Source organism: Triturus cristatus, chromosome 4_2 (assembly GCF_964204655.1).
Source record: "Triturus cristatus chromosome 4_2, aTriCri1.1, whole genome shotgun sequence".
Lineage (NCBI taxonomy): Eukaryota > Metazoa > Chordata > Amphibia > Caudata > Salamandridae > Triturus > Triturus cristatus.
This window is the reverse complement of record NC_140586.1, coordinates 727,143,980-727,216,068: the sequence shown is the minus strand read 5'-3', so window position 1 is coordinate 727,216,068 and position 72,089 is coordinate 727,143,980.

Genomic DNA, 72,089 nt, shown 5'->3' with positions numbered 1-72,089 from the left:
CCCCACTCGCTTGTAAATACTGTGCATGATTATACATGGAAAGGAGCTGGGTGTGTGCTAAGAGTCTGCTTCTGCACCAAAAAATCGCTCCCCCTTTTTCCTACTAATGCAAATATAAAATTACCAGAGTTGTACACAATAAATCTCTGCCTATATTTCCCAACATGTGTAACCTGGGTGACTGCCTACATTCCACCAAGGGCAACCAGCCTTAGTGATGCTGAATGTATTTGCATTACTGAGTCCAACCTCAAACCCTTAAACTATTCATTTTTTATACCAATACACCTTAATTTATCGTGAAAACATAGTCCATATTATTTTACATGTTCCTCACATTTAAATTTCTCCCAAAACAGTAAATAATAAACGCAACTTCAACAAAAAGAATTACATTTCTATTATTCATTTCTTAATTTACCATATACATCCCCTCTCAAACTCTAACCTCACCTTTAAAATTAGTTAGTTGTGAAAGAAATGTGGCACTCAAACAGCAGATTATCAGAGCCAGGATCTCTGTTCTCTACACCTCTCTCCTCTAAGCAGAACCAGATAATGGCAAAGTTTCCCTCTATTTTTCCACACATATACATGTAAGTTTCAAATCTCAGTGCTTCCCCCTTTTTTTCAAATGTAATCACACATTTCTATTGGTTGAAAACCAACCCTTTTCCAAAAGTACCCTGCCCCCAACTTGACTTCTGCCTAGTACCCTTTCCCCAACTTGACTTCTGCCTGCTACCATAGCAACAGCTCATGGAACACTGCTGTGTGGAGTCAGGTCAGAAGTTCGCCACACAATGTTTCAATTCCACAGAGCAAGAGTGCTTGACTTTTCAAACCTAACAGCAAATCCATAGTACTGTTCTTTGGTAACACATTTTTCTGTACCAATACAAAACATGCTTCTATTAATTTACACATACAGCCTAGTTTTTATTCTAGAATGGTATGAAACAGCCAATCAGTTCTTTTTGTTTTGAAAAAAATATGTATGCCTCCATTTCCAAACTGTCTTTCTTTTCATATTGCCATTCTACTGAAAGACACCTCCTGAGTGCATCCAGTTCTCCTTTGAAGATGTTCACAGTGTGGATTGTAGGGCACAGCTATGTCTTCTGGAGTGAAAAGTTTGCAGAGAAAACAGGTATGGTGAGAGACCTTGCTTTGCCAAATGTAGACATTAAATGGATTGGTCAGAGAGGGTTAAAGTGGCACCAATTGATGCCATTGGTGAAATCCTTCATGCAAATCCAACACCCTGACCTCATAATAGTGCACTGTGGTGGCAATGACCTAGGCACTTTGACTGGGGTAGGTCTGGAAATGCTTATGAAGGACACCTTTGCACAACTGTTTTCACTTTTCCCTAAAACTGCCTTTGTGTTTTCTAACATATGCCAAAGGCAAAAATGGAACTGGTCCAATCATTTCTGTCCGCAGATTGGCAAAGCAAGAAAGCACGTCAACAAATCTGTTTCTGCTTTCCTCCGTGACTATGGTATGGGTTCCATTTACCACAACAACTTGCGTTACGACATGCAAGACATTTATAGAGGAGATGGTGTGCACTTCAATGATGAAGGGAACAGAGTCTTCCTCTTGAACCTTAGACTCTGCATCGGTACTTACTTGTAGGTACCACAAAAAAATCACTTAATAAACACAACGGCTCTTTTTAGAGCCCCCTAATATCTAAACACTTAAATCTGAATTTCATTTATTTTCTGTATTTTTTTTTACCGTACGCTTACCGTAAGCTTACCGTACGCGTACCCCGTGATTTTTTTTAAAATCAATAAATGTTTTCTTTGTACTTTTCTGTCCTTCTTTGACCCCCTTACAAATGTTAGGGGGTCTGTAACTCTCTCCCTTGCCCCCTTTTCAAGATATCACTCTTTTTTACCGGAGTGAAATACACAAAATGGCGGCCGCCGCTTCCTGGTTTCGGCCGATTCGAATGTTTACTAAGATCTAACAGCCAATCAGAATCGCGCTCGCGCACGCTACCGTACGCGTACGGTAAGCTTACGGTAAGCGTACCGTAAGCTGGCTCAGATATATATATTGATTTAAAGGCTATTTTCTCAGAATCTACTGAACAGATTTACACCAAACCTACAAAAGGCACTTCCTTGACCTGAGGACTACCTCTCTGCCAAATTTCTAGTAATTCTGTTCAGCCGTTCGGGCTGTAGCCCTGTCTAAAGGTCCTATGGAAAAATGCACGGGAAAAACGCGTTTTGGGACCCCCCTTTTATCTCAGCCCCCGCTTGACGAATCCCCCCGAGACTTTCAGGGTAGGAGCGGAGCGTAGCGCCCCACCTATTTTGAGAAATTCGCGAGGATTCGTCAACCAGCGCCAAAGTTATTCCAAATAGAATGTTGCGGATTTCCTATGGAAACAGGGCGACCGCCAGTAGGTAATATATATACGTCCACTCCACCAATTCCGGTCAAGGAGATTATGAGACTGTCAAACAGGCGGTCTGAGTTCGGGCTACCGGAAGCCCCAAATTTGCGCTCCACAATTCTCCGCTCATAAATAGAAGATACTCGGACACTCTAGTATGCTTCAATGTAATTTAATGGCAGAAAAACAACGTGTTTCGGCTTGCGCCTTGCGCACGCTACTAGTTTGCATTCAGAATCACTCGTGATTATCCACTTCTTCTACAAAAATAGAAGGAGGATTAATACCCATGGATTGTATTTACAGTGGCAGTATCGACAACGGTGGCCATTTTGTAACATACTTTTTGTATGGTAATGCAAAATAGAATATAGAAAAAAGAATATACATTTACTAATTGAGGAATATCTTTGCATTCCATTTCATGACAAATTATTCAACAATCGGGTATATTTAAAAAATAATCTAGATGCTCGATTTCATTTGTGAGTTGGAGAGCAGGCAATACCTTCTGTACAAATATATACAAACTTATTTACACATATTCCGGTTATCTTTACCAAAATTGTCAATTGTTATTTAATAGCTTTGCAATATCGCCCCTGTGGGCACATGTGCAATGAAAATCTCAATTTTGCAATTAATTTCATTAAGCAAAGTGCACAATTCCCGGAAAATCTCTGTAAATCCTAGGTTTTGCCCCAGTGGGCTAAATTGCCTGATTCATCCCCATGTCCAATAATCTATGATCAACAGCTAAATCATGTCCGATTTGGGCCCGATAGATAAATGAACATTAATATCACCATGAGCATCAAACAAACTACCCCTTCAAGAAGATTTCATTGAATTGGTGCCATTGTCGAAAGAAGAAGTGCCCATATCTAAAAAAAATAGAAACATTATTTGCATATTTAAATCACTAAAAATAGGAAACTGCAATAATATTTACATCTTGAATACAGTATGTTTCTTACATTGTTTATTCATGTAAATGAATCGCGAGTTCTTCACTGGAATTTAAACCATTTGGTACTAAACTCTCAAGGTCAATTATATACCTGGATTCGAGTTTTCGTAATGAGAGTTCACGGATCACACCTGTGACCTCCATATATACAGCATCAATAACAACCATTCTCAACAAATTTTCATTTTGACAATGACAGTCATAGAAATGGCGTACTACAGGATACTGCCTGTTGTTATGCCGTATTGCACGAATGTGCTTTAGTCCCCTCTTTTTAGCACGATGTATCGTACTACCTACTTAAAATTTGTAGCACAGACAGATCAAAATGTGCACACAGTACATAGTGTTACAGGTCAGAGCTTTTTTAATCAGGAATTCTCTTTTTGAATTAGGTATTGCAAACGCAGTCAGTACTTTTACTACAGGCTTTACAGTTTTTACAACACCTGAACCCAGGCTGTCCCTTATCACTCCACGTTTCTTTTGTGACGTGATTGTGACTAAGATCATCTCGTAAAGATCGACTTTTTCTAAAAGTGATCTGCGGATGTATATATATATATATATATATATATATATATATATATATATATATATATATATATATATTCAGTTCCACAGTTTGTCCAAAACTAACAGCTCACTCCTCACCGGGACAAAGTTCAAAGGCACATCATAGCAGAGGTAAGCTCGTCCCCTCTTTATCCATAAATTTGCCCAACGCGTTTCAGAAAACAATTTCCTTGGTCACGGGCAGCAGCAAGATACAAATTCTCATCAGACTGCGCTAGGTTTGCTTTATATCCTCTTTAATATCCCTCAAGTGAGTGTCACATGGTAAATCAAAGCATGATGGTCAATGCAGTCCAAGTAATACAATCAACTTTATCAATGCCGCTCAATTAGCATAAGTATATTCAAAACCCATAGTAAGGTAGATGAAAACGAAGCATCCCCATACATGTCAATATTGCCTCCCGGCGTTCCGCATGGCTCTACAATCCTTGAACCGCAGACCCGCCCTAAGTAACGGGCGGTGGTGCGCTGTATACGGCTGGACCGCCGTCATTTATTCAGTTCCACAGTTTGTCCAAAACTAACAGCTCACTCCTCACCGGGACAAAGTTCAAAGGCACATCATAGCAGAGGAAAGCTCGTCCCCTCTTTATCCATAAATTTGCCCAACGCGTTTCAGAAAACAATTTCCTTGGTCACGGGCAGCAGCAAGATACAAATTCTCATCAGACTGCGCTAGGTTTGCTTTATATCCTCTTTAATATCCCTCAAGTGAGTGTCACATGGTAAAGCAAAGCATGATGGTCAATGCAGTCCAAGTAATACAATCAACTTTATCAATGCCGCTCAATTAGCATAAGTATATTCAAAACCCATAGTAAGGTAGATGAAAACGAAGCATCCCCATACATGTCAATATTGCCTCCCGGCGTTCCGCATGGCTCTACAATCCTTGAACCGCAGACCCGCCCTAAGTAACGGGCAGTGGTGCGCTGTATACGGCTGGACCGCCGTCATTTATTCAGTTCCACAGTTTGTCCAAAACTAACAGCTCACTCCTCACCGGGACAAAGTTCAAAGGCACATCATAGCAGAGGTAAGCTCGTCCCCTCTTTATCCATAAATTTGCCCAACGCGTTTCAGAAAACAATTTCCTTGGTCACGGGCAGCAGCAAGATACAAATTCTCATCAGACTGCGCTAGGTTTGCTTTATATCCTCTTTAATATCCCTCAAGTGAGTGTCACATGGTAAAGCAAAGCATGATGGTCAATGCAGTCCAAGTAATACAATCAACTTTATCAATGCCGCTCAATTAGCATAAGTATATTACGTACTGGCAGTCCCCAGTAGGTATTTATAGTTACAACCTTGTTTCTATTCAAAAAGCATATTTTCTTTTGCCAATATCTTTGGCACCGGTTGCTGAATCTTCGCGAAATTTTCAAAACGAATGGGGCGCTCCGGTCAGCTCCTGTCTTTAAAGTTTTAGGGTGATTCATCAAGCGGGGTCCAAGAAAAAAGGGGGACCCGAAATGTGTTTTTCTCCATGTTAATTTCCATAGGAAACTTTAGACACGGCTACAGCCCGAACTGTTGAACGGAATTACACCAATTTGGCTAAAAGGTTGCTTTTGGTCCAGAAATCACTCTTTTGTTTAAATGCTGTAAATCCGCTCAATAGTTTTGGAGAAATTTAAAGATTTACGGATATCGATATTTGAGAATTGTAAGATCTGATTGGCTGAATTCTCCCAATCTCGAGCTTGTTTCTGATTGGCTGCCAACACTTCAAACCAGGAAGTGTTGGCAGCCAGTTGAACCGAGTCACAAGCAAAAAGGTGGAAAGAAACATTAGAAAAACAAGAAAAGGAAGCAGGGTAAAACACCCTGACTCCCAAGACCTGGCCAGGGGGTCTCACAAGCATCCCCAGGGCCCAAAAAAGCATTTAAAAAAAAATATTTCCGGCGGGATTCGAGTAGGGTGCGTGATTCTCCGCGGGAAAAAGAAACAAGTGAGGGTTCCCTTGCTTCGTTTATTTTAATCCCCTGGGTGGGCCAGGTCCTGGGGCAATATTAAATTATTAATGGGGGGCCTGCGGAGGACCCCACAGACCCAGGGACCGCCACCTCCATGGGGCTTTATAAATAATGTGCGGGGGCTATATTAAAAAATGGGTGGGGGGCTCCTGCCCCCTCACATTGCCCCAGGGGCCACCTCCTCCCCAGGCCATTGGTTTAATATGTGCCACCTCCCTGCGGCTGCAATATATTAAAAGAAGTGTGGGGGGCTCCTGCCACCCCATAATCAATCAATCAATCAATCAAAGCATTTGTAAAGCGCACTACATAACCGTGAGGGTCTCAAGGCTCTAAGGGGGGGACCGCTGCTACTGTTCAAAGAGCCAGGTCTTGAGGAGTCTCCTGAAGGTTAGGAGGTCTTCGGTCTGCTGTAGGCGGATGGGGAGGGTGTTCCACATCTTGGCGGCGAGGTAGGAGAATGATCTGCCGCCGGCGGTCACTCTTCGGATGTGGGGGACGGTGCCGAGGGTGCGGTCTGCAGAGCAGAGCTGGCGGGTGGGGGTGTAGAGGCTGAGTCGGCTGTTGAGGTACGCTGGTCCGGTGTCGTGGAGTGCCTTGTGTGCATGGGTGAGGAGCTTGAAGGTCATCCTCTTGTTGATGGGGAGCCAGTGCAGGTCTCTGAGGTGGGGTGTGATGTGGCTGTGGCGGGGGATGTCGAGGATCAGGAGTGCAGAGGCGTTCTGGATGCGTTGGAGTCATTTCAGGAGTTTGGCCAGGGCACCTGCGTAGAGTGTGTTTCCGTAGTCTACAGATGATGAGGGCCTGGGTGACCGTCCTTCTAGTTTTGGTGGGGATCCACTTGAAGATCCTGCGAAGCATGCGGAGGGTGTTGAAGCAGGAGGAGTAGATGGCGTTGACCTGCTTCGTCATGGAGAGGGTGGAGTTGAGGATGACCCCTAGGTTTTGTGAGTTATCAGTGGGTGTAGGGGGTGCTTCTAGTGCCGTCGGCCACCAGGAGTCATCCCAGGCCGAGGGGGTGGAACAGAGGATGAGGATCTCCGTCTTGTCCGAGTTCAGCTTCAGTCGGCTGTTTCTCATCCATTCAGCGACGGCCTTCATTCCTTCGTGGAGGTTGCTTTTGGCGGTGTGGGGGTCATTGGTGAGGGAGAGGATCAGCTGGGTGTCATCGGCGTAGGAGATGATGTTGAGGTCGTGCTGTCGGGCGACGTGGGCGAGCGGTGCCATGTAGACGTTGAACAGCATTGGGCTGAGGGATGAGCCTTGGGGTACGCTGCAGATGATCTCGGTGGCTCCGGAGTGGAAGGGGGGGAGGCGGACGCTCTGAGTTCTACTGGAGAGGAAGGAGTTGGTCCAGTTCAGGGCCTTCTCTTGGATTCCAGTGTCGTGGAGGCATGCTCTTAGTGTGCAGTGGCAGACTGTGTCAAAAGTGGCTGACAGGTCCAGGAGGATGAGGGCCGCGGTTTCTCTGTTGTCGAGAAGGGTCCTGATGTCGTCGGTGGCGGCGATGAGGGTAGTTTCGGTGCTGTGGTTGCAGTGGAACCCGGGCTGGGACGGGTCCAGGATGGTGTTCTCTTCGAGGAAGCTGGTCAGTTGTTTGCTGGCAGCCTTTTCGATGACCTTCGCCAGGAACAGGAGCTGGGAGATGGGTCGGAAGTTCTTGAGGTCCTTGGGGTCCACCTTAGGTTTCTTGAGTAAGGCGTTGATCTCTGCGTGCTTCCAGCTCTCCGGGATGATTGCTATCTCGAAGGAGATGTTGAAGGTTTTCCGGAGGTTGGGTGCGATGGTGCTGCTGGCTTTGTTGAAGATGTGGTGTGGGCAGGGGTCTTCCAGGGATCCAGAATGGACGGTGTTCATGATCTTGATGGTGTCGTCGTCGTTGATGTTGGTCAAGGCGAGCAGGCGGTTGGTGCGGGTGGTGGTCATGGTCGTGGGGGTATCGGCGGTTGCCAGGGTGGTGACGGCGTCGAAGCTGTCGTGGATGTCTGCAATCTTGCGATAGAAGAAGGTGGCCAGCCAGTCGCACAGGTCTTGTGATGGTGGGATGTCGTTGGTGTTGGAGCTGGGGTTGGAGAGTTCCTTCACGATGCTGAAGAGCTCTTTGCTGTTGTGTGCGTTGTTGTCTAGGCAGTCTCTTAAGGTGGTCCTTTTGACGGATCTGATGAGGTGGTGGTGGCGGCGGGTGGTGTTCCCGTGGGCTGTGTAGCTTTCCGGTGTTTTTTCACGGGTCCAGTTTTTTTCTAGTTTTCGGCAGGTACGCTTGGAGGCCTGGAGGTCTTCGGTGAACCAGCTGGCTCTCTTGTTGGTGTGGGCATTGGGGTGCTTCTTGAGCGGGGCGAGGGTGTTGGCGCAGTCGTCGATCCATTGTCTGAGGCTGTGGGCTGCGGCATTGGGGTTGGTCGGATCTGCGGGTGAGCTCTGGGTGAGGGCGGTCGTTAGCTGGTCCTCAGTGATCTTGCTCCAGCTGTGGCGAGGCATCTGCTGGGTGATGTGGTGTGTGGTGGGTTTCCGGAAGGTGAAGTGGATGCAGTGGTGGTCGGTCCAGTGGAGTTCGGTGGTGCAGTAGAAGAAGACGTGGGTGCTTGCTGAGAAGATGGGTTCAAGCGTGTGGCCAGCAGAGTGGGTGGGTGTTGTGACGAGTTGTCTGAGTCCGAGGTTGCCGAGGTTGTCGATCAGGGTGGAGGAGTTGGATTCGTTGTTGTTCTCGAGGTGGAAGTTCAGGTCCCCGAGGAGGATGTAGTCCGTGGAGGTGAGGGCGTGTGTGCTGATGAAGTCGGCGATGGAGTCGCTGAACTGCAGTTGGGATCTGGGGGGTCTGTAGATGAGGGTGTCTCTGAGGGTGATGTTGGGGTCGGTGTGGATCTGGAAGTGCAGGTGTTCGTTGGCGTCTGTCGAGATTTTGAGAGTGTTTCTGTGGATGATGGCAATTCCTCCTCCTACTCCGTTGGTGCAGTCCTTGCGGGTGATTATGTAGCCCCCCGTGATGGCTATGGCGGTGTCGGGTGCCGAGGAGGGGGTCAGCCAGGTCTCTGTCATGAAGGCGACGTCTGGGGCGTTGGTGTCGAGTAGGTCACAGAGTTTGACGGAGTGTTTGCGGGCGGAGCGGGTGTCTGAGGAGGTTGAGTCCTTTGGCGGGTGGGTTTGTGGGCCGGATGCTGGTGAAGCTGCAGTTCCGGCAGGAGAAGGGTCCTTGGGTGCGCTTCGGGTGGCCAGGCAGCAGGTGCGTGATCGTCCGGCATTCAGTGCGTGGAGGGTGCTGGAGTCGTAGCGGAGGCGGGCATCGTGGTGTGTGTGGGGGCCAGGGGTCCTGGGGCTGGGCGTGATCCAGGCACGGACGGGCGCAGACGGGCTTGCCTTAGGCGTGACTTCGCCGCGCCAGCTGTGCGGCCTCCTTATGAGGGGATGTGGGAGGGAGGAGCGGCTGGGAGGAGGGAGCGGGGTGGCAAATGGGAATGCAGGGGGCGGGGCCGCAGGGGAAGCAGCGGCAGGAAACACGAAGGGGGGAGCGGGCGGGGGTCACAGAAGGCAAATGGGGACACAAGCAAAACAGGGCACAAGGGAGACACAAGGCAAAATGGGGGCAAGACAGCAGAAAAGCAGAAAAATACACAGTAATAGCAGTGGATCAAAAAAGCAGGCCCAAACCAATTACGGGGCACAACCAATTATGAGCAGCAGCGGGCACAGGGCACACAGAGGGGCTTTGTGGCGGTGAGGTGAGTGACCTGCTTGGTGACAGGGTCAAGGGTCGCTCTCTCAACTGCTGAGCGCCCTCCATATGAGGGGATGTGGGAGGGAGGAGCAGCTGGGAGGCGGGGTGGCAAATGTGAATGCAGGGGGGCGGGGCCGCAGGGGATGCAGCGGCGGGAAACACGAAGGGGGTAGCGGGCGGGGGTCACAGAAGGCAAATGGGGACACAGGCAAAACGGGGCACAAGTGAGACACAAGGCAAAATGGGGCAAGATAGCAGAAAAGCAGAAAAATACACAGTAATAGCAGTGGATCAAAAAAGCAGGCACAAACCACTTACAGGGCACTACCAATTATGAGCGGCAGCGGGCACAGGGCACACAGGGGGGCAGTGTGGCGGTGAGGGGAGCGACCTGCCTGGTGACAGGGTCAAGGGCCGCTCCCCTGGGGACCACCACCTCCCCGGGGTATTGAGTAAATTAAATACAGGGGTCCGTAGCGGCCCCACAGCCCCGGGGACCACCACCTCCCCGGGGCTTTAAATCTGTTGGAGGGGGGCTGTGCGGCCTTCCTCGTGGAGCCCACAAAGGCCCTGGGGACCGCTAACCCCCAGGGCCGCCTCCAGCAATTTCTGGGCTGCACACCCCCTGAACATTGCAATTTGCCATGGCAGGGTGGGAGCACGACTCCCGCCCTGTCATAGCAAACTCCTGCTTCGCTTCATAGAAGCGAGAGCAGGAAAACTGCTCTCGCTTCCATGAAGCAAAGCAGATTGGCTTTTGGGCAAAGAGGAGCTGCATGTTCGCAGGTCCCCTTGTCCATAAGCAATGCCAGCTCATGCAGGAGGCGGGGAACTGGCCCTCCCCCCACGGCCCCCAACTTGAGGACATGGGGTCTTCCTGTAAAGTTTATAAAGTTTATAAAAAAAATAAAGATGCAAAGCCCGGGGGGATGGAGTATGTATATATCTAAATCTCTATGTATCTATCTATCTATCTATCTATCTATCTATCTATCTATCTATCTATCTATCTATCTATCTATCTATCTATCTATCTATCTATCTATCTATCTATCTATCTATCTATCTATCTATCTATCTATCTATCTATCTATCTATCTATCTATCTATCTATCTATCTATCTATCTATCTATCTGTCTGTCTGTCTGTCTGTCTGTCTGTCTGTCTGTCTGTCTGTCTGTCTGTCTGTCTGTCTGTCTGTCTGTCTGTCTGTCTATCTATCTATCTATCTATCTATCTATCTATCTATCTATATATATATTATATATATTCACAGAAAAAGTCAAAGGTTACAGGGATGTTATAGTTAGTCTCACATTTCCCTCATACAAAACCAGAGAAATTCAGCAGTCATAGTTACCTGAGCTAACTATAACTTACGCCCCGCAATGTACTGTTTATGACCTCACATATTACATCACTCATGACATGGTCAGTGGCGTCATGGGTAGGTGAGTGATGTGAGAGGTTGCGTACTGAGTGGGTGTATGAGAGGTTGTTTGGGGATGTGAATGTGTGTGTGAGTGGTTCTGTGAATGATGTCATCAGTGATGTCATTTGAGATGTCATCATGGATGTCATCAGTGATGTCACTTGTCATGTCCTGAGTGACATAATATGTGAGCTAATAAGCAGTGCATTGGGGGGGGCGTAAGATATAGCTAGCTCAGGTAACTATAGCTACTGAGTTTCTCTGGTTTGGTACGAGTGAAATGTGAGCCTAACTATAACATCCCTGTAACCTTTGTTTTGTTCTGTGAATATATAAGAGGAGGCGACAGGGAAGGCCAACTTAGAAAACTGGAGACAAGATGCATTTTTAACATGGATAGTATGGCTCTGGGAGGGTTAAACAATACAGAAGATCTGTATACATGTTTATGATGAGAAAATGTGTTTCCCACCCACTCTGATTCACACTGCATTGCTTTTATAATGTCTTTTATCCACATAATTATTCAATTCATTGTCCCAGAATATATGGATTATATTACTTAACTGAAGAAAAAGGAACATAGCAATTTTTACCACGGTCAATACCGGATAATGAGGCTGCCACCTCACCCTAACCATAAATCATCATGGTTTTTTAACAACACATGCACTACATTCTAAGCACTGAGGTTTTAGTAATTTCAGACACATCATGTGATGGGGTGATTAGATAGATTATAATTCTTTTATTCAGTAGCACAAGCACTTTTATTATATAAAATAAACTTGGCAGAATCTGGGGAGAACCAACAGATCAAAGGGAAAGAACCGTATGGAGGTTTTTAAGCTTTAATACAACTAAAGGAATATACACAAGGGACCTACTTTTTAGGGATATAATTATGTGATTATTAATGCCTTTTATACTGGATATATTTATATATTTATTGAATTAAATTTTTGATATGTATTTATTGGCTTTACCCCCCTTTTTTTAACAATATAAGAATTTTTATTGTTAATGTATTTATTCCAAAACAAAGTAAGATGTTTACAGTCATTTTGTTCTTTTCACGATCTGAAACACATGTTTTAAAATGTTCGTATAGCATCATACCAAATGTTTTTTCTATGTCTATTATTCACTACGAATCACCGTCAGTATGTAGCACTTTAAATAGGTTGTTACTAAGTAGCAGCGTTGTCATGTGCTCAAGGTCCGGCTGGACCGAAACGTGTTATGGCCGACAATAAAGCATTACCTTAAAGCACGCATTTGATGGTCCATGTCTGTTTTGCTGAAGATTCTTGGAGCGAGGAGCAGTTCTTTGGGATATATATATATAAATATAAATATATATATATATTTTTTGGTTGTTTGTTTTGATTTTTACCCGAGCGCGGTTCTGTACTCTTTCAGCCTCTCATGACGGCAGTCTGAGATGGACTTGGGGGGCCCTTAAAATTCCAACATGCAGTCCTTTGTAAGCAAAAGAAAGTACTCAAGCACGCATTGAATCTGCCAAGGTGATTTATTCTAAACAACAGCTCCTACCCAACATGTTTCTGCAATAGCCTTTTTCACGGGTCAAACAATGGAGCACTTAAGACTCCATGTTCATAGTACTTGTTTAATGATCCAATGTACAGTTTGTCAATATAAAAACATATTACATCTGAAAACAGTAAGCTACATGTGTTGAAAATACAAAAATATAATGTATATCATATTACATTCACTTAATTAGCTATAAGAAGCCCCATAACGAATCAATTCATAACATTATCCATCTTGTGTAGAGCAAGCTGCTACACTAGGATATAGCACACAGTGATGCTTACCCATAATACCCTTTATATCAAAATATATAGCTTAAAATTATGTAGATGAAGAAACGTGCAAATCAAAAACAATCATCTGTAGGCAAATTATTTAACAATACAGCCTGCAAGTGATGAAATGAAATAAAATAACCTGGTGATGATATTTACAAGGCTACAATTGAACACGCACTCACTTGGGATCAAGATACATTTTCTTTATCCGTGCAATGGGCCATTGCCATGCCCAACGCTTTTCGGTCTGTTATTCGGACCTTGATCACGGGATGAATGTTAGCATTCGCGGACATCATTTATTTCTAACATCACAGCAATCCTATAAAAGAAATTGAGAATACATTAAGAAATCATCTTCAAGCTTGGTTGAACCAAGGGCTTATTGATGAAGAGGAACGAAAATATTTGTCAACAGATCAATCAACACTAGTCACCATCCATTTCTTACTGAAGATACACAAGAACCAGGACAACCCTCCTGGGTGGCCAATGGTATCAGCCAAGGGATCAATACTGGAACCAATATCTGACTATTTCGATTTCTTCTTCCTCACCCCATTGGTAAAAGATTTGAGTTCGTATTTACGGGATACCACAGATCTCTTACAAAGATTAGAGGGCATTTCATGGCAATAAAGTTACAAACTGATAACGATGGATGTCGTCTCATTATATACCAGTATAGGTCATCAAATTGGAGTACAGCCTGCAGGTTTTGTTTGGGCAAAAGAAACATTCAATTTCATCAACACAATGAAATGCTAATACAAATGATCACACTTTGCCTAACTAACAATATATTTCTAGTCAACAAAGAAATCTTTCAACAAATCAAAGGTACTGCCAGGGGTTTTTCCTTTTCCCCAAATTATGCAAATATGACAATGGGGTGGTTCGAATTGCATGGTTACCAGAAAATGACAAATTTGTGGACAAAACAATTTTATGGTTGTGTTTTATAGACGATCTCTTCATCATTTGGGATTGCACAAATGAAGATTTTGCAGAGTATTTTAAAATACTGAATAATAACAGGGCTAATTTAAAATTCACATAAGAAATCAGCTCAAATGAAATAACCTTTCTGGATACTGGAATTTATGTGGATGGAAATACCTTGCAAACAACTTTACATCGTAAACAAACTGTTACAAACGCAATCCTCCATATAGAAAGTTTCCATCAAAGCACATTAAAATAGAGCATTCCCTATGGCGAGTTTTTAAGATTAGAAAGAACTGCTCTTTAGATGTAGAGTTAAAAAAAAACATAGCCAAGAGGCACAGTTACAATTCAGAAATATAAATTATCAAACAAAAGTAATTGAAAAAAGTCACAAAAAAGTGAAAGCACAAAAACGTACGGATATTCTACAGGGTTCGAAAAGTGTGAATCAAAATGAAAACCATCAGAAAATAAGACTGATAACATCATACACTGCGAAAGCAAGTGGTTTAACCAAAAATAATTTTAAAAATCACTGAGGAATATTACAATTGGATACCACACTGTCAGCAATAATTGGGGACCATCCTTATATAACATACAGACAAGCTACAAACTTAGAAGACAAACTAATGCACAGTCACTTTAAAACAAAACAATCAATATCATGGACAAAGGTGGAAGGTTTCTGGCCATGCAAACAATGCAAAGCATGAAAAATAGCGATGCACAAGAAAGAAGTGGAACTCAATAATGGCACAAAATGGAAAAACAAACAACACATAACAAGTAAAAGTAAATTTGTGATCTACATTGTGGAATGCCCATTCAAATTAAAATATATTGGCAGTACAACCTGTGAAATAAAGAAGAGAATCTTAGAGCACATCAGAGCGACGAAAAATCTTGAACGCACAAATGCCATTGCAAAACATATGGAGAAAGTCCATAACAGCAAATGGAAAGACCAAAGATTCTATGACATTGAACAAGTACCCACATCAGAAAGAGGAGGAAACCGGGAAAAACTGTTAAGACAAAAGGAATCAAAACACATTGTGTCATCAAGAACACTGATTTCGAGGGGCCTGAATCAGGATTAAGAATGTTACGTACATCTTTAGAGAACCATCATGAATCAAGCAAATCAGATATCCGAGCTATCAATCAGATCACTTTTGGGCTCACTGGAGAGCTGGAAAGTAAAACACCAATAAATCAGAAAAAGATAGAAATGCAACACCAAACACCAAATACTAGAACACGTCATGATCAAGTATAAAAATGTAAGCGGTGGTGTACAGTGATGTTTGATAACAAACATAATAGCTCACCGGAGACCCATAAAAAAGTTGAAAAATCTTGGAAAAGAGTATAAAATAACACAATAAACTGTGTAAACCAATCTGCGATTAAATGCAAAACATGAGAAAATTATGAAAATGATAAATTGAAATCATGTAAAAAATATTTAAAAAATAATCATGCCTTATTTATGAGACACTATTAGCACTTTGAGCACTATCGAACTTTAACCATCTATTTGACTTTACACATTAACACTTTTTAAAGTTGCCAAACTACATGTACCAGCATGCTTTGCTCACAGGAACCAGGAGATAAGCTGTGATGTTAGAAATAAATGATGTCTGTGAATGCTAACATTCATCCCGTGATCAAGGTCCGAGTAACGGACTGAAATGCGTTGGGCATGGCAATGGCCCCTTTGCACAGATGTGACTTGATACCAAGTAAGTGCCTGTTCAATTGTCGCCTTTGGCGAAACCTGCTAAATAATTACCGCCTTGGCTCTGCCGGAGAAACATGTACCGCCACCCAAAGAAGAAGCGCCAAAGACCGATCAGAGCTTGAAACGGAGGATAAATATATATATATATATATCCTCCGTTTCCCGCCCTGATTGGACGTTATATATATATATATATTCACTGAAAAAAAACATAGGTTTCAGAGACGTTATAGTTAGAAATTAGCATTTAAAAAACCTTAGAAATTCACAGAAAAAACCATAGGTTTCAGGGGTGTTACAGTTAGCTGCCCATTTCACTCGTACAAAACCATAGAAATTCCTCCGTTATAGTTAGTTCTGCTAACTATAACTCACGCGCCCGCAATGCACTGCTGATGATGTCACATATTGCATCATTCATGACATGGTCAGTGACATCACTGATGACATCACTGATGACATCTCATATGACATCACTGATGACATCATCCACTGAATGTGGTTTAGTTTGAAATTTAAATATGTATTATATATATACCAATCTGTATTGAAGATTGAGTGGATATATAACTGTCTGGATGGAGGATTTAGTAGCTGTCTGACTGTCTTTTTAAGTGAGTTAATACATGGATTAGTAACTAAACTATGTGAATGTGTGCAGCACTGTCTCTGTTGTTGTATAACATGCTGCCTCAGTTGGTCACTAACTACATGAGTGTGTATATTAGTTATTGATTAGTTGGGTGAGTATTTGTATGGGACACTGAGTTTGTGTGTGGTTGGATGGGGTGTGTGTAACTCTATGCATAGATGTGTGAATGGTTGATTGACTAGGTGTATGGGTTTGAGAGTGCATGTGGAAACAGTTGTTTGGGTGACTGAGTGTATTTATTTGTGTGTTGGTGAGCGAATATATGTTTTAGTTGTACATCTTCAACAAAGTAAAAAAACTAAAAGGCATTGTATGTGAGAGTTGGTGTATATAAATAAGTTTGTGTAAGAGTCAGTGATTGTGAGAGTAAATATATGAATGAGTGTATAATTGTAATGGTGCTTTTTTAACATATTAACGATGAGTTACTATGTGTTTGAATAAATGAGGTGTCGTTGGATAATTGTGTAAGTGAGTAAATTTAAGTGCGATACATTTTTTTCATGAGTGAGTAGGATGACTGCATAACCGACTAAGATGACTGCTGATGTGTCAATGTCTATATATGTGTATAAGTGCATTTGATAGTGTTCTATTAATTAATGACTGCATGTATAGATGATTCCGTTGTTGAATGGGTAGTTGTGTGTGTAGACTTAGGAATCAGTGAGTGGGTATGTAGTAACTGGTATTGGTGTGTCAATGGTTTCAAATATGGTACTCTGTATTTTACAGTAAGTGATGAAAGGTTATACTAGTGTATGATGTGGTGTATCGGATTGTCAAGTGGATGATGTCATCAGTGATGTCATTTGAGATATCATCAGTGATGTCATCAGTGATGTCACTGACCATGTCATGAATGATGCAATATGTGACATCATCAGCAGTGCATTGCGGGCGCGTGAGTTATAGTTAGCAGAACTAACTATAACGGAGGAATTTCTATGGTTTTGTACGAGTGAAATGTCCAGCTAACTATAACATGTGTGAAACCTATGGTTTTTTCAGTGAATTTCAAAGGTTTTTTAAATGCTAATTTTTAAGTGTGATAGTAGTTATATCTATTTTTGTACTGATTTTCTACAGTTCTTTAACTGTTTATTTATAAATATTTTATTCATTAAAAAACATTATATATTTTTCTGAAAATTGCAAAAAAACTGAAATATTCTTTTCTTGTTTTCATTTTTTATTTTAATATATTTATATCATTTTCTTAAAAAAAAAATCCAATTTTTTTCGCAGTCGCGCACTCAAAGTGTACACATCACGGTGGGTGCGCGCATTCTAGCCGCCATTTTAGAAAAGTCATGAAGGATCCGTGTATGGTGTGTGACGGCTGCATGTTTTTCAGTTACATCATATACATTTAATATGACGTGATATGCGCGATTGGTATGCGACCAGTCTGCGACTCCTGCTCCTGCGCATTCACGACACATGCGCATTACGGTACGAGATGTTTGCACGCTTGCGGGTCCCGCGTGACATCATATACGTGCTGGGGCGCGCTGGGTGCGTGACTCCCGCAAAAAAAATTATGTTCCAAAATGATATGTGTCTTTAATATACATATTAAGGCAAGAGATTATGTAAGATATTCATCAAAATAATATATTTGTACTTATAAGAAACTTATATTATTTTTAAATATATTTTCGCGAAGTCGGGTGCGTGCGTCGTGAGTGCAGAAAACCAGGTCAGCAGAGCTGCTGTAGAGCCAGAGAACCAGGTCAGCAGAGCTGCTCTAGAGCCTAAGAACTAGGTCAGAAGAGCTGCTCTAGAGTCAGAGAACCAGGTCAGCAGAGCTGCTGTAGAGCGAGAGAAACCAGGTCAGCAGAGCTGCTTTAGAGGGAGAGAACCAGGTCAGCAGAGCTGCTTTAGAGCCAGAGAACCAGGTCAGCAGAGCTGCTTTAGAGCCAGAGAACCAGGTTAGCAGAGCTGCTTTAGAGCCAGAGAACCAGGGCAGCAGAGCTACTCTAGAGCCAGAGAACCAAATCAGCAGAGCTGCTTTAGAGCCATAGAACCAGGTCAGCAGAGCTGCTTTAGAGCCAGAGAACCAGGTCAGTAGAGCTGGTCTAGAGCCTAAGAACCAGGTCAGCAGAGCTGCTCTAGAGCCAGAGAACCAGGTCAGCAGAGCTGCTGCAGAGCCAGAGAAACCAGGTCAGTAGAGCTGCTTTAGAGGGAGAAAACCAGGTCAGCAGAGCTTCTATAGAGCCAGTGAACACTGTCAGCAGAACTGCTTCAGAGCCATAGAACTGGGTCAACGGAGCTGCTTTAGAGCCAGAGAACCAGGTCTGCAGAGCTGTTGTAGAGCCAGAGAACTAGATCAGCAGAGCTGCTCTGTAGCATAAGAACTAGGTCAGCAGAGCTGCTCTAGAGCCAGAGAACCAGGTCAGCAGACCTGCTGTAGAGCCAGAGAAACCAGGTCAGCAGAGCTGCTTTAGAGAGAGAGAACCAGGTCAGCAGAGCCGCTTTAGAGCCAGAGAACCAGGTCAGCAGAGCTGCTCTAGCTGACACTGACTGACTGACACTGACTGACTGACACTGACTGACACTGACTGACTGACACTGACTGACTGGCACTGACTGACTGACACTGATTGACTGACACTGACTGACTGACACTGATTGACTGACACTGATTGACTGACACTGACAGACTCACTGACACTGACTGACTGACATTGACTGACACTGACTGACTACTCTCTACTACTCTACTACTGACTCTCTACTACTCTACTACTCTCTCTCTACTACTCACTCTCTACTACTCACTCTCTACTACTCTACTACTCTCTACTACTCACTCGCTACTACTCACTCGCTACTACTCTCTACTACTCACTCTCTACTACTCACTCTCTACTACTCACGCTCTACTACTCTCTTCTACTCACTCTCTACTACTCTCTACTATTCACTCTCTACTACTCACTCTCTACTACTCACTCTACTACTTTCTACTACTCTCTACCACTCACTCTCTACTACTCTACTACTCACTCTCTACTACTCTCTACTACTCACTCGCTACTACTCTCTACTACTCACTCTCTACTACACTCTCTACTACTCTCTCTCTACTACTCACTCTCTACTATTCACTCTCTACTACTCACTCTCTACTACTCTCTACTACTCACTACTCTCTGCTGCTCTCTAGCACTCACTCTCTACTACTCTACTACTCTCTCTCTTCTACTCACTCTCTACTACTCTCTCTCTACTACTCTCTACTACTCTCTACTACTCACTCTCTACTACTCACTCTACTACTCTCTACTACTCACTCTCTACTACTCTCTCTCTACTACTCACTCTCTACTACTCACTCTCTACTACTCGCTCTCTACTACTCACTCTCTACTACTCACTCTCCACTACTCACTCTCTACTACTCACTCTCTACTACTCTCTCTGCTACTCACTCTCTACTACTCACTCTACTACTCACTCTCTACTATTCTCTACTACTCACTCTCTACTACTCACTCTCTACTACTCTTTCTCTACTACTCACTCTACTACTCACTCTACTACTCACTCTACTACTCTATACTACTCACTCTGTACTACTCTCTACTACTCACTCTGTACTACACACTCTCTACTACTCACTCTCTACTACTCTCTACTGCTCACTCTCCACTACTGATTCTCTACTACTCGCTCTCAACTACTCTCTACTACTCACTCTACTACTCACTCTCTACTACTCTACTACTCTCTCTCTACTACTCTCTCTACTACTCACTCTCTACTACTCACTCTCTACTACACACTCTCTACTACACACTCTCTACTACTTGCTCTCTGCTACTCGCTCTCTGCTACTCTCTAGTACTCACTCTAATACTCACTCTCTACTACTCTCTACTACTCACTCTCTACTACTCCACTACTCTCTACTACTCACTCTCTACTACTCACGCTCTACTACTCTACTACTCTCTACTACTCTCTCTCTACTACTCACTCTCTACTACTCACTCTCTACTACTCTCTCTACCACTCTCTACTACTCACTCTCTATTACTCTCTACTACTCACTCTCTACTACTCTCTCTCTACTACTCTCTACTACTCACTCTGCTACTCACTCTCTACTACTCTCTACTACTCACTCTCTACTACTCACTCTCTACTACTCTCTACTACTCACTCTCTACTACTCTCTACTACTTTCTACTACTCACTCTACTACTCACTCTCTACTACTCTCAACTACTCACTCTCTAATACTCACTCTCTACTACTCACTCTCTACTACTCACTCTACTACTCTCTACTACTCACTCTCTGATACTTTCTCTACTACTCTCTACTACTCACTCTCTACTCTCTATTACTCGCTCTCTACTCTCTACTTCTCTACCTCACTCTCTACTTCTCTCTACCTCTCTACCTCTACCTCTCTACCTCTACACCTCTACCTATACACCTCTACCTCTCTACCTCTCTGTACATGCACACATATGCACATATATATATGCATATATATGCATATGCATTTATATATATGTATGTGTATATATATATATATACATATATAAACATATAAATATAATCTGCATATCTCTATAAATATCAATTCATGCAAACATATACATATACATATATGCATCCTTAGGGCCAAGAAATTGAAGCCATAACCTGTGTTCTCTGCTGCCGCACAATAGTATCTACTTTGGTCCATGGCATAAACGGCACGTCTCTCTCTTTGCACTTTATTGTATTTTTTAACATGATGTGATCATTTTTACCTACTATTTTATTTACTATTTTAAAGGTTTTACAGTCTATTTTTGTATTGTACATGAATTGTCTTATAGTCGAATTGTCTAATATGTGTAGTATGTCTTTTATGATGCAAATCGAATAAAGACTTTTTTTTGACTGACTGCATACATATGCATGGTATGTATATGAAAGTTTGAAAAACTCTAATACAAGCAAAGCTAAAAAGCCACCTAATTACAAACAGAATTGCTTTAACTTAAACGAGGGCGAGACCTATTGCATTTTCAATGCTTGTTTACTTTGATTCCATCAAGAAGGCATTCAGATGTGTCACACATTTTCCATGAATTCTGAATGGTAGCACTCTAGTTGCTCATTAGATCACTGTAGTAAAGCTACTGCTCACCAGGGAAGTCTGCTGCTGGTATTGAAAGTGCATGTTTCAGTCTGCATGGCAGAATTTTTCAATGAAATAGAAGAGGATTTGAGAAGTCACTCAAAATGTGCCCTAATTTGTCTTTTTTCCTCACTAATCATAATTTCTATGGCAAAATGAACCTCCTCATTGTGTTCCTTTTAAATTAAACTACTCACTCTCTACTACTCACTTGCTACTACTTTCTACTACTCACTCTCTACTACTCACTTTCTACTACTCTCTAGTACTCCACTACTCTCTACTAATACTCTCTACTACTCACTCTCTACTACTCACCCTCTACTACTCTCTACCACACACTCTCTACTACTCTACTACTCACTGTCTACTACTCTCTACTACTCTCTCTCTACCAATCCCTCTCTACTACTCACTCTGCTACTCGCTACTACTCACTCTCTACTACTCACTCTCTACTACTCACTCTCTACTACTCACTCTCTACTACTCTACTACTCTCTACTACTCACTCTGTACTACTCTCAACTACTCACTCTACTACTCTCTCTACTACTAACTCTCTACTACTCTCCACTACTCACTCTACTACTCTCTACCACTCACTCTCTACTACTCTCTCTCTCTACTACTCTCTCTCTCTACTACTCACTCTCTACTACTCACTCTACTACTCTCTCTTCTACTCACTCTCTACTACTCTCTACTACTCACTCTCTACTACTCACTCTCTACTACTCTACTACTCTCTACTGCTTGTTCTACTACTCACTCTCTACTACTCTCGCTCTACTACACACTCTCTACTACTTGCTCTCTACTACTCACTCTACTACTCACTCTACTACTCACTCTCTACTACTCCCTACTACTGATTCTAATACTCACTCTCTACTACTCTCTACTACTCACTCTCTACTACTCCACTACTCTCTACTAATCACTCTCTACTACTCACTCTGTACTACTCTCTACTACTCACTCTCTACTACTCACTCTCTACTACTCTCTCTCTACTACTCACTCTCTACTACTCACTCTCTACTACTCTCTACTACTCTATACTACTCACTCTCTACTACTCTCTATTACTCACTCTCTACTACTCTGCCTACTACTCTCTACTACTCACTCTACTACTCATTCTCTACTACACATTCTCTACTACTCTCTCTCTGCTACTCAGTCTCCACTACTCACTCTCTACTACTCTCTACTACTCACTCTCTACTAGTCACTCTCTACTACTCTCTACTACTCACTCTCTACTACTCCCTCTACTACTCACTCTCTACTACTCTCTACTTCTCACTCTCTACACCTCTCTCTACACGCACACATATGCACATATATGCATATGCATTTATATATATGTATGTGTATATTATCTACTGGCGGTCGCCAGTAGATAGTTATAGTTACAATGTAGTTTCCATAAGAAATCTCAAAATTCTATTTTGAATAACTTTGGCGCCGGTTGACGAATCTTTGCGAAAGTTTCAAAACTAATGGGGTGCTCCGTTCAGCTCCTACCCTGAAAATCTCGGGGTGATTCGTCAAGCAGGGGACGAGAAAAAAGGGGGTCCCAAAACACGTTTTCCCCATGCATTTTTCCATAGGACCTTTAGACACAGCTACAGCCCGAACGGCTGAACAGAATTACTTGAAATTTGGCAGAGAGGTAGCCATAAGGTCAAGGAAGTGCCTTTTGCAGGTCTGGTGTAAATCTGTTCAGTATTTCCTGAGAAAATAGCATTTAAAAGCATATATATATGTGGGCGGAGCCTAACCACACATCTCATCCTGAGATCTGATTGGCTGTCAGACTTCACCAAGAAGTGTTGGCAGCCATCTTGGGACCAATATACATGATAGCACCTCATTAAAAAGCATTGCAGTTAATAGAAGGTTTTAAGACTTTAGTTACATTATAAATCATTTGTTGATGGTACCATACTCATTTTAGGAATTGTGGTATGTTCTAAGGTGATTTCACCATGTGAGAAAGCCTTCTGCTGGGATATCATGATTGAGAGAAAAATATTTTCTCATGCTTTTACCACAGAGGTTTGGAAGGTGATCTATAAGCTAAACTGAGAGCTTATTTTCTGTAAATTCACATTATCTTTCTCAGTCATGTGAGAATGAAGTCTGACATTCTCAGTAAAACATGTACATCCAACAAGGGCAGAGACTGTCAGTTGATTCCTTTGTGTTCTACTGCAGCTTCCCAGAGTGTTCCAAAGAACTACTAGAGCGCTAACAGTCCTTCTTATGATAAACGTATGGCACACCTGAAGCCATCTTGCTTGGATTAAAGTGGTAACTCTTAAAACATTTAATTTAAAAAGGAACAAAATGAGGGGGTTCATTTTTCCATAAAAAGTATGATTAGTGCTGCAGAAAGAAAAATTAGGGCACATTTTGAGTGACTTCTCAAATCCTCTTCTATTTCATTAAAAAATTCTGACATGCAGACTGAAACATGCACTTTCAATACCAGCAGCAGTTTTCCCTGGTGAGCAGTAGCTTTACTACAGTGATCTAATGAACAAAAAGAGTGCTAACATTCTGAATTTATGGCAAATGTGTGACACATCTGAATGATTTCTTGATGGAATCAAAGTAAAAAACTGAAAGTATTTCCTACTGAGGAGACTGCAGTAAATGAGGAAATTAGGAACTTCATAACAAATAAGTCTCCCAAGATGGCCACCAGAGACAAAAGAGCCCAAATGTAGCCCATATATCACCCAGATGTAGCCCAAGTATAGCCCAATGACAGAATGTCCCAGAATGTTCTTAAAAACAACTAGAGCGCTTACTGTCTTCATTATGACAAAAGTATGGCACACCTGAAGCCATCTTGATTGGAATAAACTGGTAACACTTAAAACATTTAATTTAAAAAGGAACACAATGAGGGGGTTCATTTTGCCATAGAAATTATGATTAATGCTGAAGAAAAAAAATGAGGGCACATTTTGAGTGACTTCTCAAACACTCTTCTATTTCATTAAAAAATTCTGACATGCAGATTGAAATATGCACTTTTAATACCAGGAGCAGACTTCCATGGTGAACAGTAGTTTTACTACAGTGATCTAATGAGCAACTAGAGTGCTAACATTCAGAATTTATGGCAAATGTGTGACATATCTGAATACCTTCATGATGGAATCAAAGTAAAAAACTGAAAGCATTTCCTACTGAGGAGACTGCAGTACATGAGGAAATTAGGAAACTTCATAACAAATAAATCTCCCAAGATGGCCACCGGAGACAAAAGAGCCCAAATGTAGCCCAAAATCACCCAGATGTAGCCCAAATATAGCCCAATGACAGAAATGTGCAAAACACTTATTATTTTGTGTTTTTGCAGTGTTATATAGTGCAGACTTGTCAGGTATTGGAGTGCTTTACATGAGCATTGGTTACATCACACAAGAACAAATTCATTTTGGTTGTAGACATGGGGAGACTAAGTGATTTGACCAGAATCACAGAATGTCGAGCTGAAGCAGAAACTTCAACCTGGTTCCCCAGTTGCAAAGTCTGAAGTTCTGGAAGTAACACCACATCCTCTCCCCTAAGTGCAACATTTCATCAAGTGGTCAACTGGATAAAAAAACATAAAGATAACAAATAATTTAAAAGTGCTTTGTCGCTATTTGAAAACTCAGAAAATATGTCCTTATTTTAGTCTTTTAGAGCACGAACCATAATTTTGATGCCAATAAGACCCTCTCATATATGTAATTTCTAAAGGATATGCTCTAGGTATTACAGTTTTGATTACATCAAGATGATGTCAGGCGTTCCACACTTTTGTAATAAATATAGAATGTTAGCAATCTAGTTGTTCATTAGGATACTGTTGAGAGGCAGAGGCCAGGGGCACGGACTCTGAAAATTGAAGGCAGGTAGGAGGGTGCAAAGGCAACAATTTAACCACACTGAGCAGGCAGGAAGGGCAGTGGAAGCACAACAGACTATGGAGGGCAGTGGAAAGGGGGGCAGGGGCAACAAACCAACAATACAGGACTTGCAAGAGAGGCTGTAGCACTGTAATAGACCATTGTGGGCAGAAGGAAGAGGCAATGGTAGTACAACCATACATGCCAACAGACCCGATTCAGCCAGGAAACGTCCAATGTTTTTAAGCTCAAATGGGCTTTATTTGATCTGTCTCCTGTCTACAATCTCCTCTTTTTCAATGTAACTCAAAGGGGAAAATCAGTACCCCAGTTTGTTTTCAAAATCTCCCTCTTACCAAGTTCAAAATGTTCGCAAGTATGGTACATTGGATCATGGAAGGAAATGGGATAGGGACATGGACTTGGATAACAGAGGACAGGAGGGACATGGAGAGGTGCACCAAACTGACCCTGCAGGGCAGGCATCAGGGTTTGCAGCAGCACAATACACCACACAGGGCATGCAGGATGGGAGTGCAGCACAACAATCCATAGAAAGCAAGAGGGAGGGGACAGGACCATGCACATGGACAACAGAGAACAGAGGGGCAAGAGGCAATGGTAGCTAGCTGACCATAATGGACAGACAGGAGAGAAAGCTGCAGCATAACAGACCATAAAGGGCAGGAGGGACGGATCAGGGGCATTACAATGGAACAGACAAGCCAGGAGGGAGGGAGTAGGGGTCTGCACATGTAAACAAAGGGCTGGGGGCAAGGGGGCAGGGCAGGAGCAACAAGATAGCCACGGAGGTCAGGCAGAATGGGCACTAGAAGCAAGACACACCATGAAGAGCAACAGTGAGACTGTGATGGCATCCACACAGACCATGGAGGGAAGGTGGGAGGGGGTCAGGGGCAGCTAACTGACCACACAGGGAAGGTGGGAGGGGCCATGGCAGCACAGAAGACCATGCATGGCAAGTGGGAGGGTTAGTGGCAGCACAATGGCTATGATGGGCAAGAAGGAGGGTGCAGGGGCATGCACAAAGGACGATGGAGGATAGAAGGGAGGGTCAGGACCTGTGCACAGACAAGAAAGTTCAGGGGAAGGGGCCTCACAACAGACCACACAGGGCAGGCAGGAGGAGCAGTTGCAGCACAACAGACCAGGGAGGGCAGAAGGGTGTGGCAGTACAATGGACCATGTAGGACAGGAGGAAGAGGATAGGGGCATGGCATGTGGACAGGCAGGGTGGAGGTGGCAGGGACAGGTTACAGTCATCTGACAATGCTAGGCAGGTGGGAGGGGAGTGGCAGCTCAACAGAACACTCAGAGTAGATAGGAGTGGCAGGTCCATGGGACATGGTGGGCAAAAAGGATGGAGCAGGGGCATGCACAAATACATCGGAGGGCAGGGGGAAGGAAAATAGGGGCAGTAAGCTAAGCACAGAGTTTAAGCAGGAGGTCAATGATGGGGCATAGAATTGGGCAATGGAGGGCAGGATGAGTGGACTGGTACATCATACTAAATTGAGGGCAGTGGCAGCACATCAGACCATGCATGGCAGGAGGGAGGAGGCTAGTCCATGGATTCACACAACAGAGGATAGGGAGGAGGGGGATGGGGCAGCAAGCTAACTGTTCAGAGAAGGCGGGTATTAGGAACTTTATTGTTTTTAAAACATTGTGTCTGTGCGAACTACTTAAAATATGAACAAGTATGCAGCATAATCTCACTTTTATTCAGGAAGAAGAGGACGTTTGTGACTGTGACTCCGGGCTCACTTGGCAGAAACTCCCCCTGACCCTCCACCCCCTATCGCAAAATGTAATGCCCGTGAAAAGGGTAGGTGAACACAGTGTTATATAGAACATAGTCCTGGGAGCACGATTGAAAATGAAAACTAGATATAGTGTATGGTATAAACTATGCACCAAAAAGTGTGATATAAGATGAACCGGGCGTGAAATATAATATGCAATACATTGTGCGCAATGACAGATTCATTGGAGAGCGCGAGATAGCACAGGCACTAGCGCGTGCTATGCGATATGCGCCTTGGAGTGTAATATGCACAGGGCAGTGTTGTGTAACCTAACTAGTCTCTAAAGTTGTAATATAAAATATGTGCTGGGGAGTGTAACGTTGCATATGCACTGTGACAAAGATATGGATCCCAGATTGTAATATGTATGGCATAGCACTGTGCGTTATAACATAGGCATCGAGGAAGGCAGGTTAGATGGGGCAATAAAACCCGTGCGAAGACAAGTGTGGCTTGACATATTCACGGGTTGGTGTTACAGTGCACATGGGCTAGAGAGTGTCATAGCATATGCACTAGCTAGTGGAATACAACACAGAGGTGTGTGGCACTCGGCAGGCAATGGTGGGTGTAACACAGTATTGGGCTCTGTCAGGAGCACGCTGTGACTCTCAAGTGATGTTCGTCCCCTTTCCAGAGAGTAAAATAAAAAGTATTACACATCCGGCAGTGGATGTGTGTTTTATTAACCGTGAGGGGGGTTTCTTGCATAGTTTTGGTCGAATTTTTGTCGAATCCCCTTTGAATGGCTTGGTGTGCATGTGTATTAAATGTGCCCGTCAATAGCTACCCATGTTTGTATAATTAAACGACAAGGGTGTCTACCGGGATTAGGCACGGTAGGGCATCAGACATGTCAGAGCTTCACTAGTGGTGTAAATACATTCCACGTGGATTCATTGCATGCATAGTCGCCTTTTAATGAATATCACGCAAATCGTCATGGTGATAGGTACGTATAGTTTGTCCAGCATGTCCTAGGTGTGTCTATAAATATATATTTTTTTAAAATAATAAAAAACAGTGGCCGGCCCTGGGGATTGGGGTCAAAAAAATATAATTAGGAGACAGGCCCTGGGGGATGGGGTCATCAGGGCCAATAAATTAGAATAAGAAGGGGAACCACACAGCCCCCCTTCTTAAAAAATTAAAATAAATAAAAGACTGGCATCGTGCCGGAGGCCATGCCCCCTCCGTGCAGCACTCTGCAAACGCGCCCCCAACAGGCATCTCCAGTATGCGCCAGGGAGCTGCGCTGCAGACAGGTGTTCTCAGGGCAAGCCCCTTTTTACACCTCTCTGCAACGCAGCTCTGTGGCGCTTACTGGAGGTATCTAGTGGTCTAGTTTGACCCTAGGGACCCTTAGGATTCAAGGGGACTTAATCTCTCAACTTAGAACAGCCACAGGGCACGTTTACACAGTGGTGAAGGGAGGGGACGGGGCCTGAGGTGACGTGTGCAAACACGCACTATGGCACGTTTTAAATTGGGGATATAATTTCCCTTCAATACTGAGGGCCCCTGGGGGCTAACTAGCCCACCAAGTGCTTCCAGTAAGCGCCACCGAGCTGCATTGCAGAGAGGTGGTCCAGGCCGTGCCACTTTTTACACCTCTCTGCAACGCAGGTCTGTGGCACTTACTGGAGGTACCTAGTGGGTTAGTTGGACCCTAGGGACCCTCAGGATTCAAATGAACTTAATCTCCCAACTAAAAACGGACACAGGGCGTGTTTACACAGTGGTGAAGGGAGGGGACGGTGCCTGAGTTAACGTGTGCAAAAACGCCCGGTGGCCTGTTTTAAGAGGTAGTTTTAATCCCCATGCCCTATTATATACTAGGGGCTTACAGAGGAGGTCATGCTAATCACAGGGGGACCCCAATGCATAATGTTCCCTAGTGTATGTAGGTGTTTTCACTGTATTCTAAGTGTCTTTTAACATAGCACTGGCTCTAGGACTGGTTAGTCAGACTCAGTTACCACAGGTATCTGTCTGAAAAAGTTGAGGGTACAGGATGATTTTGCAACGAGGCTTCTTTCTGCTCTTCTTTTTGTTCTTTCTGCACGTTATCCTTCTTCCTGCACTTATCTTCGTATTTGAGGACTTCTGTTGCTTCTTTCTGCACTTCTTTTGTTTATTTCTGTGCATTTTTTCTTCTTTCTTCACATGTCCTATCTCTGTAGGCATAGTTAGAAATTAGCGTTTAAAAAACCTTTGAAATTCACAGAAAAAACCATAGGTTTCAGGCACGTTATAGTTAGGAATTAGCATTTAAAAAACCTCAGAAATTCACTGAAAAAACCATAGGTTTCAGGGGTGTTATAGTTAGCTGGACTTTTCACTTGTACAAAACCGTTGAAATTCCCCCGTTATAGTTAGTTCAGCTAACTATAACTCGCGCGCCCGCAATGCACTACTGATGACGTCACATATTACATCACTCATGACATGGTCAGTGACATCACTCATGACATCACTGATGACATCTCAAATGACATCACTGATGACATCATCCTTGTGATAGAGTGGCAGACCTCCTCTCACCCTAATACAGAGGTCTTCAAACTTTTGGATACCGAGACCCCCCTGTCAACATTTTGAGGCGTAAGGACCCCCTCCTGACAAAAATGTCTAAACCGGTTGACTAAATTGCGTGGGATGAAAATGTAAATGAGGTTATGTGATGCCGCGTATTTTGGGATAGCATTGCTTCATTATTTTGATATTTGTTACACAAAGTAACGCTGAGGAAAGATTTCACCCAATCAGTACCCATTTATAACCAAAATACAGCAATTATCATCAGAAAGATTTCAAGTCAACCTTTGTGAAGGGCCTTCCACTCTGCAGCAATACGTGCTGCCACATTAGAAGCTCACCTGGCCCTGACCGGAAGAAGCAGGGGTCCCTTAAAACCCTGGCGGTTTTGTGTAGAGTTAAGCCGTTTACCCATGCAGCTTTCCTCTCACCCCCTCCCTTCCATCCCTCTCTCCTCTCCTAACCCCTGATCTCTCTCTCACTTTGCAGGTCATTTTCTTTCACCCCTTTTTACAACTTCTGAACTCTCCCCATTCAACCTCTCACTTCACCTTTAATCACCTCTTGCCATTCTGTCCTTTCACTGCCCTCATCTCTAACAGTCTCTCACATTTATCTCATGGCCTCTCTGGCCCTGTCACCTCCCGTGCCCCTCAGCACTTCTCATTCACCTAGTCTCTTCATTCAAATTTTTGTCTATTTGTATCTTACACCTCTCCAGTCCCCCCATTCCTCTTTCACATCTCCCCTTTGTTCTAACAGAAGCCCTCACCTTTGGATCACACTCACTTCTTGCGTGTCCACACTTCTCTTCGGCAATTCACATTTCTCCTCATCCCTGACCTCTTCAATCAAATTCTCTCACTCCCTTGCTGTCCTCTCTCATTTTGGGTGCGGATGCAAGTTCAGAATGGTATGAATGAATGTATGATTACTGATGGGCTTGTTTGAGTGAGTTGCATATTGAGTAGTGACGGGGACAGGTGAGTGAAGTGTCACATGAGTGCAGGATGAGTAGTGTACTCGTGTGACTGCAGGTTGAGGTATAGTGTGAGCAGGACAAGTGCATTTTGAGTGCAGAGTGATCACTGTGAGTGCAAGGTGAGCGGGTGAATGGTGCAAGTGCATGGTGATCAGTGTGAGTGCATTGTGATCACTGTGTGCAAGGTGAGCGTGACAATAAAGGGCGAGAATGAGGAATGAGTTGTCTGAATGCAGGGTGCATTCCCAGACCCATGAAGTAACTCAGCATGTTATTGACGGGGCGTAGACTTTAAGATCTAAGTTAAACTATTGCGGCATTAATCGGGGATCGAGGGTGAAGGAAATAAATAATGTGCTGATCCTGCAACAAACTTCCAGTCCTATGGTTAGGGTTACCAGCAGATTATTTTGATGGCCCTGTCGGTACAAAAAAAAGCAGTCACCTAAAGCGGTATTTTCAGCGCTTATCTGTGCATACTTCCCAGGGCCGGCTTTAGTGCTGGTGGTGCCCTGTGCGACAATGTTTGTTGGTGCCCCCCCAATGACCACCCCCACCACGGATTCTCTCACTAGCACCCTTTAACAGTGACCAAGTCTCCATAACCCCACACTCTCAGATGCATTGAATTAGTTATATAGTGCCACTCATACCAGTGTAGGGTGTCCGAGCACTTTGCATCACACACACATTACACAGAGACAATCATAAGTGTGTAAATCAGTGTATAGGAAATGTTACATAAGCCAAAGGACTAAAAGTATAGGAGTCACATGTCATCCATACTGGTAGGCAGTATAGTTCAAGAGTGCTTGGTGTGGAGAAGCACAAACGCAGAGTCGAAAAAGAAACAGCATAGTTGGGAGTTTCCTTTAATAATAAGAATTGATTTCTAGCCAAATTAACCCTTTTTGCAACATTAATCAATGGTCTAATAAGGTATTCTTTGTAGTGTGCATGCTGTTCTAGGATGAAAGTTAATAGCTCACTATTCTATATCAGGACTTTAAGTTATAAATTGCAAGTAACAAAAGGATGTCTCTTTTGAAAGCAGTAACTTGCTGATCTCTTCACATCATACGCACTCTGTAATCACTTGGTACACGTTCTTTGCAGCAGGCATATTAACCCTCTGCACTAACTTCACCGAAGTCAAAACCTCAACTATACAAAACACTGATCTCTCTCCAGGAAGATAATTAATCACACAGTTGTCTTGACATTTATGTGAGGCTTGGTAATTGCCGGGGAAAGAAACGCTGCAGCAGGTGCTTCAAAAGCACAATAAACTTTCACACACGCGCCCCCAGGAAGCCAACTTTGTATTCCTTTCCATGAAATGCATTCTCACACTACAGCAGCGAATGTAGAATCCAAATGTAAGGAATAGGCACAGTGGGGACCCAGGGGGTACTGGAACCAGCAAAAAAACCAAAGCCTCTGTAACCAGTTTACAAAGGCATGTTAAAATGCAAATGGTCTTTAAAGACCTGTGAAAAAACACGGGGGTGCCGGAGATAGGAATCCAGACACTGCCCAGTTGAGCCCTCAGCAGCTCAAGTTTCACTGCAGCAGCGGGCTGAGACACAGGACGGGGGAAGTGTGGGGGGGGGGCTGAAGCCTTTGGGCCGGGCAGAAGTGTGACTGGGAAGGCGCGACCCCCTTTGCATCACTCCACGGCCCCCCTGGGGGTACCGCCCCACAGTTTGAAGACCCCTGCTCTAATATAACCTTTGATACACACATTCAAAAATAGAGACTAAAATTTTCAAAACAATGGACATACCAATACCAGTTACAACAACCTCTTCAGTAATTCTAAGATCCACATACACATCCACTCATTCACCAACAGTCCTATACAGTCACTCATACATGTACTCACTCATCATATGTACTCATACAACTATACATCCTGTTACACAATGCCACTCATAATATAGAGTTACTCACACACATAGTCACTCATGCTAATAAAGAATCAAACATACATTTACTTGCATATACCGTTATACACACACCACCACACTTAATTCTACGGAAACTTACACATACTTAGTCTTTTAAACAATCACTTATAGAAACACATACTTATTCATACAGGAACTCTTTCAATCTCTCACTCTCACATATACTCACATATATACACCAATAGTCACATATACTAGTTTAAAACATATGTAGTTACTCATAAAGACACTATTGAGACAGTCATTCACTCACTAACACACCCATACACACACTCATCCACCCATACAGTCCTGCACACATGCTGTGTTCAACACATACAAACAGTGAGTCCCTCATTCATGCACCTACGCACTACGTAATACCCCCCACTGAACCATGCAGACACTCAGACTGATACTCAAAAAAACAACTAATAACCTATATAGACACCCATGTAGCTACTCACCAACCCATGCAGCCACTTATACACAAAGTGAGAGACTGATACAGATATTTACATATTTAAACATTACTCACTAAGCCATGTATTCACTATGATACACTTAATCAGTCAGTTACACAATCAATTTTTCAAAAACAAATCATCCATTTAGACACTTATATACCCATTTATTCTTCCATCGACCTTGAGATATACATATATAAAACATATTTAATTTTCAGAAAAACACACATTCACTGGATGATGTCATCAGTGATGTCATTTGAGATGTCATCAGTGATGTCATGAGTGATGTCACTGACCATGTCATGAGTGATGTAATATGTGACGTCATCAGCAGTGCATTGCGGGCGCGCGAGTTATAGTTAGCTGAACTAACTATAACGGGGGAATTTCAACGGTTTTGTACAAGTGAAAAGTCCAGCTAACTATAACACCCCTGAAACCTATGGTTTTTTCAGTGAATATATATATATACATACATATATAAACATATATATAATCTGCATATCTATATAAATACAAATATAAATGCATGCATACATATACATATATGCATGTTATGTACATGAAATTTTGAAAAACACTAATAAAAGCAAAGCTAAAAAGCCACCTAATTACAAACAGAATTGCTTTAACCTAAACGAGGGCGAGACCTATTGCATTTTCAATGCTTGATTACTTTGGTTCCATCAAGAAGGCATTCAGATGTGACACATTTGCCATAAATTCTGAATGGTAGCATTCTAGTTCCTCATTAGATCACTGTAGCAAAGCTACTGCTCACCAGGGAAGTCTGCTGCTGGTATTCAAAGTGCATGTTTCAGTCTGCATGTCAGAACTTTTTAATGAAATAGAAGAGGATTTGAGAAGTCAAAATGTGCCCTAAGTTTTCTTTCTGCAGCACTAATCCTAATTTCAATGGCAAAATGAACCTCCTCATTTTGTTCCTTTGCAAATTAAATGTTTTAAATGTACCACTTTATTCCAATGAAGATGGCTTCAGGTGTGCCATACCTTTGTCATAAGTAAGACTGTTAGCGCTCTAGTTGTTCTTTAAAACACTCTGGGATTTCTGTCATTGGGCTATACTTGGGCTACATCTCGGTGATACTTGTGCTACATTTGGGCACTTTTGTCTCTGGTGGCCATCTTGGGAGACTTGTTATGAAGTTTCCTAATTTCCTCATTTACTGCAGTCTCCTCAGTAGGCATACTGTCTGTTTTTTACTTTCATTCAATGAAGAAGGCATTCATATGTGTCACACATTTGCCATAAATTCAGAATGTTAGCACTCTAGTTTCTCATTAGATCACTGTAGTAAAGCTACTGCTCACCAGGGAAGTCTGCTACTGGTATTGAAAGTGCATGTTTCAGTCTGCATGTCAGAATTCTTTAATGAAATAGAAGAGGATTTGAGAAGTCACTCAAAATGTGCCCTAATTTTTCTTTCTGCAGCACTAATCATACATTCTATGGCAAAATGAACCCTCTCATTTCGTTCCTTTTTAAATTAAATGTTTTAAATGTTGCCACTTTATTCCAATCAAGATGGCTTCAGGTGTGCCATACCTTTGTCATAAGTAAGACTGTTAGCGCTCTAGCTGTTCTTTGGAACACTCTGGGAAGCTGCAGTAGAACACAAAGGAATCAACTGACAGTCTCTGAGAATGTCAGACTTCATTCTCACATGACTGAGAAAGATAATGTGAATTTACAAAAATATGCTCTCAGTTTAGCTTATAGATCACCTTCCAAACCTCTGTGGGAAAAGCATGTGAAAATAGTTTTCTCTCAAAGATGATTCATGATATCCCAGCAGAAGGCTTTTTCACATGGTAAAATCACCTTAGAACATACCACAATTCCTAAAATGAGTATGGTACCATCAACAAATGATTTATAATGTAACTAAAGTCTTAAAACCTTCTATTAACTGCAATGCTTTTTAATGAGGTGCTATCATGTATATTGGTCCCAAGTTGGCTGCCAACACTTCTTGGATGAAGTGCTGACAGCCAATCAGATCTCACAATGAGATGTGTGGTTAGGCTCCGCCCAGATATGTATATGATTTTCTCAGGAACTACTGAACGGATTTACACCATATATGCAAAAGGCACATGCCTGACCTGAGGACTACCTCTTTGCCAAATTTCAAGTAATTCTGTTCAGCAGTTCGGGCTGTACCTTCGACTAAAGGTCCTATGGGAAAATGCATGGGGAAAACGCGTTTTGGGACCCCCCTATTTTCTCAGCCCCCACTTGACGAATCACCCCGAGACTTTCAGGGTAGGAGCTGAGCGGAGCGCCCCATTAGTTTTGAAAATTTCACGAACATACGTCAACCGGTGCCAAAGTTATTCAAAATAGAATTTTCAGATTTCCTATGGGAACTCGGTCCTAACTATAACTATCTACTGGCAACCGCCAGTAGATGATATATATATATATATATATATACTTTGCTCCATAGTCCACCTTAGGCGCAGCTGCACTCTTCACGACGGGTTGCAAGCATGCACGGAGCTGTATGCCAATGTTCTTTTTCATATTGCGCCCCCAGATGGGCACCTCCGAAGCATACGAATCTCCATGTGAATAAACACACTCTTTTTCCTTTACTGGCCATTAACGCTGTGGTGACGGATATCTTGCGGGATCCCTCGTCCGACCGCCAGGGTTCTCAGCACGTCACGCAGGAGTCGGTAGATAGCCGTAACTCCAACAGTCTGTATGACTGTCGACTATGTCGACGTTTCCTGCCAGGATTCCCTTCAGGTGGTGCAAGGCGCCATGTATAATAACGCCCATCTGGGGGCGCAATATGAAAAAGAACATTGGCATACAGCTTAAGAACCAAATAATTAATAACGCCGAAGTACGCGGATGATATGTAAAATCTGAAATGGGGCACTGCCATTGGCCCATGATCATCCAATCCCCTCTCCTGTCACTGTGCAGGGACCAATGAAGATCCAGGTATGAACTTAAAAGCACAATCATGCCAGTGACGTTTTATTTATGAAGCAAGCAGAAGAAGGCATACAGCCGAAACGCGTCCTTGCAAATAAAGTTATTTAAAGGGACCCCTTGAGTGCAGCAAGTTTCTTTGAAACTGGAGCGTTGATATTTGGCATGGACCCACCTCCGTGCATGCTTGCAACCCGTCGTGAAGAGTGCAGCTGCGCCTAAGGTGGACTATGGAGCAAAGTATTATATACATGGCGTCTTGCACCACCTGAAGGGAATCCTGGCAGGAAACGTCGACATAGTCGACAATCATACACACTGTTGGAGTTACAGCTATCTACCGACTCTTGCGTGACGTGCTGAGAACCCTGGCGGTCGGACGAGGGATCCCGCAAGATAACCGTCACCACAGCGTTAATGGCCAGTACAGGAAAAAGAGTGTGTTTATTCACATGGAGATTCACATGCTTCGGAGGTGCCCATCTGAGGGCGCAATATGAAAAAGAACATTGGCTTACAGCTTAAGAACCAAATAATTAATAACGCCAAAGTACGCGGATGATATGTAAAATCTGAAATGGGGCACTGCCATTGGCCCATGATCATCCAATCCCCTCTCCTGTCACTGTGCAGGGACCAATGAAGATCCAGGTATGAACTTAAAAGCACAATCATGCCAGTGACGTTTTATTTATGAAGCAAGCAGAAGAAGGCATACAGCCGAAACGCGTCCTTGCAAATAAAGTTATTTTAAAGGGACCCCGTGAGTGCAGCAAGTTTCTTTGAAACTGGAGCGTTGATATTTGGCATGGACCCACCTCCGTGCATGCTTGCAACCCGTCGTGAAGAGTGCAGCTGCGCCTAAGGTGGACTATGGAGCAAAGTATTATATACATGGCGTCTTGCACCACCTGAAGGGAATCCTGGCAGGAAACGTCGACATAGTCGAAAGTCATACAGACTGTTGGAGTTACGGCTATCTACCGACTCCTGTGTGACGTGCTGAGAACCCTGGCGGTCGGACGAGGGATCCTGCAAGATAACCGTCACCACAGCGTTAATGGCCAGTACAGGAAAAAGAGTGTGTTTATTCACATGGAGATTCGTATGCTTCGGAGGTGCTCATCTGGGGGCGCAATATGAAAAAGAACATTGGCATACAGCTTAAGAACCAAATAATTAATAACGCCGAAGTACGCGGATGATATGTAAAATCTGAAATGGGGCACTGCCATTGGCCCATGATCATCCAATCCCCTCTCCTGTCACTGTGCAGGGACCAATGAAGATCCAGGTATGAACATAAAAGCACAATCATGCCAGTGACGTTTTATTTATGAAGCAAGCAGAAGAAGGCATACAGCCGAAACGCGTCCTTGCAAATAAAGTTATTTTAAAGGGACCCCGTGAGTGCAGCAAGTTTCTTTGAAACTGGAGCGTTGATATTTGGCATGGACCCACCTCCGTGCATGCTTGCAACCCGTCGTGAAGAGTGCAGCTGCGCCTAAGGTGGACTATGGAGCAAAGTATTATATACATGGCGTCTTGCACCACCTGAAGGGAATCCTGGCAGGAAACGTCGACATAGTCGACAATCATACAGACTGGTGGAGTTACGGCTATCTACCGACTCCTGCGTGACGTGCTGAGAACCCTGGCGGTCGGACGAGGGATCCCGCAAGATAACCGTCACCACAGGGTTAATGGTCAGTACAGGAAAAAGAGTGTGTTTATTCACATGGAGATTCATATGCTTCGGAGGTGCCCATCTGGGGGCGCAATATGAAAAAGAACATTGGCATACAGCTTAAGAACCAAATAATTAATAACGCCAAAGTACGCGGATGATATGTAAAATCTGAAATGGGGCACTGCCATTGGCCCATGATCATCCAATCCCCTCTCCTGTCACTGTGCAGGGACCAATGAAGATCCAGGTATGAACTTAAAAGCACAATCATGCCAGTGACGTTTTATTTATGAAGCAAGCAGAAGAAGGCATACAGCCGAAACGCGTCCTTGCAAATAAAGTTATTTTAAAGGGACCCCGTGAGTGCAGCAAGTTTCTTTGAAACTGGAGAGTTGATATTTGGCATGGACCCACCTCCGTGCATGCTTGCAACCCGTCGTGAAGAGTGCAGCTGCGCCTAAGGTGGACTATGGAGCAAAGTATTATATACATGGTGTCTTGCACCACCTGAAGGGAATCCTGGCAGGAAACGTCGATATAGTCGACAGTCATACAGACTGTTGGAGTTACGGCTATCTACCGACTCCTGTGTGACGTGCTGAGAACCCTGGCGGTCGGACGAGGGATCCTGAAAGATAACCGTCACCACAGCGTTAATGGCCAGTACAGGAAAAAGAGTGTGTTTATTCACATGGAGATTCGTATGCTTCGGAGGTGCTCATCTGGGGGCGCAATATGAAAAAGAACATTGGCATACAGCTTAAGAACCAAATAATTAATAACGCCGAAGTACGCGGATGATATGTAAAATCTGAAATGGGGCACTGCCATTGGCCCATGATCATCCAATCCCCTCTCCTGTCACTGTGCAGGGACCAATGAAGATCCAGGTATGAACTTAAAAGCACAATCATGCCAGTGACGTTTTATTTATGAAGCAAGCAGAAGAAGGCATACAGCCGAAACGCGTCCTTGCAAATAAAGTTATTTTAAAGGGACCCCGTGAGTGCAGCAAGTTTCTTTGAAACTGGAGCGTTGATATATATATATATATATATATATATATATATATATATATATATATATATCAAAGCTCCAATTTCCCTTGTTTGTCAAGAAATAACGCACTCCAGGGGGGGATCGTCACAGTTATTATTTAATTAACGGTAACTGCAAGCAAAACAAACAAACACGTTTCGGCGTCAGCCACAGAAGAAGGCTGACGCCGAAACGCGTTTGTTTGTTTTGCTTGCAGTTACCGTTAATTAAATAATAACTGTGACGATCCCCCCCTGGAGTGCGTTATTTCTTGACAAACAAGGGAAATTGGAGCTTTGACATTAGCGGTGTCCACTACCGCAAACTGCACCCGCCCACGAGTGCTCCGCTCAGAGGTGAAAGTGGAGACAAGGAGCGTGATATATATATATATATATATATCTATATATATATATATATAGATATATATATATATATATACGTAGGTGTGGAGTTAAGAATAGTGAAGCTGTACTTACCTATTTGCACTTATCTTCTCAATATTTTGGTCCTCAATATTTTTGACACGATATTCTATTCACACCATATTTTTGGGTCAGATATTCTGTCAGTGATTTGATCTAAACATCTCCATGATATACAAATAAGTTGAAAATATGCTTAGGTGTAAAAGACAATTTCCATGATCAAATGAAGTGAAGCCACCCTTGTGCTCCTAAATAAAAACAAATACAACTCATCAAGGGTTTAGAACTTCAAAACTAAAGCGGCTAAAAAAGAAGACCAGCAGTTACTAGTACCATTTACCTCTACAGGAGGCTATGTATATTGAGCCCAGAAGGACTACTATTTCTTCATCTGACTTTACCCTTTAGGAGTCAGGTATCAAAATCTAAAATGAATTTAGCCTCTGGTCTATGTTATTCTCTTACTCTGTTAGCTCCTCTGATATTGGGCTTAATTATGTCCAATACGCAAACCTATAAGAAATCACTTTTCTGATCATGCAATTCAACAAAAGGTCTTGCCACTGGGTATATTCTAGTGCTTCTCTCAGTAAATTAACCAGCACACCTGACAAACTCACCTTTGAAGTGCCTACCATGATACGAGCATCTGACAATGAATCCAACCCAGTGTGTGAAAATAAGCATTGTAAATATAGAACCCTGTCATCAAAAGGCCACACTGCCCCAGATTGCCCTTTATGTTCTTTCTTTATAAATGTATAACCTGTGCTAGTCACAGTGGTGTCTGGCACCTCGCAGGTTTGTTTAGAAAATCTTCACACACCAGCCTACTCCTGAGGACACCGCAATAGGTCATACAGCGAGAGAGACCTTCTCACCAATATGTGACTTAAAAGGCTCCCCCCTCCCAGGACCAGATGTGTGAGCCAGTCATTAAACTAGTATACTAGCCCATTAGAGGACCCAAAATACGGTTAGTCCTCCTAGCATATACAGTACTCCTTAGCGCGAGTACTAACAATGCTTGAACATGTGGTTTTATTTTTACCACTCAGTTTTTTCACTGCACTCCCTAAGCACTTTATTTGAGAGGTCCTGAAGAAAGCCCCAACAATCTTTCAAGTGGGCTGAAACATGTCGACCATCAAAGGGTAATATTAAGATACAAGTACTGTGCTTAACACATTATCCACTCTCTTGTTTTAACATACCCTGGATCACCAGGAATAAAAGTAATAAATAGGTAGAACCTAGAAGTATTTTTAAATTTACACTCACTTCATCACACTCACTGACAGCTCGAACCCGCTCCACTGTAATCAGGTGTTACAGCACAGCTGAGTAGCACTCTGCTACTCAGCTGGGACCCGATGATGAAGCATGACACCAACCAGGTTGGTGTGTGAGAGTTTTCTAAACAAACCTGCGAGGTTCCAGACACCACTCTGATAGATAACCATATAACGAGGCCGTCTTAGTTGTTTAGATATCTTAATAAGGGACAAGGACGGGCGTCCACCAGTCCTAGCTCTCTCTTATGTTTTTTGCATAACCTGTGCTAGTGCCATTGCTCTCCTAATGAAAATCACATTTTAGAATAGTGGCTTTAATTTCCATACAATGCACTTTGCATTTAACATTTTAGTTATAATAAAACACATTGCTGTATAAACACATTTTAAACATTAAAAGATTATCCCAAACAAAAACACACAGAAGAATCTTTGACACCCAAATGCCACAAGACTTTCTAATGAGTACTAAAACCGTTAATAAATCATGTAATACAAAAGTACGTATTCAGTAACATGTATTGTGGGCCTATGTTGCCATCAAGGGGTTAAGGTGACATTTATAAATGTCACCAAAACTCCTCGATGGGCACAATGGTGCATATTATACAGTTACCTGCTTTGCATTTGATATATATTCATATATATATCAAAATATATTTCACGAACAGTCCATGGCCTTTGCTCATAATACCGCTTCATGAAAATATTGCCATTAATGTGATTAATGTTCCTTGGAGTAACATATGTCAGTACAATCCCAATCAGTCAGGCTCCTTATCAACTTAATCTTCTTAATGCCATTTTCGGCCCATACCGAAGCCTTGGAATTGAAATCCATCATTCAGTATAAATTGCCATTTTACATAGATTGCAGCCTCTTACATATTTATACCTTTGTTCCTAGTTATGCCGCTAATTAAGAGAGAATATAGAATCCCTTGAGTGACAAATAATATACATAATTCCTCATATCTGTAGAATAGCAAATTCTAATTGATAGTTTGAAGTCAGCAATAGATGCTGTGAACTGACATGCATGATTGATGAAGAACATGGAACAATTTATGAGAGACTAAGCAGGTATCTTCATGTAATAATAGCGACAATTTAGACATTTTGCAAAATCACTCAAGTAATTCTCTGTAGGGCAAATACGATGTATGCTTCCTTTGTAGAGATGTTGTAGAGATATTGCAATTCATCTCGTTAATGTTAATTAGCAGGTGATCTGAGACTCAATGTTTTTTTTAATAATATGTATTTATTTATAGCACATTACTTTTTCCAGGAATACATATACCACTGATCCCTGGCAACAAGCAAATGTTGACTGGTAGATCAATTATTATAATGTTTTGCTAATATATATTTTTAATTCCTTTTGCTACAAATAACAGTTCTCTATGAAATCTTATGCATGTTACCCACCTAAATAAAATTTGTATGATTTTCATATTGATTTAATCATTATTTTTATTTTGTTAGGCTAATATACCTCACGCATACCTCTGTTTTATCTAGGTGACCCAGCTGATGACATATTACAACGTATTTGCCATCATAATTCTGTACATTATTTGTGTTCACAGTCAGGTTATTTAGACTTCAGAATGTTGTTTCAAACTCTTAAAGGAGGAACCAAGTATTCTCTCTATTTCAATTGAAACAGGGAAAGACAAATTGAAAAGTGTGTGTTTTCAGAGATTTTCACAACTGTAGCATATACTTGACTGCATGCAGGCTAAAAGGAAAATCATTCAAAGCGTAAGTGCAAAGTAGGGATGTGCAAAATCGGTCGCCTCTAAAGAGGCAGTAGAAGCAGGACATTTAAATAAGGTGGAATCATTGGGCCTGATTCACCCAGGTGAACTTACACTTCTGAGTAAGTTTATGATTGCTTGGTATTCACAAAGGTATTTACGAGTAGTATCTTTACGAGTGCGGAGTCTCCACACAGAAAAAGATTTTGGGCCTGATTCACAAAGGTAAACTTACACTTTTGAGTAAGTTTATGATTGTTTGCTATTCAGAAAGGGATTTACAAGTCGAATTTTTACATCATTTTTGGAGACCTATCTTTTTATGTGCGGAGACTCTGCACTTGTAAAGATACTAATCATAAATCCCTTTGTGGATACAAAACGATTGGAGTGAATCAGGCCCAATGTGTCGAAGGTGCCTGACTGAGAAGTGCATTCAGATTTTATCACATGAATATGATGAAAAGAGACATTGCTCACATTTATAATACTAAAGTGCCTCATTGTAGGTCTGTGTATGAACACATTTGCAGTCTCAGACCCTGTAGTTTGCATAACTGCAAGGTTTGGGTTGAACATGGCCCTTCTTATAGGATTTCCCTTAAACGTTTTGTTTTTTTTCCTCCTGGTTTTTGTTGATTCTCTTTTTATGGTCTTACGACTCAGGCCACTTTCCCACTGTGAAGCAGTGTAAAAGCGTGTACTCCCTTCCTACACATGGAGGAAGTGGTGCTTACTTGATTGGTTTAGGTGTTGTACCTGTGAGTGCCCTTTATAAAGGTACACCACAAATCCAGGGCAGGTACTGCACTGGCTACTAGTGGTATGCAGCATTGATTGTGACACCCACCAGAATAGCCTTTCCAACATGTATCAAGCCTGCAATTGCAGGACTGTGGGGGTGCAGTTGCGCATATGCTTGGGTTGGCATTTCAGAAGCATTAGGCAAAGCTGAGTGGGCTGTTCACTAGCACTAGGACATCCCTATGGTATGCTCTGAGGAGTGGGGCAAGTGGTAGGGGAAAGGCAGGGCAGGTATACATGTGTGTTCCCTTCCCAGTTAGTGAATAATCCCTATGCAGGTTGTCCCTACCCAGCCGGGCTGCTTTGCCATGGGTCAACATGGGGGAATTGCTAAATGACTTTTAAACTACAGTTTTAGCTTACAGCAGGGAGTAGCCTTATGGTGCTCCATGCCCAGATAGTGAAGAACCCCCATGTGGGTTTTTCCTACCTAGGAGGTCAGCTCTTCCCATGGGACAACACCGGGGTTTTGCTGATTTATTGTTATTGACCTTAGGGCTCTGGGCACTTCCCACTGTAAATGCAGTGTGAAAGTGTGCATTCCCTTCCTATAATTGTTAGGAAGGGATGCTTACCTGAAATCTTTAAACATGTATCAAGCCTGCAATTGCAGGCCTGTGTGTGCGCACTTGCACTGATGCTGAGGTTGGCCTTACAAAACCTCTGGCTGCCACTGAGCGGACTTCCACTTCCACTAGAGCACACCTAAGGTAAGTCTTGAAGGGTGAAGCAAGTGGTAGGTGAAAGGCAGGGCAGGCACACATATGTGTTCCCTGCCAAGGTAGTGAAGAATACCCATGTGCTTTTTCACTACCTGTGAGGGTTGCTCTTCCAATAGGTCAGCGGTTCCCAAACTGTGCGCCGCGGCACCCCGGTGCGCCGTCATGAGGAGCCAGGGGCGCCGCGACCACAATGTTGAAAAATTAAGCGAAAAGCGAGCTGAAGGCAAAAGATGTCCCACCTGCAAAAACTGGGGACATGGTCTGTTCCTAGAGGCGTACTGTCGCGATACGTGCGTACGTACGTATACGCGTCGTACGCGCATTCTCAGGCGTCGGAGGTAGTCTCCATTACTGGCATACGCATGCCATACGTACGCAGCTCTGGCGTTAGAGGGGAGTTACTGCTGCGTCTTCTGCCGCCTGCCGCTTTCTACCGCCGGCCGTCTTCTGCCGTTCCCAAGGTAAGACAGTGAAGTAAAGTTGAGACGTTCTTTGAGGTAGTAGTGGTAGTCACTTGTATTGCCTCACACATTTATTGCTGTGTAGACATGGACCGTAGTACGTTTGTAATACTTTGCCATTTTATTTTTTTACGTTGACTACATGGAACGTACTCGAAAAAGCAGTAAGGCCACATTTAGAAAGACTCACCAGAAACAAAAAGCGGCTCGAAGGACATTTTTTTTCCAGAATGTATTTTGGTTCTCAGTCAAAGGATAAACTGCACATTAAATGTATTGAAAAACTACCATGTTGTTCCCGTTCTACTGGTACCTTGAATTTGTGAGTCGCCCAATGTGAGTAGGAGGCTAGGAGAGTCAGTATCAGTTACTAGTGAGACGAGAGTATTTTACGGCTGATATATAAATCGGGCGATATTGAATGAAACAGCTTAATAAGCGCGCTCCAACCATGAACCGATTTATAGTGTTGAAACTGCCAAAACCGCATACTGTGCTTATAGAGGAGAAATATGCTGCTTCTTGGCGGTTTCTTCTTGTTAACAGAAATACTAACTTGATTTAATATTTTTCGCTCCAGCGAATACTTTAATTACAACGAAAATACCCGTTCTGTAACCGACTCTAGTTACTAGTAGTTGTATTTCTGAATTGTCACGCTAAGGTAGATCAGGCAGGAAGTGGCATTTCATATTTCGTTGTTGCGCCCCACCAAACAGCATTGTAGGCACAAGCCTAGTGCAGATGCAGAGATGAATCTGAATTCTTCTGTTTTTAAAATGACATCTAAGAGCTTTACTTTTACTCCTGTTCAGAGGCAATGTGGCCAGCAGTTTAAGCGTGGCTGTTCCTACTGAAGTAGGAAGAAGTCTAATCTTTATACAGGACTGTCCTCGTCTATAGTGAAAGAGTGAGAAAAAAACAATGCCAGAGGTTGAAATTAATTCAAGCATTCTGCCTATTACGACGTGTAGGACCAGTCAAGCTGACTGCATCAAATGCTGACTCTTCGAGGGGGCGCCGTGTTTGGAAGGATTTTATAAATTTTATAATTTAAAAATCACCCGGTGCTGTATTGCTGGCCTCCGGCAATTTTCATACAACAAAAAAAATATCGAGAAGACTCCGGTGATTAATGTTCTTCGTAGAGAGAGGAGTTTTTTCTGGAGGAAGTTTTAACTCATTTATGGTACCCCAGAGTGTTAATGTGCCTGCTGCAAAGCATGTGTACCATGCACATCACACAGTGAAGCTAGTTTAAATAGGTCAGTGCCTTTGTCAGATCTTTTGGTTAAAAGTAGTGTAGAATGTTAAAATCCTAACATGAGCTAATAACTGTCATTCAAGAGCTGCATGCAAACAGTATGGATTATTAGAGCACTACAATGTTTTCCTCCATCTTTCATTATAATCTGTTTCAAAAAGGGTTCATTTCAGTAACAAACACTCCTAATTATTAAATGGAACCCCCACAACCCTTTAAATTCTGAGTCTGTGCCTCTCCAGACTAAGCACACTTAGGTGCCGATTACGATCCGGTAAAAACCGGGTACAAACCGTCGGTCGGAGCGTTTTCTCCGTCCGACTCGTACCCGGTCGTAAAACTTTACAAACATGGAATTATGATTCGCACAGAAACACCATTTCCGTACGAATCGTAAAAAACACCGACCGATGAAAATATACATACGAATGTGATCCAGGAATGCTGCGACATGACGTCGGGATGCTTTCAGGCAGCGTTTCACGACCCAGGAATTATGAATCGAACCGACAGCAGTCCGGACGGCAATATTTTCACGGCACCCAAAAAGTGCCGGAAAAGCGAAGTACGGCGCGAAAGGACCAGAGTAGGTGGCCCGGTACGCACCGTACCCCCCCCCAGCCCCCGTATGTACGCGCCGACCCCCCCAGCCCCCGTATGTATGCGCCGACCCCCCCCAGCCCCCGTATGTACACGCTGACCCCCCCAGCCCCCGTACGTTCGAGTCGTACCCCCCGTGTATGTACACCCCTGTGCGTGTCGAACCCCCGTGTATGTACACCCCTGTACGTGTCGAACCCCCCGTGTATGTACACCCCTGTACGTTCGAGTCGTACCCCCACCCGTGTATGTACACCCCTGTACGTGTCGAACCCCCCGTGTATGTACACCCCTGTACGTGTCGAACCCCCGTGTATGTACACCCCTGTACGTGCCGAACCCCCCCGTGTATGTACACCCCTGTACGTTCGAGTCGTACCCCCACCCGTGTATGTACACCCCTGTACGTGTCGAACCCCCGTGTATGTACACCCCTGTACGTGTCGAACCCCCCGTGTATGTACACCCCTGTATGTGTCGAACCCCCCGACCCCCCCCAGCCCCCAGTACGGGGGCTGGGGGGGGGGTCGGCGCGTACATACGCGGGCTGGGGGGGGGGTCGGCGCGTACATACGGGGGCTGGGGGGGTCGGCGCGTATGCGGGCACATGTCTCCATGGTTGCTATGGGAGTTCGGTGCGGACGGTGTTTTTTCCATACGGTTGTAACATCGGACGCACGGGATGGATCGTGATTCCGCGGTCGGACTTCGCTTTTCACATTTGTACGGTAAATCGTCCGAGGACGTGTCGGACACATTTTCCGACCCGAGGACGTGTGGGGAATAATTCCCAATGCGATTCGTATGGACTTTTTACCATGCGAATCGTAATTGGCAGTTTGTACGGCACTTGTACGATTCGTACGGTAAAAAGACCGGATACGAGTCGTACGGGGAATTTTTTTGCCGGATCGTAATCGGCACCTTACTGTCTGCCACCAGTATGGATGACATGTGACTTACCTTGTAGTCCTCTGGCTTATGAAACATTTCCTATACACTAATTTACACACATATGATTGATTGTCTCTGTGTAATGTGTGTGTGATAAGTGCCCTGACACCTTACACTGGTATAGGTGGCACTATATAACTGTACAGATGGGGGCCGTACAATGGCAGGATGCTACCAAGGACTTCAAGCTCGCATACGATCTAAAGCTCCTAATGCTGTTTGGACACACTGCATAATTCACAGAGAAGCACTGGCAGCAGGAAACCTCAGTGAAGAACTGCATGGTATTCTGAAAATTGTCATCAAAGTGGTAAATTATATTAAAACAAGACCATTGAAAGCAAGATTTTTTGCTAAACTGTGTGAGGACATGGGTGCGGAACACTCATGTCTCTTGTTCTATAGCAGTTCTCGGTGGCTGTCTCTAGGTAACTCCCTGCTTAGGGTGTATGAACTGAGGAATGAAATATACTCATATCTACATGGTGATGAACATTGTTTTGCTGACAAGTTTATTGATGCAGACTTTCTAATACACATGGCTTTTCTTTCTGATCTATTTGAAAAACTGAATGCACTGAACAAGTCCTTGCAAGGCAATAATACTAACATCTTGCAATTGTCAGACAAAGTTTCAGGCTTTAAGAAGAAAGTGATCCTTTGGAAAAGCAGTCTAAGCAAAGGTGACTATAAATGTTTTCCTTCATTGGACCAGTTCCTGCAGGAGAATGAGATGGCGTTAAAGGAGGAACTGAGGACAGTTTTTGTTCTGTATTTGTCTCAACTGCGTTTTTACCTTGATAAATATTTTCCAGAGGATGAAGTGGAGCCAATAAAATGGGTGAGAGACCCCTTCAACGCTGAGATACCTCAGCATTTCAACAATGAGGAAGCAGAACAGCTTATTGATGTTTCAAGTGACTCAACATTGAAAGTAAGGTTCCAGTCTCAGTCACTGCTTGAGTTCTGGTGCCAAGCTGGAGATGAATACCAAATGATTAGCAAGAGAGCCCTGCATGTTTTGATCCCTTTTGCTACTTCGTACCTTTGTGAAGCAGGCTTTTCAGCAGTTGCAGTGATAAAGTCTAAATATAGGGCAAAAATTCACCTTGAAAAAGAAATGCGTGTTGCAATCTCAAAAATAACTCCAAGATTTCAGGAATTATGTAAGGAAAAACAAGCACATCCATCTCACTAGGATTTGTAAGGTAAATTTCGGACTCTGTTTTACCTGTCCATTGAAAAGATATTTTATTATATAGAAATTTGTGAACTATTGTTGTGTGGTTAATAAAAGTTGCATGGAAACATATGGCTATTAATCTTGTATCGTTTCACACTTAACAAAGTTTTATTAAACAGCTGTTATCTTCGTATTTTGTATCCCAATTAATTTAAGGAAGACAACAGGAAGTACTCCCGAGGTCGGGCTTACATCCCCCCCACCCGCCCACCCGTAAAAAAATGTTGGGGAGCCACGGCCAACTGCCAATTAGGACAAGGGAGCCACGGGTCAAAAAAGTTTGGGAACCACTGCAATAGGTTAACATGGGAGAATGGTTGAAGTTACTTCAAGCTGCAGTAGAGGGACACAGTGGAGCTGCCTTATCATGTTTCCTATCACAGTGACACCCCTCTCCTGTGGCAAAGGTGGCAAAGGTGGATTTGTCATTAATAGCTTAGAAATGCCATCATGAGTATTATTGTATACCTTGTTTATTTTGTATCGAAGTGCTACTTTGCCATAAATCAGAAACTAATATGTATGTAGAATATACCATCCGGCGCGATCTTTGAGACATAGTCTATTTAGACATCTTTTAGTGACTGTTAATATACCATTTTAGCTATGTCGAATAGGATATGAGACACCAGTCCAATATGGCGCTAGGGATGATACGAGTAAGGAGTCCATATTCGTATAGAGAGCATCAGTAGTGACGTTCCTTCCGGTCCCAGACTAACTGCTATCTAGTGTTTGGGCACGCTTTTGGTCGGCAGCGCTACATAACATGGGATATAAAAGACGCCAGTTAGTACTAGATGCATATTTTTCCCATCGATGAAAAGCAGGAATGGTCGGATAAGGCGGAGCTCCGCAGCGGGTGAGTACCCTAGAAACATTAGGACCGCGTTAAGATACGGGCATTCCCAGTGAAAGTCTCTGTTTGAGGAATGTGGAGCTTGTGGGATAAAGGGGGGAGCGGCATGATTATGTCCGTCAATGTAACTGGGCACGTTAGGATTAATGTCACAAGCAGATCGTTAATAAATAAGAGAATACTGCGATGGAAGTTGCACTACGGATAGTACTCCGTTGTTAGTTAAAGGAGGTATTCAAACTACAGCCTGTTTTTTTCTTCTTTCTTTCCGTAGAACACGGATTGCATAGATCCCCAATGGACAATAAATGAATGTACAAGTAAACGACTATTATCCACATACAGAGAGCCTTTTGTTGCAGGGTCAGGTGCGCGGGCCTAGCAGCGGCAGTGCAGCAAATGAATGGGACCACACACAGGTACTGTGTCTCGGCGCGAATGCCCAACGGGGCACGCCCCCCTTTATTTATACAGACGCGTACGCCACCGTCGCGGCGTACGCATAACGCTCTCAACCTGCGCGCTCTAGCGTCGGACGCTAGCTGCAACATCCCTCTCCAACTTGGATGATGAAACTCGGACTCGAACTCCCCACTCAGTCACTTACTTGGCAGGCAAAGTCTTTGAGGCGGCTGCTCGGTGGAGGATTCCCTCTCAGCCCATATCTGGCCGTCGCTCGGGTGTTGGTGTTTGACGGGCAGTCGCGTTCCGCCCTGTCCGCTTCAGAGTTGGGCTCGTCCGGGCCTGCTGTCAACTCTGGCCGGTTCGGAGGTGACGAAGGTTCTCTTTCGGGGACCCCGGTGTCCTCGTCATCCTCCCCTACGGTCTCTTGTCGGTGTTCTGTGGCCGCGGGGATCCGTTTGAACCACGAGATGTTGCATGTGGCTGACTCGTTCCCCCTTCGGGCTGTAACCATGGTCCCAAGGCGGCGTTCCACCGTCCAGCTCCCGGGCTCGTACCGTGGCTTGAACTTCCCCCCGGGTCTTCAGTTCTTTATGAGGACATTGTCCCCCGGCCCGAGGGCGCGCTCCCGACTCCCTCTGGCTCGGCTCACTTGCTGGTTCCGGCGCGCTCGTCATTGCAGTGCTTGCTCTTCCTCAAACGGTGGAGGGGCCCACCCTGGGACTGTGGGTAGACCATCACGGCGTGTCCCTTTCAGCATAAGAGCCCAGGGGGCTTGTTTGGTGGAGCAATGTGGTGTGCTTCGATACTCCCCTAGGAAGCGTTGAATCTCCCGCTCCGGGTCTAGATGTTCGGCGCCTGCTATTCGTAAGAATTTATTTAGTGTCCGCATAAAGCGTTCGACCTCGCCGTTGGCTTGGGGCCACTGCGGGGTGATCCGCCTGTGTCGTATGCCTTGAAGTGCTAGGAATTCTCAAAATTTGTGGCCTTGGAACGGTGGCCCATTGTCGCTTTTCAGTTCCGAGGGGCGCCCGAACATGTGGAATATTTTATCTAATGCTGGCCCTACAAACGTGAAGGCTGTGGATGGCAGCGCCTCCACCAGGGGGTATTTGGCGAAATTGTCCACAACTACCAGCGTTACTCTCCCGTCGGGGAGGGTCCCAAAGTCTACACTGATTCTGTCCCAGGGGTGTCTCCCTGGCTCTTCAGTCATGATGGGGGCTGGAGGTTCAGGTCTGCTAGTCATCTGACACGCCGGGCAACTTCTTACGATGTCTTCTACCAAGGTGTCCATTCCCGGGAACCACACCTTTTCTCTCATTCTGGCCTTCATCCTCTCCTTCCCTGATGTCCCTTGTGGGCGAGGAGGGTGGCTTGGCGGCGTAGCGTTGTTGGCACGACGATCCTGGCTCCTCCCAGGACTATTCCTTCCCTGGTGGCGCTGAGCTCATTCCGTACGCGCCAGATCTGTTGCAGGTCTGCCCTCTCTTCCTCTGTCCACGTGTTGGCAGACTGTAGGAAGTTGGTCCACGACCCCTTTTGGAGGGCCTCTCTGGTCTTGGTCATTACGGTGTCACGCTCTGCTGCCTGTAGAATTTCTTGGAGTGTCAGTACCTGGGGGCAGGTTAGGGCAGCGATGAGGTCTAGGTGTGCTTCAACGTCGTCTTCCTGGTCTTTCCCTACCGGGGTGGGCTCGCGTTTGTCTGGGTGTCTAGACAGGAAGTCGGCCGGATTCTTGGCGCCTGGCCGGTAGGTTATGTCCATGTGGTACTGTTGTAGTCCAATTGCCCACCGTTCTATTCGCGGCGGGGGGTGTGGTGCTGTCCCTTTAAAAAGGGGCATGAGTGGTTGGTGGTCTGTCACGACCGTGAACGGATGTCCACAGACATACAGGTGGAAGTGTCGACAGCCCCATCTTATGGCCAGTGCCTCCCGCTCGATCTGGGAATACCTTTGTTCGGTCGCTGTGAGCGCCTTGCTCGCGTAGGCCAGTGTGGCCCACCGCCCCGGCTCTTGTTCCTGTGTGAGGACTGCCCCAAGTCCCACCGGGCTGGCGTCGACTAGCAGCTCAGTCTTTTGTGATGGGTCGAAATAGACCAGGGTGGCCTGGTCGAGGAGTGCAGTTTTGATGGCTTGGAATGCGTTGTCTTCCCGGGCCCCCCACTGCCATGGTGTGTCTTTCTTTGTAAGATGTCGGAGTGGCTCGGCGATCGTTGCCAGGTTTGGGATGAACCGCCCACAGTACGTGGCCATCCCCAGGAAGCTGCGCACCTCCGAGGCGGATGCGGGTGCTGGGGCGTCTTTGATGGCCTGGGAGATTTTCAGGGGTCCACCTGAATACCGTGGTTGGTGAACGTGTAGCCAAAGAATTCGATCCGCTGCTGGAACAGCTGACACTTTTCCTTGTGGAGTGTGACTCCGTATTCCCTGAGGCGTGTCAGTGTGGCTCGGACTCGCCGATAGTGCTCATCTATGGTTGTGGAGTGGATCAGTATGTCGTCACTCACATTCATGACTCCGGGCAGGCCTTGTAAGATGTCCCTGATCGTATTCTGGAAGATCTCCGCTGCAGATGATATCCAAAAGTTGAGCCGTCGGTATCTTCGCAGCCCAAGGTGTGTACTGAAAGTGGTGATGTACCTACTCTCCTTGGCCAGTGTCAGCTGGTCGTAGCCAGCGTTTAAGTCCAGTTTGGAGAACCACCGAGCCCCGTTGAGGTCCGCAATGATGTCGTCCATGGTGGGCGTGATGTGTCTCTCCCTCTTGATGGCTTTGTTGGGGAACCTCATGTCAATACACACCCGGATCTTGCCTGGTTGACGGGGCTTTTCTGCGATCACCATCGGGGACACCCATGGGGTGGGTCCAGTGACTGTTTCTATGACACCTTGTTCTTCCAGTTTCTTGAGTTCTTCTTCCACCAGAGGGTGTAGATGAAAGGGAATCCGTCTGTGCTTCAGTGCCATGGGTGTGATGGAGTGGTCGATGTGAAGTTTTGACTGGCGGGCGTTTGATGTTCCCTAAACCGGTGAATAGTTCCGGGAACTGGTCCAGCAGGTTGGCTGTTTGATTGTCTTGAACTTTCCGGAGGAACACTAGTAGCCCTAGTCCTCGGCGGCGTGTCCACTCAGGAGCGTGTCTACCTCTTGATTGATAATGTGTACATCAATGGTGACTTCGGCGTCCTCCGTTCCCACCGGTACTGTCATTTTACCTAGGAGGGGTAGGGGGACATCACTACCATAGGCATATATTCGGGCCTTCGATGCCTTGAGTTCTGGCTTCGGTCGGAGTCGGTTATATTGCTGCACCCCCATAACGGTGACTGATGCCCCAGTATCGATCACAGCATTCACTTTTGATCCTGCGACCATGATGTCGCACCGAGGTTGTGATCTTCTTGTGCTTTTGAGGGCTCTGGTGAACGAGACAACGTATGTCTCCTCTCCATCGTCAGACTCTGAGTCGTCCTCCTGCAGGGCCAGCGTGTGTCTGGGCCCAGCGTCGGCGTGGGAGGATAGGGACAGCTGGGACAGTTGTCTCACCATGCTTCTTGCGGGCTTCTTCCCCCGGTGATCCTTCCGTGTGGCGCGCTTCCGGCAGACGGAGGCAAAATGGTTCAGGGTGCCACAGTTGGTGCACGTTTTCCCTTTTGCCGGGCAGGTCTTGCCTGGGTGCTCTTCGTACCCGCAGTAGTCGCACTGTGTTTGAGGCGATCTCCTGGCTGCCGGTCGGTGAGTCTTCTCGTGCGTCCGCACTGCGTCCGCGCGTTCTGTCTTAATTGTCACTCCTGGCCCCGCGCTCCGTGTGAGTGCTTGTTCTATCTCTTCTGCACGTGCGTCGGACAAATCATGGGACCGTGCAAGTACCAGGATATCAGCCATTGGAATGTTTGGTTGGCGAAGGATGAGGCTCCACAGCTTCTTGCTCCGGATGCCATAGATGAGCTGCGCTCTGATCTCCTCTTTTGCCCGGTCGCCTACCAGATGAGTGTCTGCTAGCACCCTCAGCCGTGCATGAAAGGCATCTACCGACTCTCCCTCCTTCTGCTTCGCCTGTCGCAATTTGAAGTGTTCGAAATCCGGGTTCATCTGGGGGTCAAAGTGCGTGTTGAGGGCCGTCACAGCCGCGTCGTAGTCGTCTGCATTACCTGTGTTAGGGAGGTGCTTGAACAGCAGGTACACTTCCTCCCCCGCGTAGTGAAGAAGGAGCGACCGCTTCACCGCACCATCTGTCTCCCTGGAGCCAATAAAGTAGTTGTTGAGCCGGCCGATCCACGTCTGCCAGCGTGGGGCGGCTGTGGCGGGGTCAGCAGTCTCGCTGAAAGGCGGTAGGACACCGGTCGGTGGGTGGAACGGGTGGACCGGCGCCGGGTGGTCATCATCCCCCATGGAGCTGCTGGGGAAGTGTGGCGCTGGGTGGCTGGGCGGGTGCGTGAGGTCTGTGCAGCGAAGGGCACCGAGGGCCACGTAGAGGCACACCCAGGCGAAGTCAGAGGCCTGTATAGGGACTGGCACAGAGGAGGTAGCACGTGGATGCCAACGTGAGGCAGGGCCGAGGTATAGCAAGCGGGAATATTCGTCCGCTATTCGCTGCCCTTGATGCTTGGTGCACACTCGCTCACCGTGTGGTGAAGGGCTGCAGCATCAGCTGTACCGTCAGGCGCTCGATGTCCCAGGCCCAGGTGAACAGCGTGACAGACCGGAGGAGGGCCGGAGCGAGGCTGGTGCACAATCGCGGGACTGCCGCGATCGGGTCAACAGGAGACAGTGCTGGGCGTGGTGCACGCAGCGGGTCTGGCCGCCTCGTCGCCAGTGTTGCAGGGTCAGGTGCGCGGGCCTAGCAGCAGCAGCGCAGCAAATGAATGGGACCACACACAGGTAGTGTGTCTCGGCGCGAATGCCCAACTGGGCACGCCCCCCTTTATTTATACAGACGCGTACGCCACCGTCGCGGCATACGCATAACGCTCTCAACCTACGCGCTCTAGCGTCGGACGCTAGAGTGCTAACTGCAACACCTTTGACAGCAAAGAGAATGATGCCTTATAAGGAGTAGTGAACGACAAGGTATGCAACTTTTATCCTAACATGTTGTGGTTACATGTTGTCTATTAGATTAAGGTCCACCCACTGATAATAGTGTCTCCTTTCAAATCTGTAGGATATTACCTATCGGAATACCATAACATCCTGCATTTAGGAACTTTAGCAGGGCATTGGTAGTGTCCTTTTATGAACTACAGTGGAAACATTGAGGATCCACATTAAAGGTATAATTAGTATACACATTTATGGTCGTCATAGACTACTACCATTACTACTGTAAGGGGACAAGTTCTATAGAAGAAATGCCTTATTGTCGTTTTTTATCGTACACATCGCAGATATTAGAAGAATCTCACTTTGAGGAGCCTGGTTCTGTACTGAATAAAGCATATCACCTGAATGCTATGCACGTCCGCAACAACCGGGAAGGAGTGCAATTAGCAAGGTGACATATTCAACAGCTACAGGTAACTCCCTATACTATAGCTTGCGGTCTGAGTACAATGCACCATTGGGTGAAGACTCTGAAACAGGCTTTTATTACATGATTCACTTTTTCTAGCATGGTTCTCTTTTCTCTTCTTTTTCTTACAGTTTTATCTTATGTTAATATCTTGAAGTTGATTATATATATATATATATATATCTTGGGGACCCCGGCAGTATTTTACATGTGGGTACCTCGGGGCATATTACCCTATACCATATATATGCCCTACCTTTCTGGAGCAGAAGCCAACAAATATTCTCTGATTGGTGAGTAACAGAGAATCGTTGGGTATGGCCCTATTTCTGATTGGTGAGTAACAAAGAACTGTTGGGTATTGCCCTAGTTCTCTTACTCTCTCCTTTTTCTTAAAATCTTTTGGTATGCAAGAATGTGACTAATCTTTTTGAATTAATTGCACTGGAGGTGATGGTGTTATGACAAGTCTCTTGATGAGGAGCATTCTCTTGTTTTTAAAATAGACAAATGGAGAAATGTAAGCTATCTCCAGGGGTTCATGTAGAAAGTTAATATTAAAATTCTCTTCTCCCATTATATTCTTTTTCTCCTTTTTTTATCACCAGATTCCCCCTTCCTTCACCCATTATAAATTAGAGAATAATAGGTCCTGAAGAAGATATAGAACAATCATTCAGTCCATTGAAACGTGCATCGGCCAGATAGTGTGACACCTTAGTTACCAGCACAGCAACCGAGGGTGCATGTTATCACCCCGTTCTTTCCATCGGTGTATGCAGGGTTGTTCTGGAATGTAGAGTGATAGTGTGTAGTGTGTGAGGTATATGCTTGAAGATGAGAGAGGTGTGAGTGTGTGGGGGAGTGTTTATTGGTTTCACTAATTAATCTTAGCTGTCGTTATACAGGTGCTGAGATCAGTTGTAATGCATGTGGTATTAGTTTTTAAACAATGACATAGCTACAGCAATGTATGTAAAATGATGTAAAAAGAAATTAAATGATTATGTGTAATCTGTGAAATACAAGTAAAAAAAGTAAAAACAAAATAAAATATTAAATAACAGTAAATAATTTTGTGTCGAGAATAATTTTTTTTAATGCCCCGTAATTTGAGCTTATGAAAGCCAATAACAAAGAAGTATAAGTGTTGAGGGAGTGTGTCTTTGATCCTTTGGTTATCACAATAAATGCTGCAGACCCTCTAGTAGCTTTTAATTTACAGGCCTTGCATACATGTAGTACCACTTTACTAGGTACTATGCACACTTTATGACTACTAACCAGTGTTTGTTCTCTCTCCTTTAAACATGGCAAATTTGGCTAACACCCAAACGGCATACTTAATTTGCTTGTAAGTCCCTAGTAAAGTGGTATCACTTTAATAGGGACTTACAAGTATTTTTTATAATTTTATAACTATAATATTATGCTTTATAAGCAAGTCTGTTCATTTTTAGTTATGGTATTCTTTTCCTCCTTCTGGCTCATTTCTTGCTTTCAGGGTTGAATAAAAACACTTCACTTCCCGGACTATTTTGGCTAATCTACCTTTTCATTGTTGAACTTTTGAAATGTTTCTTGACTTTGACTTCAAAGCCCTTCATTGTATGAATAAGTCATTTTTTCTATGTTCTATGTTACACTTTTAAATAATGGGAGGCAGAACAACAGGGGTTTTATGTAAAAGCACACATTTCAAATAAGGTATTACCACGAAATGGCAAGGATAGCAATCCAGCAACTATGAGAGGCAACTACATGACAGACACAAAAGACGAAAACTTGCAAGGCTGGGAGGAAATACCCTTCATAATACCCCATCAATAAATATAGAACTGAGTTATACGTGGGTCAACATAGCAGCAGAAGAGATTGATCAATTAGCAGAACCACAAGGTAATTATTCAGAGCAGGATCCAAAATGAAATCCTCCATTGCTTTGATTATGAGTGCCTTCGACATTTTGTTGACTCCAGTAACAAATTTACTTGTCTTTTTAGAACTACAAGGTCAGTGGGAACACTGCAGTCCTGGTATATTTCACACGAAACCTTTGGCTGCTGAAAACAACCAAAAACTTCCAGATGGAATAAATGGTGCAAAATGAGGAATAACTGTAGGAATCAGGATTGGATGTTCTCATTCATTAGAGAACCTGCAGGGGTTTCAATACACCGCCCAGGAACTCTCCCTCCATGGCCCCTCTGGAGTCACAAGCTCTCCCAGTATCGATAGCTCTCAGGGGTTGAGTTATTGGGAACTACACTGAGGCACTCATAGGGAGACCGTTTGTCTTAAGTAGTAGTTGAGTTTCAGCAGAGTGTATTACACCAGCGGGTCAACCTCACCATGCTTGGTATCTAGCATGCCACCGCCAAGGCGATTGACTCCTATCCGAGGCCTGTCTATGGAGTAGTAGAGAAAGTAGTCACAACCATTCTTGCGGCCACTTCCATGTCCATCCTCCAGAAAATGGAGCTGCTCAAGATTGTCTCTCGAGCCTTAGGTTGGATGCTTGGGTCCAAAGAAGCCTTGTCCATTACAGAAACGGGTGTCAAAAACACTAAGGCCCCAACAATCACTGAGGTGGCTGTAAAGACTAAAGAAGCTATTCATGGAAGTGCGGAAATTACCAACGCTGTTGGCCATGTCACTCCTGAGAGTATTCTGGGAAGTGATGCAGTTCAAATATAGAAAATTGAAACGGACACAGTCCTCAACTTGCCAGATACACTATTAGACTGGTACCTTTCACTGACTGAGGCGAAAGGATAGAAACATTCAAGGCTTTAAACCTGGGGCTCAGAAACCAAATTAGCACATTCAATCACCGTTCTTGTCTTGGAAGGAAAGCAAGCAGACCTACCCTCAAGCCATAGCCACGCTGAGGGATGCAAAATCCAGTAGCCTCTAAGGAATTTCTGTTTTTACCAAAATGTTGTTTCGTGGAGTACGCTTGGAATTAAAATAAAAAAGACAATCTTCAACATTTTAGAAAAACATTTAAAAACATGGATTTTTTTTCAAAATATGGGGTTCTGTGCCTAACTTCATGTTTGGAATATGATGCTTGTCCCTGGCAACAAAAAGCAGATAAATAAAGCAAAGCACAAAACAACAGAATCCAGTAGGTGACAAGCTGATGTCTTGGAAGGGGCTATGTGGAGGCAGAAATTTCATGTTTCCCAGTTCCAGTCAAGGTTTTTGATTGCATTCTGGGATTTGTAGTCCTGTGGAACTCATTATAACAACAGTATGAATCTCTAATTAAGGAAAAATACCTGGAATGGGACCTGGTAAACGTGAGAGTTCTTGATATGATATGTCACGCTGTCTAGAAGAGGGTTTATTAAAACATGAATCATAAAGGTGGTAAAGCTGACACAGACACCCAAAAATAGTTATACATGTTTAAAGAGTAAGACAACAATCCTTGTAATTACCTGTCTTCTTGTTCTATGAAGAATTTGTTTTACCAATACAGATATAAATTTGGTAGATCTGAGCCCAACAAACCATTTTTGGAACATCTCCAGGTAGAGAAGGGTAGCAGAAGTGCAATATAAAACAGTCATTGGCAAAACCAAAACATCAGTGTAACAACTGAAAGTGCCTCTTGACTGATTGATGAGTTTATGTGTGTGGAATTGTAGATTGACACGTAGTTGAATGTAAAAAGGAGTCAATGGATGAATTAATAGATGCATAAGTGCAAGGAGCACATGAATGAATAGTGATCAGCTGCTTGGATGGAAGGGCGAACAAGTGCATGCATGGAAACATTATCAATGAAGCCCATTTTCAGTTATAAGGCAGGCTTCTTGGCATAGGTAACTTTGCTTTTTTAAGAACTCTTCCTCTGGATGACACATCAGATGTATAGCACCTTCATGACGTATCTAAAGGGACATTGTGGATGTAGGCTGTAGTTTTTCATCTGGAGATATAGCAACAGAAGATCTTATAGGAAATATAAATTCGGCTTTCAGAAAAAAGAGACTCAAAAAATCAATAATATTTATTAAAACAAAAAACAATGAACATTTCTGAGAAGTGCTTAGATCTTCTAGGCTTGGTAAGGCCTACAGTGAAGGCATAAGATATGCAGTGGGGATACCAGATAAATGATGCAGTCTAGGGACTGGAAGACCTAATAATGGAGATGAGTTATATGCTACACTTTGTTTGCTACTAGGGACATTTATTATGTGGCATTTAAACTGTGCCAATGGTCTGAGGCTATTTCTGAGGTGTTGGACCCGGCCTCGTAGAATGGCCCTCCGTGCCCCCGCACCACCGAAACCTGGTACCTGCAGCCCAGGCACACGGCCCAGCCGACTCTTCCCACCCGGACACCAGCACCAACCCCGGACATCCCCGTCCATGGCCTCCCTCCTTTCGGCCACCCCGGGCCCGCGTGCCCACTCCATGCAACAAGATGGCCGGCCGGCCCCAGCGCGACCCGGGCCTCGAGGCGCCACTCCGGCTGGAGGACATCACGCTTCCAGGGGATGCGAGAGGGAGGAGCAGTTTCTATCGCACCTCTGAACTCCCCTGGGACGATGGGTTTCGATCGGCCCTCCGGCCTCCCTGCGGGCTGGCTCCGTGCCTGCTGGGTGTCTGGGACTCCTCCCGACCCGGCCCTGAAAGGATCAAAAGACAATGGCAGGAAACCCCGACGAGCGGCCCCCAGGTGACAAGACCCCTGCCTGCACAGACTCCGGACATCAAAGAGGGGTCGACCTATAACAAGGGGTGCTCTGAGACTGTCCGGCAGAATCGACGCTGGAACAACGAGAGCCTGCCGACGTGGTCGCGGCTCCTGGAACCTGAACCCACCTGAGCCCTGCTGAGTGACTCGCGGCTCCCTGAAGATCGTAAGACCTCCGAACTTATACCTGAGCCCTGCTGAGTGACTCGCGGCTCCCTGAAGTTCGTAAGACCTCCGAACTTGTACCTGAGCCCTGCTGAGTGACTCGCGGCTCCCTGAAGATCGTAAGACCTCCGAACTTGTACCTGAGCCCTGCTGAGTGACTCGCGGCTCCTTGAAGATCGTAAGACCTCCGAACTTGTACCTGAGCCCTGCTGAGTGACTCGCGGCTCCTTGAAGATCGTAAGACCTCCGAACTTGTACCTGAGCCCGCTGAGTGACTCGCGGCTCCCCCCAGCCTCTCACGGTCCCGCCGGACCCCGACTCCGTCCACGTATCCCCCAGCTCGAGGATTGTGAGCTGTGCGCCGGATACGTCCCCGCTTTGAACCGTTACCAGAGACTGTCCCGCTACCCCCTACCTTTCCAAGACTCTCGAGCCCGTGCTCACCTTGTACATATTTGCAGTGATAACTATTTGATAAAGCTTGTTTTCTGAGAATACCCAGTGTGGTCACTCTGTGTCGTGTGGTGCCAGGAGTGCGATCCTAGTTGCGAGATTCCTCCCCCTGGGGAATCTCCCGCCAGTGCCCGGCTACGATACTTTGAGGGTGGGTCTCAGGGTAGTCAGGACCCCTTTCCGGGCTCCTCTGAGGTCGCCGTCTAACATGAGGTAAATGTGATAAATCATGCATAACCAATTCAAGGTTGATGAATTAGTCTAAACTTAACTAGATTATCTGACTGTTGTGGACAAGTCATATTTACCCCTGTTTCATGCAACTGGCTTTCGGTATTGAACAAGCATGTGGTCGGTTGTGAAGGATAGCACATTATTACTCTGGTGATGCTCTTAGAGGCATAAAACAGTTAACCAAATCATGTTAGTTTGGAGACCTAATAGAAATACATGGCAATATGTGTGAATACCTTCCCAGAAGTAGTCTGTCACCTCAAATTTCTGATTGTTCCAGACTTATTTTCAGAAAGGACGAAAGACACACTGTTCATGGATGCAATAATCAGTTCACCTTGAGGTGATAAATGTATGTGTTTAAAGCAGGGTCATCCAAAGTTGGTACTGGAGGGTCGGATCCATGCCAGAATTTTAGCATATCCCCATTCAGATAAATGTAGTTATCTTAAAAATTTGGACCGACTTTGGAGAACCCTAGTCTGAAGAGCACCCCCTTTCCACACCACAGAACAAAAGCATCATTACCCCCAGGTCCCTCCGTCCTCGACACCGTCATGGACAAGTGAGATCTACTATCTCACTGACAGAAAAAAGAACGAAGGAATGCTGGACCTACCCTCCCCCTCCCACTGGGAGTACTTAAGGAGTACCGTCCCAGCATTCCTCCTGTTCTTTTTTCTGTCATCCTGACAGTGTGAGGACGCGGCAGGAGCGTGGGCGCTCCTGCCTTCTTTCTGGATGTAGCGTTGTGGCTGCTGGGTCTTACCTGGTGCCGGCGGCTCTTCGCTGTTGGCCTCTCCCTCCCTGCTGGGCTTGGGGGGAGTGGCGCGGGCCTCTTCGTTTTCCGGACCTCGCGGCGGTGTAATACCGCGTTGGTTCTCTCCTGGCCCGATGGCCGCCTCTCCCGGCCTGCTGGGCTTGCTGGGGGGCGCGGCCGCGCTGCTCCTCTGGATTGGTTGGAGCTGATTCCCCGGCCGGATGTGGTTATGCCTGACTTCCGGTTTTTGAGCGTGGGGACGGAAGTCAGGCGCCTCGAGGTTGCCGGCTTTGGGGAAACTCGTTTAAAAACGAGCGTTTGGGGTGAGTACCGCATAGCGGTTGTTATCTCTGGTGATTTTGCTGTTGTTGGTGTGTTCTTATGATGGGAAAACATTCCAGGAAGCGCCATCACCGGGAGAGGTCGTCCTCTTCCTCTAGTGCTTCCAGGTCTCCCTCTCCTGCCAGGTCCAGGCGCCGTGATACTGGTGCTGATGCGCATATTAAGCGCTTGATCAGGGAGATTTTGACTGAGATGGGTGATGCTGGATCCCGTCGCAGGTGTCCTGCTCCTGTTTCTTCGGACTCTAGTGGCGATGAGTCTGCGGGTTTGGGAGAGGAGGAGTTGAAAGGCAAATATGTGGACAAGGAGACTATGTCCGCGATTGTGCAGCATGTTAAAGAGAACATGGGGTTCCCTGACGGAGACGCGCCTAGTACCTCTAGGGGCCCTTTGTTGCGACAATTTCAGAGTGCTGCCACTGTCGATGTACCTGTCCATCCCTTCATCAGGGATGTTTTGAAGCGCGAGTGGGCTGATCCAGATCGCATCCTGATTCCGCGATTCATGACTAAACTCTATCCTCTGCAGGATATGGCTACTGAACTACCTGATTCGATTCCTATTGACTCGTTTGTGGCTAGTTTGGTGGGGCGTACTTCCCTTGCTGAGGATGCTGTACTGAAGGATCCGGTTGACAAGAAGGCGGATGTGGCGCTCCGTAAAGTGTATTCTGGTTCCCACCTGGCCTTACGGGCAGGCATCTACGGGACTTATGTGTCGCAGTCACTGTTGTCTGACCTGAAGTCCCTATATCAGTCTATGGATAATGCCACGGACTGTTCTGGTTTGCTGGAGCAGATTGAGCGTCAGGTGGAACTGCTATCTGATGTCTCCTTTGACGTTGTGCGTGCTTCGGCTCTTTCCGGGGGAGCTTGTGTGGCTGCACGGCGCAGTCTTGTCCTTAAGGACTGGAAGACTGACTCTGCGCAGAAAGCATGCGCTTTGAGGTTGCCCTTTCAGGGTACTATGTTGTTTGGGGGGGAGTTGGAGGCGAAGTTACACAAATTGTTTAAGGAAAAGAAGCATTCCTCTTCCTTTAAGGTCTCTACTACTGCTCCTGTCCCTTCTAAACCCAAATCTTTTTTTCGCCCTGCTTCTCGTAGACAGTTTGTGAGAGGCCAGGGTAGGTTTGCTTCTGGCCGTGGTCGGGACCGTAAGGCTAAATCCCCTCCTCCTGCCAAGCCGCGTTCCTGACTCTTTGGCGGTGGTTCCCGGGTTGTTGGTTGGAGGGCGGCTGCGCTTCTTCCTGGCTGCCTGGGTTCAGTCTTGTTCCGACGTCTGGGTGTTGGACATCATTCGCCAGGGTTATGTTCTGGAGTTTACGGCTCCGCCTCCGGACTCGGGTGTTCGGCCGACTCCTTGGCCTTCGAGTCGCGTAAAGCGGTCTCATCTCTCTCTCGGGATTCTGGACCTTCTTCGAAAAGGTGCCATTCAGGAGGTTCCCCCGTTGGAGACGGGGTTGGGTTTCTATTCCCTGGTCTTTCTAGTTCCGAAGAACACAGGGGGTTTCCGCTTAATTTTGGATCTGCGGGTTATGAACAAATGGGTGGCCAGAATTCCTTTCCGCATGGAGACTTTACAAAGGATAATTCCGTTGGTACTGCCAGGGCACTTCATGTGTACCCTCGACCTTCAGGATGCGTACTATCATGTCCCGATCCATCCTCGGTCCCGCAGGTTTCTGAGGTTTTGTGTTCAGGGACGTCATTTCCAGTTCATGGTCTTGCCGTTCGGTCTCCGGTCGGCGCCACGGGTGTTTACAAAGGTGGTGGCGCCTTTGGTCGCGTGGCTTCATCTCCAAGGGGTGATGGTATACCCCTATTTAGACGACTGGTTGATCCATGCTCCATCTCGGGTCCTGTTGCTGGAGGCCAGGGAGGTGGTGTGCTCGGCGTTGCGGGCCCATGGTTTCCTGATCAACTTGCCCAAGTGTCAATTGACTCCGTCTCAGGACATGGTTTTTATTGGGGCCCGATTCCGTTCGGATCTGAACCGTGTGTTCCTCCCCGAACCTCGGGTGACGACGTTGGTGTCCCTTGCTCATCGTTTCTGGTTGGGGGGAGCCTTTCCGGTGCGCCTTTGGTTGCGTCTTATGGGTCTGATGGCGGCGACTGTTTTTACAGTTGCATGGGCGCGGTTTCATCTGCGCCCCCTTTGGGTGTACCTTCTGTCTCTTTGGGATCCCCGGTCCCTCGCTTTGGAGATTCTCATTCCTGTGTCTCCAGTGGTCCTCCCGGTTCTTCTTTGGTGGTCTGTGAGGGATCATCTGTCTTTAGGTCTGCCCCTGCAGTCTTCTCCTTCTCTGGTCTTGACTTCGGATGCCAGCGCCATGGGTTGGGGGGCGGCCTTGGGGTCTCGCTCCCTTCAAGGTCGTTGGTCCCTCCTGGAGAGCCGCCGGTCATCCAACTGGAGAGAGCTCACGGCGGTGTCCCTGGCTGTGATGGGTTTCCGAGCTCTGTTGCTCGATCGGAACGTGTTGGTGCGGTCCGACAATATGGTGACGGTGGCCTATCTGAATCATCAAGGGGGGATTCGTTCGGCGTCTTTGAATGCGGTAGTGGTGCCCCTGTTTTGTTGGGCGGAGGGCCATCTGCTGTCTCTGACGGCGGTTCATCTTCGGGGAGTGGACAACTTTGTGGCGGATGCCCTGAGTCGGGGCTTTCCGGATTCTCTGGAGTTGTCTCTCACCCCGGTTGCGTTTCGGCTTGTGTGCGGGAGGTTTGGGCGTCCCTTTCTGGACCTCTTTGCCTCCCGGCACAATGCTCAGCTCCCTCGGTTTTGCTCCCGGTTTCTGCAAGAGGGTTGCTGGGGGGTGGACGCTCTGTCTCTCCCGTGGCCGTCGCGTCTCCTCTATGCCTCCCCCCCCCTGGCGCTGGTTCCCAGGTTTCTGGCCCGGTTGTGTCAGGAGGATCGGGAGGTGGTGGCGGTGCTACCGTTTTGGCCTCGGAGGTCTTAGTTTCCGACGGTGCGGCTTTTGGCGGTGCAGGGTCCTTGGTTTCTTCCCCTGTCTCCATCTCCTCTGCGGTCTTCCCCGTGCCTGTCTCTTCTCCGGTTGCGGTTGTCGGTATGGAGGTTGAAAGGCAGGGTTGGCGAAGGCGCGGTTTTCCGGAACATTTAGCGATGGCTCTTCAGCGTTCCCGACGGCCTTCTACCCTTAAGGCTTATGATCGGCATTGGGGTAATTTTGATCGCTGGTGTTCTGCGTTGGGTGTCTCCCCTTTGTTCTGTTCCGTGCCGGTTGTCCTTCAATTTTTGTGGGAAGGTTTCGAGAAGGGTTTGGCTGTTTCTACGCTGCATGCCCAGTGGGCCGCTGTTCGGGCTTTTCGTTCCCCATGGGGGAATCTTTCGGATATTGAAGGTTTGGTTTCTCGTCTTCTTCGCAGTTTTACTGTTTCCCGGCCTGTGCCTCGCCCTTCTTTTCCCCTGTGGGACTTGCCTTTGGTCCTGCGGGTTTTGGTTGGTCCTCCTTTTGAGCCCTTGGATACGGTGGATTTAAAGTTTCTCACCCTCAAGGTGGTTTTCCTGGTGGCTGTCACCTCTGCTCGACGTCTTGGGGAGTTAGGGGCCCTGATGGCACGTGCTCCCTTTCTGTCTTTCACGGAGGGTGGGGTTGTCCTCCGCCTGGATTCTTCCTTTGTGCCGAAGGTTTCTTCGCAATTTCACAGGTGCCAGGAGTTGGTGTTGCCCTCCCTGGGCTCTGTCTTGGATTCTCCCGGTGGTCCCCGGTGGTCTTTGTTGGATGTGTGCAGGGCTCTGCGCATTTATCTTGACCGAACTGCGGGATTTCGCAAGTCGGACCCCCTTTTTGTCTCCTTTGGTGCGGCTTCTCTGGGGTGTAAGGCTTCTTCTGTGTCCATCGGCCGTTGGCTGAAGCAAGCCATTTCCTTGGCCTACTCTCTGTCTGGTTCTCCTCCTCCTTTGGGGGTTCAGGGTCGTTCTACGAGAGGGGTGGCTGCTTCTTGGGCGGAGGTTCGGGGTGTTCCTCTCTCTGAGATTTGCAGGGCTGCCACGTGGGCCTCTTCTAATACCTTCATCAGGCATTATCGACTCCTCAATCTTTTGGGGGATGATGGAGGTTTTGCATTGGGGGTGTTGAGCTCTGTTCGCTCCTAAATGTTTTTTTCTGCTTTATTTCCAATAAATCTCTGGGTTTGTTTGCTATCCTAGTGGTTTGTTGTGTTTTCTGGTATGAATGCCGGTGTTTGCTTTGGTATTTCTCACTTGTCCATGACGGTGTCGAGGACGGAGGGACCTGGGGGTAATGTCCTATTACTTACCGGTAATCTTCATTACTCCGGGTCCCGTAGTCCTCGACACCGTCATGACTTCCCTCCCTCCCTCCCTGTCTGCCGGCCTTCATTGTGTGGTAAATATTTCATTACCGGTACTATTTTTTATGCGGTAAAGTCTAGTAAGAATAACTCAGTAAATATAAGAGGCAGAATCCGTGGTATTAGAGGTTCTAAAAGGCTTTATTCCTCTACAAAGGAAATACAATTCGAATTGCAGGCTTCACACTCCATCACCATGAGGGTTCAGGAAGGAAGGCGATACATTATTGACAAGTAATGGTATTTATATGGAAAGCATTACATTAAGACAGATGCAAGAGGCGTAACAGCTGATAATACAGATGTAATACACATACGTAACGAAAAAAGGCGTAAACATGGGTGTAACTAAAATACGTCATTAAACATGATGTCACAAATGGGTGGATCCATAAGAGAATCCTGCAATGTCAGCAGAAATACTTGGCAGAGATGCGCGCGCAGCCGCATGACGTGTGATTGACGTGCAACTAGAGGGTGAAGGGGACTTGACATTTAGCTCTACATGTGGAGACAGAAGTCTGAGGGGTCATGTCAACCTAATCCCAAATCATATCTAATATCTTATGTTTAAAGAACTGTATTATCCAAAAGGAAAGGCCTCTCGGACGGAATCTATTCTATACTGACTGTTAGTGCGTGTACGGGCGTCTAAGTGTCTACATGAGATGCGAGGGGGCAGGAATCTTCCATGGTAACAGGGGCTATGAATTACTTGCACGAGGACAGTGAGGCCTGGCCCCTTGCATGGTAGCTGGAGGAATGTTTACCTAAACTACTAGACAGGAATGCATCGGATGAGGAGCGAAGCAGATAATCTTGAAGGTGAAATACAGTTTTTGGCAGGCAACAGGCTGGATCAGGCACCGTTAGCCGCGCAGGGAGTAGGACAAAGTTCATGGTTACAGATGCAGGCTCGGACTGGAGCTTTCAGAGGCAGAAGGCAGGAAAAGGCTTGATGACAGAATTCAGGGCCTACTCGCCTGAATCTGTAAAATGTGGAAAGTGAACCACATAAAGTCGGTGGCCTTTCATACTTAGGAATGGCATATCTGACCCATTCATGGCGGATCTGAAAGAGGACATGTTGACGGTGGACACACATGTATTTGCGTCTTCAAAACTGGAACTGGAGGGAACATACATGTACTTCTAGCATGCACATGGAGCCGTTGGGGTCTACGATAGGGGACATAACTGATCACAAAATTCATATTTCCTCATTCCCTCCTTGTCCCCTACGGACCCTCAGGAGATATCGATCTTCATCAATCCATCGATCTGTTCATATAGCATCATTTGTTCTTCTTTCTTCTTCCGGGATTTTGAACGAAAACTTGGAGGTGGGATACACGATGTGGCACACAGGCCACAAATCGCTGGCCCACATTGTAGACATAAGCAGCAACTGAATAGTATGAGAAAGCCAATACCTAGGAAGGATAGGATCCTCCATCCCCAGGCGGACAACACGCTCCAGAACCAAACGGACCAAGTCCAGGTGCCTGGACTCTGGTGTATCTGGCTTATAATTTTATGAAGGCGGGTTATGGCTTTATATACTGACGGTGAATTTTCTGGTATGAAAATGCAGCAACTTGATCCGATGACTCTACAAGCTCCGCCCCTATCGGCCAGGATGACGTCAAGGACAAGACGATTTTGAAGCACAACAATCCGCATAGCAGACTGCTCTTCTGTTAAATTACCTAAGGCGGAAGTAGTCTCGTTTACTACTGCTTCAAGGGTTCTAGTTAATCTACGTATCAGTTTACTATTAGTGACTGTTCCTATATAAGGAAAGAAACCTTTATTGAAATCTGTGTATTGCTCCCATGCCGTTTCAGTGTAATCGACAATCAGGAGATCTCTCTGCTGTCTATTGTGTACTAAATGGGTATTTCTGTGATAATCAGGAGGAGCTAGGAAAACAGGTGGCAGAAGGAATGCTATGTAACAGGTACCATCCCAGTCTAGAGGTAGACATATATATGCGGTCTGGCCACATATGAAGTAGGAATGACGGGAAATTCTAAATGTAGATTTGCCTTGATCACTGAATTTTATTACAGTGGTGCATTTACTATGGCCCATGTGTATGGAACCATTCTTTCTTACACATAATTCCCCTTTAACTGGGAATACTGACATAGCGGGCAAGATTGGTGTGGCTTCGGATTCAACATTCAGGATCATGAGGTTAAGTGTAAAATTACCTAATCCATATACTTCATTTTCTAGATCAGTTCCTGTTCTTTTGGGAAGTCCCTCCTTGTTAGGGTAGCAGACTTTAAGCAACACTAGGTTCAGGTTTCCCCATACCCAGTTGTCTTGATAAACTGCGGAATTTGAATCTAGGGAATTAATCAAACTAAACCATGCTCCACAGGAGCCATTGTGTGTGAACGGATACGGAAAGAGGGGCAAAACTCCCTTATAGTTCTGATAGGGAGGGAGTCGGCCACATATCCAACAATTTCTAGCGTTGCTGGTCTGATGGGAATGATGTAACATACTAATAAAAGTGTTGTTGCGCAGCGCAAATCTATAGGACAACTCATGCGGAGGTAATTCACTAAAAGAATGTTCAGCAGTAACATTGTAAGCACGTTTAGAAATAGGGTAATACATATGCAGCAATATACTAAAAATGATGATCAGAAGACTTAGAGAAAACAAAATTAATAATGTTACTGTGCAGTGACTACGAAGTGATTTACAATACGCATGCTTTTTAAACTGCATCTGTTGATTTCTTTCTCTATTCCGGTCTAGAGGATACATGTCAGAGACAAATTCAACCGATTCACCTTGGAGAGGACTTAAACAATCAAATTGTCTGACTTGCTAGACCTTAATTTTAGTTTATAAAGTTCAGTTTTCATGGGTTCAACCAAGGGAAGCTTTGAGTCTGTCTGTGAGGAAATGCAGGGTTTAGTGTTCACACTGGACGGTAGTCCATAAAATTTCTTGATATGACTCGAGTGCAACCACCCTTTACGTCCCTCGATCTTCACGGCTGTCCTTGTGGTTAGTAGAACAAGTTTTGGCGATCTCCACCTAGGCTCCAGTTGGGTTTTTCGGTCGAAATTCCGTATCAGAACCAGATCACCTGGAACCACGTCATGGGGCTTCACCTCAGTATTATCGGGAAAAGCTGCAGCTACCTGTGAACGACAAGATTGTAGTGCAGACATCAAGGAAGCCAGGTAATCTGTCAGCATATTACAGTCAACATCAGTGATTTTGCGAGGTATAGGCGTCCCCCACATATTTGGTGGTCTACCGAAGATCACCTCGTACGGGGATAGCCCTGTTCGAGAATGTGCTACCATTCTCATGTAAAAGAGTGCAACTGGTAAGGCTACTATCCAATCGACACCCTTTTCTCTACATATTTTGGACAATCTAATTTTCAGAGTTTGATTATGGCGTTCCACGAGACCTGCTGCCTCGGGATGTCGGACACAGTGGAATTTCCATTGGTAGCCTAACAAAAGGGAAACATGTTTCATTAGTTCGGATGAGAATGGCTGGCCGTTATCTGAGTAGACAACACGTGGCAAACCATACCGTGGGAAGAATTCTCGAACTAACTGTTTGGCAGTAGTCGGGGCAGTGTAATCTGAAACCGGGTAGGCTTCTGTCCAACGGGAAAGAGCACAGACAACTACGAGAACATATTTGAATCCTCGACATCGTTCCATCTGGATATAATCCATCTGGAGGACTTCAAAAGCATGATCGGGAGGTTGAAATCCACCCTGCTCTACGGGGATGCTTTTACCTGGATTAAACTGACAACATATCATACAGGTACGTACTTTCTGTTTGGCTGCTGCTCGCAAGTGTTTATTGAACCAAATGTGTTGAATACTGTCTAGCATAGCTTTTTCTCCTAGGTGCGCTGGACTGTGTATTGTGTTAATGATGACTTGAACCATGGAATCGGGAAGAAACCATATAGATTTTTCCTTCGTCATCCATCCTTGATCCGTTTGGATCCCTCCTAATTCAGTCCATTTCTTTATTTCTTCTGGTGTAGCATGTGTCTGTATGTCAATTATATCAAGGGCGGGATCCTTAACTGTCATGCAATGTGTTGGCGTCGGAGCTATTGTCTTTGTCGCGTCAGTTGTATGAGTCTGGTTCTGAGCAGTCTGTTTAGCTGTTCTGTCAGCTAGGTCATTACCCTGAGAAATGATATCGGTAACTTTTGTATGGGCTTTGCATTTCATAATTGATATTGCAATAGGTAAATGAATCGCATCTAATAGGGCTTGAATGAGGGGTCCGTGTTGGATGTGGGCACCGTGAGAAGTTAGATAACCTCTCTCTCGCCACAGCACGCCGAAGTCATGGACGACTCCGAATGCATAACGTGAATCTGTGTATATGTTGACTTTCTTATCTTTGGCTTGAGTACAGGCTTGTGTCAGAGCGATGAGCTCTGCTGCTTGAGCTGACAAAATGTTAATACAATTTGTTTCAATGACTTCAGTGTCTGTTGTGACTGCGTAAGCGGCCACTAACTCTCCTGTACTTGTTCTCATACATGAACCATCTACATACAATGTCAAGTCTGGATCTGATAAAGGGATATCTGTCAAGTCTTGTCTGGGTTTTGTCGTGATAGTAATGACTTCAATACAATCATGTGCTAATGGATCTGTTCCATTTACTGGCAAAAGTGTGGCAGGATTTAACGTATTACAACGTCTGATTTCTATGTGTGGCTGAAACAATGTCAATTCGTAACCGGTGAGTCTCGCTATAGTCAAGTGTTGTGTTTGTGTGCGGTTCAAGAGAACCTCTACTGCGTGTGGTACTTGTACTGTCAATTGATGTCCTAACACTATGGCATCGCTTTGTCTGATTGCTAAAGCTGTTGCTGCCACTGACTTCAGGCACGCAGGAAGAGCCTGAGCTACTGGATCTAATGTACTAGAGAAATAAGCACATGGTTTGTGTGATCCTGCTTGTTCCTGAGTGAGTACTGACAAGGCAGTACCTTCGCGTTCTGTAACAAATAGTGTAAACTGTTTACTGTAACATGGTGTTGCTAAAACAGGTGCTTGGCATAAAGCTTTCTTTAAGCTTTCAAAAGCATGTGTATGTTCTTGAGTCCAAGGGAGGACAGTCGATGTGGCGGCCTCCTGTGTTGTCAACTGGATGAGTGGTTTTGCTAGAAATGCCTATTGAGGGATCCACTGCCTACAGTATGAAGTGAGGCCTATAAAAGCCCGCACCCCCTTTTGTGTCTTGGGTGGTGGCATGTTAGCAATTAACTGGATGCGGTCGGGTGTAAGCTGTCTTCCCTCCTTGGACAGCGAGTGCCCAAGGTAGACAACTCGCTGGACACAGAATTGCAGCTTAGAAGGGGACACCTTGTGCCCCTTGTCGGCCAGAAATTTTAAAACCGTCAGTGACGCTGTTTCACATTCAGGTTCGCTTCGGGCGGTGATCAACAGATCATCGACATATTGAAGCAAGGCAGTGTTAATTGGCATGTGGATACTGTCAAGTTCTCGTTTTAGTGCTTGGCTATAGATGCTGGGGCTTTCTGTAAATCCTTGAGGTGCGCGTGTGAATTTAAAACTTCGTCCATTTAAACTGAATCCGAACAGATATTGACTTTCCGGATCTATTGGGACGCTAAAGAAAGCATTCTTGAGATCAATTACAGTGAAGAACGTTGCTTCTGAATCAATAGCAGTTAGTAATGAAGAGATATCTGGGACCACAGGGTATTGTGGTACAATACATTTATTTAATTCGCGCAGGTCAATAACTAATCGATATACTGGTGGTGCTTTTGGATCCGTTCTTTTAAGAATCGGAATTATCGGGGAATTGCATACGTTGGAGTCGGTTTCGACAACCACTCCTTGTGCAATGAGTTCGTCAATGATTTGCAGCAAAGCCACAACAGCATCTGGTGGTAACCTATATTGTCGCATTCGTGGTAGTACTACTC